This window comes from Pinus tabuliformis, chromosome 6 (assembly GCF_031772625.1).
Source record: "Pinus tabuliformis cultivar Carrire ecotype Pingquan chromosome 6, CPIR1, whole genome shotgun sequence".
In the NCBI taxonomy this organism is placed as follows: domain Eukaryota; kingdom Viridiplantae; phylum Streptophyta; class Pinopsida; order Pinales; family Pinaceae; genus Pinus; species Pinus tabuliformis.
The window spans coordinates 1,395,829,240-1,395,901,328 of NC_142292.1; the positions used below are offsets into that span (position 1 = coordinate 1,395,829,240).

Consider the following 72,089-nt stretch of genomic DNA (forward strand, 5'->3'; position numbering starts at 1 on the left):
GAAGCATATGGAATATTCTTCATTTGTTCCTTTTCAAAGTAGTTCTTCGGGCATTGGTTCAAATTGAACTTATCACCCTTCACAATGGGAGCTACACTTTGTGAACAATCCTTCATCCGAAATCTCTCTAAAATTTTATTAATATAGGTTTCCTGTGACAAATCCAAGATGCCTCGAAATCTGTCTCTATGGATCTTAATGCCAATGACATAAGATGCCTCACCCATATCCTTCATATCAAAATTTGTAGAGAGGAATTGTTTTACCTCATGTAGCAAAACCTTATCATTAGTCGCTAGCAAAATGTCATCCACATATAAAAAAAGAAAACAAATTTTACTCCCACTAACTTTCAAGTATATACATTGATCCATAATGTTTTATACAAAACCCAAAGAAGAAATTACATTATGGAATTTCAAATACCATTGGCGGGATGCTTGTTTTAAACCGTATAATGACTTCTTGAGCTTGCAAACCAATTTCTCACCATCACTAGAGGAGAATCCTTCAGGTTGTTTCATGTAAACCTCTTCCTCTAGATCTCCATTGAGAAATGTTGTTTTCACATCCATTTGTTGCAACTCCAAGTCAAAATGGGCTACTAATGCCATAATAACGCGCAAGGAAACTTTCTTAGATACAGGATAAAAAGTCTCCGTGTAGTCGATTCCTTCTTTCTGAGTGAATCCCTTAGCAACAAGTCTTGCCTTCTATCTCTCAATGTTACCCAATGAGTCTTTCTTTGTCTTAAAGACCCACTTACATCCAATGGCTTTTGCACCGTTAGGCAACTCAACAAGATCCCATACTTTGTTACTCTTTATGGAATTAATCTCTTCCTTCATGGCATCGTACCATAATTCTGATTCTTTGCAACTCATGGCTTGTGAAAAGGACTCGAGATCATTTTCGGCTCCAATTTTGTAGTCAGATTCTTGCAGATACACAACATAATCATCAGGAATTGCTGATCTCTTTGGTCTAGTATATCTTGCTAATGTTGTACCACCATCTTCCTGAGAAGTATGTGGTTCAACTTGTTGTTCAAAAGTTCTTGGCAACTCTTGAACTACCTGATCTACTGGAATGTCATCAGCAGCTTGTGGAACTTCAACAATTGGTTGTTCAACACCAGTTTGTACTTGAGGGGTGCTATGAACAATAACCAATCTATGACTTGAGGTGGAAGGTTGAGATTCTGAATGATCCTTCTCAGAAACTATGTTCCTGGTTTGATCGCTCCCACTGATCAAGTCATTTTCAAGAAGCTTTGCATTTCTTGATTCCACAATCCTAGTGCTGTGAGATGGACAATAAAATTTGTAACCTTTAGACCTTTCAACATATCCAATGAAATACCCACTAATGGTCCTTGGGTCCAGCTTCTTCTCTTTTGGATTATAAATTCTCACTTTAGACAACATCCCCAAATGCACAGATGTCGAAAACTCAGTTTCCAACCTTTCCATAATTCAAATGGCATTTTAGGAACAGTTGTGGGTTGGAACTCGGTTTAATATATACACTTCCGTCTTAAGTGCTTTAGCCCACAAGGATTTAGGAAGATTGGAGCTGCTAAGTATACTCTGCACCATGTCCAATAATGTTTGGCTTCTTATTTCAACTACACCATTCTGGTCGGGTGAACTAGGCATGGTGTATTGGGCAATAATCCCATGCTCTTGAAGAAATTTTGCAAATGGCCCAGGTGCTTGTCCATCTTCTATGTATCTACCATAATATTCTCCACCTCTATCTGATCTCACAATCTTAATTTGCTTGCCACATTGTTTCTCTACTTCATCCTTAAAGATCTTAAATGCATCTAATGCTTCGCTCTTTTTATGAAGCATGTAGAGATACATATATCATGAGTAATCATCTATAAAGGAGATGAAGTATCTCTGACCATGTGAGTCCATTTCTAGACTACATATATCAGTATGTATGATCTCTAATATGTCCGAACTCCTATTGGCACCTTTCTTTGACTTGTTGGTTTGCTTTCCCTTTATGCAGTCCACACAAGTCTCAAAATCAGTAAAATCTAGAGTATTAAGTACCCCTTAATTTACCAATCTTTTAATGCTTTCTATGGAGATATGACCTAGTCTCCGGTGCCATAATTTAGAGGAATCTTCATTAATAACACATCTTTTAGTGCCAGTGTGAACATGTATTGAATCATAAGTGACATTGTTGTGTAAATTAATGAAGTAAAGAACATTAGACAAAATACCATTCCCAACATAATCAAATTTATAATATAGACTGAAGGATTTTTCTGAAAAGTTAAAGGAATATCCAAAAGGTACAAGCCTTGAAACTGAAATCAAGTTTCTAGAAAAACTTGGAACATAAAAGGTCTTTTCTAATTCTAAAACAAAACCAGTACTTAAAGTTAAATAACATGTTCCTATAGCTTCCACATGCGAGCCCATCTTGTTTCCTGATAAGATGCTTTGCTCCCACTGGCTTCCTTAGGTTTTGAAAACCCTGCAAGGAATTCGAAATGTGAATTGTTGATCCAAAATCATTCCACCATGTGCTAATATTTCCATTAACCATATTAGATTCATAACAAACAAATGAGATTAAATTACCTTTATCTGCAAACCATTTATGAAATTTAGCGCATTCCTTCTTCATGTGTCCCTTCTTTTTATAGAAGAAACACTTGGAATCCTTATTGATATCAGCTTGGGGAGCTACTTTACCTTTCCTTTTCTGATTGGCTTGAGATTTTCCCTTTCCACGCGTTGCGAGCATTGCACTTTCTCCCAGTTCCATCACAAGTCTCTCTTCCTCTTGAACACACATGGTCATGAGTTCATTTATTGACCATTTATCCTTATGTGTGTTGTATGAGATTTTGAAAGGTCTGTATTGGTGCAGAAGGGTGTTCAGGATGTAGTGCACCAGGGAAGACTCCAATATTTCAACCTCGAGTTTCTTCAGTTGAGCCACAGTGTCCCTCATCTGCATGATGTGCTCGCGCACACCTTTCACACTGGTGAGCCTTAGGGATGAGAACTTCATGATTATGGTGTTTGCTAGTGCCTTGTCTAAAGTTAACAATTGATCATCAATGGCCTTCAACAAGTCTCAGACCTTTTCATGGTGATCAATGGAACCACGAATACCAGATGAAATTTTAGTTTTAATGAACATCATGCTTAGATGATTGGATTGCTCCCATCGTTCATAAAGCGTGATGTTCGCTACAGTGCTGGTATTAATGAGTGTCGGTGGTTCATCTTTCCTAATAGCATAGTCTATGTCCATCCACCCCAAATGAAGGATAACCCTCTCCTTCCAAACCTTATAGTTATCTCCCTTAAGTTCAGCAATATCACAACAAATTTCAGAGAAATTTGCAGGTTGTGCAACTGCATTAAAGATCACACACTTATGTTAAAATTGAGGCCTAAATAAAATATCATGTTTTACCAATGTAAATCATGCTCAAAATTGGATCTAATGACATAAAAATTGCCTGTGGGCTAAATTTTTAATTCAAGCAGATTATATTATTCAATTATTCATAGTTTTGAACTTTATGATAAAACTATTAATTCATAATTCTTGTGGGTAAGTTATGAAATTTTATCATAATTAATTACATAAATATAATAAAAATTCCTGTGGGATAAAATTTATTATATTTAGTATAATTAATTACAATTTAATGTCTAAATAATATTTATGTGACCCTAACCAATAATAATATATAATTTTATTTAATTAAAGATGCTGTGGCGATTCTCTAATTAATTAAAATTATATGGATCACTAGACATTATTCATTATAAATTGCATAAACAAAAATGTACACAGTACTTCACATTTCATGCTACGTGAAATGGCATATACACAGTTTAATATGAAGCAATTAAAAAATATATATATGGAAAGCGAAAAGAATTACCGCACTAATGAAACTCTTAAAAAAATTTCTTATAAAATTATAAACATTTCTTTAACAAGAGTAAAAAAATGTTTAGTAAAATGAAATAAGTCAAAATGACATTTTAAATAAACTTCATACAAGAAAACTATGAGTAAAAACTGCGATAAATATCAATATTACTCCAAATGATGGCAAGAATTCCTCTCAAAATAAATAAACCTTAAATTCCTTTTAATAAAAAAACCATATAAAACATTTTTTAAAATAGTCGATAATTTTTGGGGAAACTTATTGTTCTTAGTCCACAGAAACTTCATAGAGACCAAGAAAACCAAGGTGAGAATTAAAATATGCATTAATTTATCCCCAACCTTACTGTCGAGGACTACACACTGTAACTAACCATAATATTAAAAATCATCACAAAAAAATTCCAACAATTCTATGGTCTTAGATTTCTGAGCATGGACTGTAATTTTTGTTCTCATAAAAACATGATTTGGTAAGAAGAACACACCAAGGTAGAGATAAATTAATGCTCCTATACCATATGAAAGCACAAATACAAATCTTAACGATTCCACTAAAATGCGTTAAAAGAATTGAAAAATAAAACTTTAAAATGTTTGAGAAACAATGATTCTTTACTGCAGAATAATTATTTGTCATAAAGAAGCAGCATATACGCGTTTTATAAATGGTTATGCATATCATTGTAATCCTCTAATAACAAATGATATCTATGAACAACAATTTTTTATATGTGGCATTAAAATTACTTACTGTAAAGAATCATAAAACTGGATGCCCAAGAATATTTACCTCCAGCCATTGATGCTAAATACACTTCAGAAAACAAACTTTCTGCTAAGCTTTGAGGGAGTCTCTTCTGTTATTTTCCACAAAACCCACGCGCAACAACTCAGTCCAGCTCTTATGTTTTCTTGCTGCTTTCTCCACAAACGTTGACCTTCATACGTTCTTACGGGGAACCAAAACCATGCGAAGTAATGCTCCACGCTTCCAATGCGTAGGCACACTCCTCAATGCAAAAAACAACAGTTTATTAGAACACAACAAACAACAGTGCATTGGAACACAACAAACAATAGTGGGATCCTCATGCAAGAAGAAAAATAAAAGAACACAGATAATCTGGAAGGCACTTCCAAGCTCTACTCTCTCAACTTGATGGTGTAAAACTGAAGGGGATTGAGATGCAAGCTTGGGGACCAAACAGAGAAATATATAGCCAATCTTCCATCAAGCTTCTGTTGGCTATGTGTCAGGTGTTCCACAGATCATGGTAGAGAACTCTTGATGGAGTAATGGACCACTTCAGAAGCTCCCAACAATAAATTAATTAACGGCAGTTGATTTCCATAATTTAAGGAAGCTACTACAATTAGTTTCCATAAATTAAGGAAATGGAGCCCTGCAATTCACTTCTGTAATTATAGGCAGCAGTTGGGAAAAATTTAATGGAGCTTAACAATATATATATATATATATATATATATATATATATATATATATATATATATATATATATATATATATATATATATATATATATATATATATATATATATATATATGGCTATGCAATTAGCTAGTTCTGCTGGTGCTAGCAAATGCGTGGTTATTACTTTGACGTTGTTGCTTTCAGTGTTTCGTTTGATGCAATGCAGGCATGTAGCCAATTTATCAGCATCTGAAGTTGCTGGTGTCAGAGTACCTCACAAACGCGTTGTTGGATTTAGAGTCGATCTTGTGCACAGAGATTCACCTCTCTCTCCATTATATCCAGGTAATATTACGTCTACTGAGCGCTTGAAACGAGCAATAAAACACAATCGAGCAAGACAATGGAGATTGTTGACATCTGTTGGTGAAGGGCAGTTCGATGCGCAGGCTCCAGTAAGGCCAGGAGGTGGAGAATATTACTTGGCAGCGACCATTGGCATGCCATCCATACCCTTTCTTGCAATAATGGACACGGGCAGTGACCTGATATGGATGCAGTGCAAGCCCTGCTTACTATGCTTCAACCAGTCAGATCAATTCTTTGATCCTTCCAACTCTTCGACTTACCTTATGGTTCACTGGCCAAGCCCTCTGTGCCAATATTTACAGTCGCATAGTTGCACCTGTCCTGACCTTTGTAGCTAAACGTACTTGTACGCTGACCAATCGATAGCAGGTGGTATCCTTTCGTACAATACGTTAGGTCTTTCTTCTCAACAACTTCCCGATATTCTGTCTGGTTGCTCGAATTTGAGTCACGGAAGTACCTTCAATGGAGCAGATGGATTAATAGGGTTCGTCCGAGGTATTGTATGTTGGAAGAAACTAAGTAATTCCAACTACCCACTACCAATGTTCAACAACGATTTAAATGTTGATTCTAGAATTTGTTGAAACTTCTCCTGCTTGTATATATACCTGTTAATCTATGAATGTCTTGAAGCTCCGAAAATCGGGTCGACAACAAGGGGGATACCCGCCTGGTCCAGACCTTGGTTGGCAGCTCCTTATCCGTTTGGTATAGCAGGTCCGACTGGGGATAATGGGACCAGTTTCCCAATCTATGGCTGTGTGTTTGTAGAATTGGTTGTTGCTGATCTAACAGTTCCTATCTAAGCTATTCTAATTCAAACTTTAATCTAATTCTATGCTATTGTAATCTAATAAACAACACATCTAAATCTATGCTAACCCAGGATGCAATTCTTCTATTATGCGATCTAAAGATATTTCAAATAACAAATGGTAATAAAGATCATTCAACGATTATAAGAAAGGAAATCAATTAAGATGAACCACTTCGCATAAAAAGTTAGACGAAACAGTTGTGAACATCATATTGCATAATGAGCTATTCATACATTAAACATAAATAAATAGCTACCACCGTACAAAAGTGCTGAATGATAACTCAAGCATTCATGCAATAATATATAAACAATTAAAAAGTGTATATCACTTTAACATATAAGCAGAAATGGTTAAGAGATAAAAGTACCATTTATGACTGGTCCTACTCATAAGATTCAACCAACAATGATTTATCTCTCCTTGCTCTAACGTCTACTAAGAGTACAAAAGTGCAACATGAGTAGCAGATATCAAATGCAAACATCAACAAATATTGATCCATTCATTCACCAAAACCTCCTCTGAGGGTGCAAAAGTGCATGTTCTGAGGACAAGTTTTTGATAAATTTCTGGACCCTTCTCTAAATGCATGACAAGGGTTTAAATACTACTAAATAAATAACTTAATTACACAAATTCAGGATATGGTTTAAATGACCGCCCTTTTTCTAAGAAAAACTATTTCTAAAAATTAAATCTAATATCTAACTACTTCTGCATTTGCTCCTTAATGTTGCGAGCATTCAATATTTTCCTGGGTAGAGTCGGCTGACTGTCTTCCGCTTTTGGTTGAGCTAAGAAGACCAAAATGGTAAGAGTTGGCACCATATTTTCAGCAAAATAGAAGGTATACTTGAGAATCATCCTTTGGCTATGTGGATTTACTGTGTATGCCCAGTAATAATCCAAGTTCCACTCGGTTAATCCTCGAATTGCTTCTGCCTTTGCTTTCTTGAGTTTTCCGGGCTTACGAGTGACTGAGCAGTTAGGGACTTTGCTTTTTGAGCAATTTTCTTAGCGATGCGCGATTAGCACTAGCCACTCATCGCGCATCGGAAACTGCCTCCGTTCTTTGATCTGTGCCTTTCTGGTGCATTTTTCGCCTTTAGCGCCTTTTCCTTCACCGGGTATAAGCTTCACAATTTTGTAAACGTACTACTTTCATGAGCTTCTAACCTTGAGCGTTAAATCACCTGTTGATATCAACATTGTTCAACTACTCATTCAACCATGGCTCTAACTAAAAGATCTGTAATGGATAGCTCAGTAGCGCTCTGGAATTTGCGGCTCTGTTGCATGCGATATCCATTCATGAGGGCATCTCTTCTCTGTTTCTGAGCATTTGGAGCTTTACCCTTTTCCTTTATTACTTCCTACACATTGCTTCATATTGTTTCTATTTTTCATTCCTGCGGTTCACACATGAGGAGAGAGTAATGATAATAAAAATCGACAAAAAAGCTCTAAGCTCTATGGATGTACAAAAACATGCCACTTGACGTGAACTGACTCTTCGAAAAACACAAGTTTTCTTTCATTAACACTTGGCGTATCATTCATTAATTTTCATTAAAGCGCGTATCAAATTTTTGATTTATGGACAGCCTTTCTTGAATGTTGAGCCAGGGAAAATCTGCGATGGACAGTTTCTGTGATTCGCATCGCATCATCGCAGTATCGCATTTTTCATTAAGATGTGTTATCGAAGGGTTGCCTGATTATGCTTATCGCAGAATCCCAGATCACTGTATCGCGCGATCGCAAGATCGCAGATCGCAGTATCATGCTATTGCAATATTGTTATAATCGTTAAATGGTTATGTGTTTTTTTACGCGATAGTGTGATATGCGATATCGCATATCAGCCATCGGCGATTTTTTTAAGGTTATTCCCATATGTGTGTTTCTTAATACATGCAATGCGATGAAATTCGCATCGTACTTTCTCAGTTTATCATTTTTAATCATAAGGAAGTGCCCTATCAGTCTTTGCGCAATGCGATGTTTCCTTAAGGAGTAGAATACATAAGCCTTATTTGAATTTTTTGAATTTTTTACTAAGGGTCCCCACTTACTTAGTGTTATTGCTAATACTAAATAAGCAGGGGGGTTGTTGGTGGCCACAACAATTGGCGATTCACTTGGAAGAACTAGTTATCTCTGTTTTGTATTGAATTTTTCAAACTTCTAAAACAGTAAATTTTTCAGAAAATTAAACTTTGTTATGGAAAGATAGAGTACATTGTGCTCTAAACTGTCAATGATATTTTGTTTCAACCTCTTTTTACTCTAATTATTTGCTACCTCAGGCTAGTCCTTGTATTTACATCAGCCATTACTTGGTCTTGTAAAGATAAAATAAAGTCTCCTCTGTAAACCGGTTTTAAATATGCTCATTTGTCGTAGGTAGAGCCTCTGCTACCAGCAGGCATTTATAGCCTCTACAAAGTTACCTGTTACCCAGCAATGATCCTATATCCTACTTAAGGTGACCTACAACTTTCAAAGAAAAATCCATATCCACACTTATTGCTTTGATTTTCTTTTTTATTCTTAAAGAACAATGTCTTGATTTGGTAGCCAAATTATGACACAGTCATTCACTTGATTTATAACTTTGTTGAACAAGTTGGCTCGTGATGAGACCCCTTGTCTTTTGATTGCAACAATCTTGAGTCATTGCCCAATTGTGGTAGACAGTATTGGCAAAGTCAGCAAGTTATAATATCTCTGATAATGATAAGCCGTCTCGTGATAAGACCTCTCATTCTTCAAGATATAGTGTATTCTTGGATTATTCCTTTGAAAGATACGATTTTCCTTAGCAGGGAGGAAGTCATTGTTTCCTTAAGATAGCTTTGGACGATAATAATAGATTTTTTGGAAACAGTTGTTCTATAGAGAATCTTTATTTTATTATTGATACCTTTCATTGTACTGAGATAAAACAATTTATTCACTAAAGGTTGCTTTCATCAAATTCTTTGAAGTTGAAACTAGTATCATATCTAGGTTAAAGTTTTTAATTAGATCTGTCAATAATAAATATCAGTTTTCAAAAAGATTTTCTATTTATACAAGTGAAAAGTTCAAAATCTGAAAGAGAATTGGTGTCTTTTCCCATAAATGCCTAATGTAACCATTCACAACGGGTTTTATTATGAAAAAGAAAAACTATTCTACAAAAATAGAAGAATATCTTCTATGGAAAATATTTCTTGAGAGTTTGTCCATTAACAGGCAAAGGATCCCTCTTTCATGCTAAATCCTGTAACATAAATGTTGATGGACCTACTACTTGAACAATCTAAAAAGGACCAAGCCACATCCTTTGAAATTTTGTATGTTTTCCCTTTTCTTCATGAGCCTTGTCCCACTTTAAAACTAAATCTCCCATCTAAAAATATTTTCTGGTAATTATGTTTGAATCAAAAGAGGATTTTACTAGTGCTTGATGATGACCATGTGTTTTCTTAGCTTGTTCTCGTTGTTCTTCTAATTTAATTATTTCCATTTGTCTTACCTGTAAGGAGGAAGCAGGTACTTCATCAATGTATTATACTAAAGACAAAGAAGGAATGGCTAAGTGAGTCGGAAGAACCACTTCTTTCCCATAAACTAAATTAAAGGGAGAACTGCCGATAGAAAATTTTTGCGTTATCCTATCTGCCCATAAAGTATTTATCAAAGCCTTGTGCCAATTCTTTTGATTTTGGTCAACTTTTCTTTTAATAATCCTGATTAGGTTTTTATTTGTTGACTCAACTGACCCATTACCTTGCGGATGGTAATTGGCCGAATATTTAAGTTTCAATCCTCTTTTAAGTGCAAATTCAGTAATTGCATTTCCAGAAAAGTATGATGCATTATAAAACATTAAAGCGGATGGCAATCCAAACCTGGTGCTCTATGAACTCAATGATATTTTCAGAATTAGCTGTCTTGAGTGGAACTGCTTCTACCCATTTAGTAAAATAATCTATTGCCGTGAGGATGTATCTATGTTGCTTAGAAGAGTGAGGAACGATCTCACCTATTATGTCCAAACCCCACTGACTGAAAGGTTGCTCGATGTTTACTGGCTGTAGTGGCAGGGACGGCTTCTTTTGTCTTCTAGCAGTAGTTTGGCAGACTTGACATCTTCTCATGTAACTGTGCGAGTCTTTGAATAGCGTGGGCCAGTAATATCCTGCGTGTAAGATTTTATGTGCAGTAGCATCTCCAGTGTAGTGTCCACCTGCTGGCCCATCGTGGAGTTCCTGCAAAATTTTTTCAGCTTCAGCTTTCTCAAGACACCTAAGAAGAACATAATCATAATTTTTTCTAAAAAGAATATCATTTATGAGCTGATATTCCTTAGCTTTCAACCTTAGGGCTCTTTTCTTAGTATGGTAAAGGTGTGAAGGAGCATACCCGTTCTTAAGATAATAAATGAAATCAGCATATAATGATTCTGCATTGTTTAGGCTTACCTCACACATTTGTACCTCTTCATATGGAATTTCAGAAATTTGCGATGCTCCGGCCAGCATTTTGCAGAAGCCTTGACCTCTTAGAATGTTTGTTGGTATGATCTCAAGGTCATATTCCTGTAAGGCAGTAACCCAATTGGCCCTTTTCTCACCCACATATTTCTGTACTGGAAGATTCCTTACCACTCGAAACGGTACTATGATCTTTGTATGGGTTTTCAGTAAGAAGGGTCTGAAGTATTTGACCACTTTGAAAACAGAATAAGCATGTTTCTCTACGTCTGAATAATTTAGTTCAGCACCGTGTAAATTTGAGCTAAAAAATGCAATTGGAGCTTCCGCTTTTTCTTGATTTGCTTGAGTTTGAATCGCAGCATATGACTTATCTGAGGCAAATGTGTATAAAATAAAAGGCTCTGAAAAATTCGGGGTTGCTAAAGATGGAGCATTAATAATAGCTTGCTTGATCAGGTTGAATGCTTCATGTTCATCATGGTTTGCAAAGGAGACACGATTCGTCAAAAATCTGGAATGAATCTCTTTACAAAATTGATTTGACCAAGGAAATATTGCATGACTTTTTTATGATGAGGTAGGGATATTTCAGAAATTTCTTTGATTATGTCGGGATCAATGTGAATACCAGATTTTGACACTATGAATCCTAGAATTTTCCCTTCACTTAGTGCGAAAAAATATTTCTTTGGGTTAAGTTAAATTCCATACCTTAAACATCGTTCGAAGATTTGTTTCAGGTCTTTGAGATGGTCACTTCGCTTCTTCGAGTACACTGTTATATCATCCAAATAAATTACTACAAATTTATTGACTAAACCTTTCAATGCGATGTCCATGGCTCTCTGAAATGTGGCACCAGCATTAATCAAACCAAATGGCATCTTGTGATATGCGTATGTGCCCCATTTAGTTCTGAATGTTGTTTTCAACTCATCATCAGGATGTACCAAAACTTGATTGTATCCTGAAAATCCATCCAAGAAAGACATTAATTCTAAGCCCGCCACTCCCTAGAGTATCTACTCCATAGGAGGTAAAGGAAAATTGTTGTTTTGACAGGCTTTGTTAAGGTTCCGAAAGTCAATGCAAATCCTAATATCTCCATTTTTCTTTCTAACGGGGACCATATTGGAGACCCATTTGGAATGTCTGACAGGAAAGATTATTCTGGCTTTCAATAAGTTATTGAGCTCAGTTTTTATCTAATTTTCTAAATTGGGGTGGATTTTTCTCAGCTTTTGTTGGACAAGTTTTTCGTTATCGATCATGGGAATAGTATACTGGATGATAGAAGTGTCGTATGTTTTCAGCTCATCATAATTCCAGGAAAAAACATTTTTATATTGTCTCAAAAGACGAATATACGGTAGTTTCTTTTCAGCGGCTAGGCCAAGGCCTAGATTAATGTTTTGTGGCTTAACATCGGTCCCTAGGTTTACTAGTTCGTAGTTCAAGGTTGAACATTGGAGTTTTGAATTGGTAGACCTCTTAAACCGATCTTTCAAATCGTACAAGTCTTCTAACTTGACCACTGACTTAGGTATAACATTATTAGTGCTATTTTGTTGCAGTTGTCGATCGTGCTGGTCTTCGTCAATTATTTGATTCGAGTAGGATCCTTCAGATGTGAGGAAATTTACAATATTAGGATCGTCATTGAATACTCTCTAATTTGTGATGTTGTCAGGAATGGATGGTCTAAAGATTAATTCTATTGAGAATCTATCAGGGCTAAACTCTTCGGACGAAATAAGCTTAGAAGCTACGTTAGCCAAAAGGTCTGCAATTGCGTTTTGGAGTCTGGGGATTGAAGACATATTAAACGCTACGAAATGCTCAGTCAGATCTTGTACTAAGGATTGATAGTGTTTTAAATGACCTGATAAACAATGTATATTGTTACGTACCTGTTTAACCACAATCTTAGAGTCTCCAAAAACTTGAAGATACTTGACGTCTAACCCGATTGCTTTGTACAGGCCTTGAACCAAAGCTTTGTATTCTGTTGTATTGTTTGTGCAATCGAATTCGAGTCTGCATGTGAGCATGATCTTATCTCCTTCTGGACTAATCAGAACGCATCCTGCTCCTGCACCTTCGTTAGATCTAGAACCATCAAAAAATAATTTCGAAAACAAAGATTTATTTACAGGTTTATCTAAAAAATTGATACATTTTGAACTATCAGTTCGAGAAAAATTTATGACTTGGGACATAACAGAGTGTTCTAAATAGGGTGATGCATGAGCATTGAAATTTCCGAGGAAAGAATCTACCGAGTAACTGCCAATGATGCTTCTTTTATACGCTACCGGTTCATTTTCTCCCTCTAACTCCGTTACTATGTACTTCTGGTGTAGCTCTCGTTCAACTTTTATTTCATTTGGTTTACCGTTGTAGGGCAGCCACATGTGCGACCAGTCGGTTGTGAAGTATCCATGGAGTTTTTCTGACCAATCCCTGCTAAGAATTAAGCCATAGAATTCTGGGATATCAGCAACTAGAATGTCAATAACCTGACATACCTTCGGGTTGGATGACAATATTATGGTTACTTGATTTAGTTCGCCGATCACTTCGACTTGAGATTGATCTAGCTGAACTATGCGCACTGCGGATTTCTGTGGTTGAACATTTAACTTGACACATATAGATTTGGGTAAAATATTCGATGAAGCACTGGAATCTACCAAATAATTGTGCACATTTTTATTGAATATTTCATAAGTAAGGAGAAACGAGGGAGTGTGAGATCTTGATCTTCCTCCAATTAAGGCGATGTCATTTGGATCAATCTTATTGATCGTGGTAGTTGGAGGTCTTCCAATGTTATGGGAAGCTTGAGAAAGTACAGCGACAGGCAAAGGTGCAATTGGCACGGCATATAATTCTTTCATCATTATCTTCTGTTGATGTTTCAACTTGCTCATTTCGTAAAGATTGATAATAACCCTAGTATTCTTCATGTCATCAATAATATTGTACTCCATTTCATCCGACGATATCAGTGTTTTAGATGGAGTTGTTTCATCTGCTTGGACTGGGCTAGTTTGAGTCGCTTTAGATGTCGTTTTCTTTGTTGTGACTTTATCTTTTGTTGCAGAGCTTGTTCTCTTCGGCTTAGGGGTAGTTTGGGGAGGATCAAGCTGATTTTTGCTTCGTGTGCTAACTGGAAATACTTCTTGATCTTCTTCTTTTGGGAGGATGAAATCCCACATTCCTTGTAATTCCACAACTTCTTCGTCAACGGTCTACTCTTCAGTGGCAATTTCCTCTTCCTCTTCCTCGGATTCAGCATTGGAAATGGCACTGGGTGGCTTTACATCCGTTGAAGGACCTCTTTTAAAAGCTCTGTAGGGCTTTTTCGAAGAAGTTTCCTCTACATGCTTTTTTATGTCGACCATCTCATTGGACATGGTCTTTAGAACTTTCTGCAATCCTTCCAAATCAAAAGGATCTTTTGCTTGTTTCTTCTTGGAGTCTTCCTTGAAGGTGACTTTTTTGGACTTATGTTCCTCTGTCGCGGATCTCTTTCAAGGGCTATTATTCGTTTCTCTACTGTCATCGCCTCTTTCATGTTATCAGCTAAGGTTATTTTATTTTCCTTCTCCACGAAGACTGCTATGTTTGATGGCAGAGCAGTAATATACCATTCACATCATACTTCTTCGTTGCGTTGGGAAGCAGTAGGAATTTTGTTGAAAATTTTGTTGAACCGTAAATTGAAATCCTTGATAGGCTCTCTAACTTTGGCTTTGAGATTGGATAGGTCATTGATTAATGTTGACGTCGACCTGTCATCACCGAACTTGGTTAGGAATTGGTCCTAGAAGATGTCCCAACTTGTGATGGATCCAGAGGGTAATGAAAAGTACCATGACCCGGCTGTTCCTTGCAATGTATAGGGAAAAAGCCGAAGAACAACATCTTCATTAGTAACTCCATTGAGATTAATGGAAAGAATAAAGTTGTTTATGTGCTCTTCTGCTAGCATGCCTGCCTCAGGATTGAATTTAGGCAGCCATTTCTCAGGATGGGCCGGTATTTGACTCAAGGGTGCAGGCATTAAGACTGCCCCAGGGTTATTCCATGGAGACTGGGCCATTGTTGAACTGCTAACAGAGGAAAGTGCAGAAAATGATCCCTATGGCTGGGAGGATGAGGATACTACGATTGTAGATGATTGAAGAGGGGTTGTGGGGGTTCCAGTGGACGGATGGACAATGATCTGGAGTGGAGGTGTGGATGGTTGACTTCGTGGTGAAGTAGTTGAGATGGACGATGCTGACGAAAGAGTCTCATTGTTAGACTCTTGCAGTTATTTCCTCGCTCTTTTCTTGGTGGGAAGAGGTAATTCGGTTGGCTGGACGCCAAACTTTTCACTCTTTAGCCTGGTCAGGGGATGAGCAGGGTTGTACTGCGAAGTCACGCTACCTTGAGATTTATCAGACCTCTTAGGAGAAATGGAAAATCGCTGAAGTTTGTGAATTAGGGATTTGACTTCAGGATTTTCAACGGTAGATTGTTTTGAAATATCAGATTGTGTAGCAGCGGTTGATACTCGAGCGACTTCTGACTCTCGATATAAATGTAATGGGGAAGTCAGGGAGATGATGAGGTCGATTTACTCTCAGAATGGTATTCAGATTTGGATTTACTTGCCATTCATAGTGCAGGCCCTCCTTCTAGCGCAAAATATGTCGAAGCCCCGAAAATCGGGTCGACAACAAGGGGGATACCCGCCCTGTCCGGACCTTGGTTGGCAGCTCCTTATCCGTTTGATATAGCGGGTCTGATTGAGGATAATGGGACCAGTTTCCCAATCTATATGTGTGTGTGTGTAGAATTGGATGTTGCTGATCTAACAGTTCCTATCTAAGCTATTCTAATTCAAACTTTAATCTAATTCTATGCTATTGTAATCTAATAAACAACACGTCTAAATCTATGCTAACCGGGGATTTAATTCTTCTATTATGCGATCTAAAGAGATTTCAAATAACAACTGGTAATAAAGATCATTCAGCAATTATAAGAAAGGAAATCAATTAAGATGAACCACTTCGCATAAAAAGTTAGACGAAACATTTGTGAACAGCATATCGCATAATGAGCTATTCATACATTAAACATAAATAAATAGCTACCACCGTACAAAAGTGCCAAATGATAACTCAGGCATTCATGCAATAATATATAAACAACTAAAAACTGTATATCACTTTAACATATAAGCAGGAATGGTCAAGAGATAAAAGTACCATTTATGACTGGTCCTACTCATAAGCTTCAAGCAACAATGATTTATCTCTCCTTGCTCTAACGTCTACTAAGAGTACAAAAGTGCAACATCAGTAGCACATATCAAATGCAAACATCAACAAATCTCGATCCATTCATTCACCAAAACCTCCTCTTAGGGTGCAAAAGTGCATGTTCTAAGGACACGTTTTTGATAAATTTCTGGACCCTTCTCTAAATGCATGAGAAGGGTTTAAATACTACTAACTCAATAACTTAATTACACAGATTCAGAATACAGTTTAAATGACCGCCCTTTTTCTAAGCAAAACTATTTCTAAAAATTAAATCTAATATCTAACTACTTCTACATTTTATCCTTAATGTTGCGAGCGTTCAATATTTTCCTGGGTAGAGTCAGCCGACTGTCTTCCGCTTTTGGTTGAGCTAAGAAAATAGAAATGGTAAGAGCTGGCACCATATTTTCAGCAAAATAGAAGATATACTTGAGAATCATCCTCTGGCTATGTGGATTTACTGTGTATGCCCAGTAATAATCCAAGTTCCACTCGATTAATCCTCGAATTGCTTCTGCCTTTTCTTTCTTGATTTTTCCGGGCTTACGAGTGACTGAGCAGTTAGGGACTTTGCTTTTTGAGCAATTTTCTTAGCGATGCGCATCGGAAACTGCCTCCGTTCTTTGATCCGTGCCTTTCTGGTGCTCTTTTCGCCTTTAGCGCCTTTTCCTTCACCGGGTATAAGCTTCAAAATTTTGTAAGCATACTGCTTTCATGAGCTTCTGACCTTGAGCGTTAAATCACCTGTTGATATCAGCATTGTTCAACTACCCATTCAACCATGGCTCTAACTAAAAGATCTATAATGGATAGCTCAGCAGCGCTCTGGAATTTGCGGCTTTTTTGCATGCGATATCCGTTCATGAGGGCATCTCTTCTCTGTTTCTAAGCATTAGGAGCTTTACCCTTTTCCTTTATTACTTCCTGCACATTGCTTCATGTTGCTTCTATTTTTCATTCCTGCAGTTCACACATGAGGAGAGAGTAATGATAATAAAAATCGACAAGAAAGCTCTAAGCTCTATGGATGTACAAAAACATGCCACCTGACGTGAACTTACTCTTTGAAAAACACAAAATTGTCTTTCATTAACACTTGGCGTATCATTCATTAATTTTCATTAAAGCACGTATCCAATTTGTGATTTATGGACAACTTTTCTTGAATTTTGAGCCAAGGAAAATCTGCGATGGACAGTTTCTGCGATTCGCATCGCAGATCGCATCATCGTAGTATCGCATTTTTCATTAAGATGTGTTATCGCAGGGTTGCCTAATCGCGCTTATTGCAGAATCGCAAATCGTTGTATCGCACGATCACAAGATCACAGATCGCAGTATCATGCTATCGTAAGATTGTTATAATCGTTAAATGGTTATGTGTTTTCTTACGCGATAGTGTGATATGCGATATCGTATATCGGCCATCGGCAATTTTTTTAAGGTTATTTCAATATGAGTGTTTCTTAATACATGCGATGCGATGAAATTCGCGTCGCACTTTCGCAGTTTATCATTTTTAATCATAAGGAAGTGCCCTGTCAGTCTTTTTGCAATGCGATGTTTTCTTAAGGAGTAGAATACATAAGCCTTATTTGAATTTTTTGAATTTTTTACTGAGGGTACCCACTTACTTAGTGTTATTGCTAATACTAAATAAGGAGGGGGGTTGTTGGTGGCCACAACAGAATGGAATTATGTTTGTTGTTCAGTGTTTGTGTGTTGTGTTCAAGAGCTGTGCGCCTCTGATCTCTATCATGGTATCAGAGTGGGTGTCAGGTTGAGCATTGTGTGAGGCTCGGTGGTGTGTATAAGGAGGTGAGATGTTGTTGTGTGTTGCAGAAGAGCAGTGAGCTGCATACTGTGCGATGTGAGTTGTTTATTCGCTAAATGTTTCATTTTTAGTAAGGCCTTCTGTGGATTCTTTTGAGGGATTTCTTGTTCTTGTTTTTTTTGTCGTTGACTACTATGCAAATATTTGAGCAAGAAATAAATATTGTAATGTACGAGTGCCTGCAGCCAGACTTGTTTTGAATGCAGGGGTTCGGAAGTGGTAATTTTCAGGGGAAGATGCTGAAAGCTTCTTGTGTTTGTTGGACTCTCCCGAAGTTCGTGAGGTGTACATCTTAACGTACAAGTGCCATCCACAAACAGAGGTGGAAGGCTGTGTGCATAAGGAGGCCGAGAAGCCTATGAATGCTTCTCTGCTAAACTCTCTGCTAAAGTTGAAGGATAATCTGCTGATGAAGCTGCCATGTGATACTATTTACCCTATAAGTCCAATACTGATAAAGTTGTAGTTTCGACAATATTACTTGTATGCGTGGAATGGTACCAAGTTTCTCCTTTCCATTGTCTTTGCAAAATTACAGGAATTAATTCAATATGCTGGATAAACTGAGAGAGCTGTGATTTGCCACAATTTTTTGTAAGATTTGTGCTAATTAATGTGATTCAAGAAGTACTCAATTGTTCCTAAGAAAAAAAAAAGAAGGAAGAGAGTTGTTATTATTGAGTAAAGGAATATTGTTCTGATAAAAAAAGAAAAAAAGAAAAAAAAATTGCATTTTGGTGATTGGATAAAGTTTTTTTTTTCATTATGGCAAATTTATTGCTTGAAACTTGCCTCCTTTGTTCTTGTCCCATGGCTTGCTTCTGTATGGATATTTTCCCTTGGCCACCAATGCCAAATCTGAACTACTAGAGCCCAAATTAAAGCTCTTCATCCTCTCCTCCTCTTGTGGAATAATTCCTGTCAATTCATCAAATGAAGGTGGTTTCTCTCTAACTTCAAGACTTGAAACAAAAATTTGATAATCTTGCAGTAAGCCATTTAATATGATGGTGACTAAGTCAGTATTAGACACCTTTTCACCAATATCTCCTAACTTATCACTTAAATATTTGACATGAGATATAAAATTGCTTATACTTTCATTTGATTCCATTTTTAGAGGTAAAAGCTTAGTCTTCAAAAACAAGATTTGGTTTGTATTTGTTGTTTCATACAAACCCTTAAGTGTATCCCATGTTTCTTTTGATGTCTTGCAATCTCTGAAGTGAGGAATAATGTTGTCCTTTACGGACATACACAGCAATACCTTTGCTTTTGTCTCCCTTCTCTCCCAATTTGGAATAGAACCTGCAATAGTGGGTTTGGGCTCATCCCCACTTACAATGGACCACAAATTATTTCCTTCTAAAATAGTCATTAACTTGAATTTCCAATTCACATAATTTTCTCCATCAAGTTTGGTGGATTCATTCATATAATTATCAAGCAACATATTTGTCATGATGAGAAGAAAACTTGATTCAAAGTCAATTAAGTTCATATTTATTGGTTACTGTGATAATTAGAAAGCATACAAGTTGTTTGATCCCAATACTCATAGACTGCTTGCAAGTAAGGATGTGGTGTTTCATGAGAATACAAATGAAGGTGATAAAATAAATAATACTAGTGTATGGCATGTTATTGATGATTATGTAAAATTATACACAAGTATTGAAAAAGAACATGAACAATCAAAGGAATAGGTACAAGATCAAGAACAAGTAGCATCAAGCAGTCAAGACACTCCAAAGAGAGGAGAGGAGACTCCGCAAAGAAAAAAGAAAGATGAAAGCAGTAAAACTCCAAGAAGGTCATAATGTCAAAGTCAGGTACCTGTAAAGTATAAGGATTATGCATTAATGTCTCAGGTTATGAATGTTGTAGAACCTTCAAGCTATGATGAAGCTAAAGAATATGAAGAATGGAGAAATGCAATGAATGAAGAATATAACTCTATAATGAAGAATGACACATGGGAATTAACAGAATTGCCTAAAAACAAAGTTCCCATAGGATGCAAATGGCTTTATAAATCTAAATTTAATGCTGATGGAAGTATTGATAAAGATAAAGCTACATTGGTTGCAAAAGGATATTCACAAAAGGTGGGAATTGATTATGAAGATACTTTTGCACTTGTAGCTAAGTTGAACACAATTAGAATCATGATTGCATTAGCTACAAAATATAATTGGAAGATGCATCAGTTAGATGTCAAATTAGCATTTTTGAATGGTGAGTTAAAAGAAGAAGTTTATTTAGTTTAGCCTAAAGGGTTTGTAAAACAGGGACATGAGCATTTGGTTTGCAGGTTAAAGAAAGCTTTATATGGCTTGAAACAAGCACCAATATCATGGTATGTGAAAATTGATTCTTTCTTTTATGAGAAAGGTTTTATGAGAAGCAAGAATGATCCTAACTTATACATCAAGGAAGATGAAGACAAGAATATTGCTTTAATATCTGTATATGTTGATGATCTAATCATAACAGGAAATGCATGCAAGTTGATTGAAGAAATTAAAAATCAGTTGTCACATGTATTTGAGATAAAGGATCTTGGTGAATTGCATTATTGTTTAGGTTTTGAAGTTTGGAGGGAACCTGGTAAGACACTACTCACACAAAGCAATTATACAAGGGAAATCCTTAAAAGATTCAATATGATTGAATGCAAGGCAACATCTACTCCTTTAGAACAGAATGTCAAATTGTGCAGTGATGATGGAACTAAAGAGGTGAATGGAACTATGTACCGTCAACTGGTAGGAAGTCTGAACTATCTCACCACTACTAGGCCAGATATAGCATATTCTGTCAGCATACTTAGTCAGTTCATGGCTAAGCCTTGTGAAAGCCACTGGAAAGCAGCAAAGAAAGTCCTTCAATATCTGAAAGGAACATTTAATTTTGCTATTATGTATATTGATGAATTTGATGTTGAATTGGCAGGTTATTCTGATTCTGAGTGGGTTGGAAATCTAGATGATAGGAAATCTACTACTGGATACGTGTTCAATATTGGTTCAGGACCAATATCATGGAGCAGTAAGAAACAACCAAAACTGTTTCATTGTCATCCATTGAAGCTGAGTATAAAGCATTCTGCAGTGCAACCTGTGAAGTAATATGGCTTAGGAGGATACTTGAAGATGTTGGAGAAACACAACAAGCACCTATAGAAATCAGATGTGATAATCAAAGCACTATTAAATTGGCAAACAATCCTATATATCATGCAAGCACAAAACACATTGAGACACAACATCATTTTGTAAGAGAAAAATTGCAATCAAAAGAAATTGACTTATCATATTGTAATACAATTGAAAATGTGGCTCACATATTCACCAAGCCTCTTGGAAAGGCTAAATTTGAAATGTGTAGAAATAAGTTGTGCATTGTAGAAAATCCAAATTATGTTATAAGCCTAGCTGAGACTTAGACGAGAAGGCATGACAATTAAGAGTATAGTGTCTTGTTTATTGTATGTAGTTGGAATTAAGAGGGAGTGTTGGAAGAAACTAAGTAATCCCAACTACCCGCTACCAATGTTCAATAGCGATTTAAATGCTGATTCTAGAATTTGTTGAAATTAGGCAAGCTTTTTCAGGAAGCCACCACCTGAATTGATCTCCAGAAACTTCTCCAGCTTGTATATATACCTGTTAATCTATGAATGGATGTTTTGTGTTCAGTGTTTGTGTTTTGCGTTCAAGAGTTGTGCCCCTCTGTTCTTTGTCTCTCTATCCCTCATCTCACAGCTTGGCCGGCCGGGGGGGGGGTAATAGGTTTTCTTACTGTCTGGTTTCTCTTAATGATTCTGCTTCCAAAACCAGTCCTTTGTTTATAGGCAACTCTGCTAAGTTCGGTTCGACTCGTCTTTTTTAGATCTCTGAGAAACCAAGTCTCTATTATATTTTGTTGAAGGGAATCAACATTGACGGTAAATGGTTGGATATCCCTGATGGTACTTTCGATCCTGCACCCGATGGCTATGGTGGAGTTATCATAGACTCTGCAACCACTGTCACATACCTAAAAGATGTTGGATATGAGGCTGTGAGTAACGCACTGATCTCAACGATTAGTCTCCCGAAGACCAATAGTCCCTCGGGACTGGACCTCTGTTTTGAACTACCGTCTCGCTCTTCAACTGTAAATGGTCCGGATCTGACATTCCACTTCGATGGAGCAGATTGGGATTTGCCAACAGAGAACTACTTAGTCCCTGATGGGAGTGGCGCAATCTGCCTTGCCATGAAAAGTGGGGGATGGCAATCAATAATTGGTAATTTCCAACAACAGAACTTCCAAATACTGTATGATAATGAAAAGAACTTGCTGTCCTTCGCGCCTACGGTTTGTGATAGCTTGTAAGACAGAAAGATGTTTCTAGGCTAGGGTGCTTTTCTCCCATGGTATGGATTGGATTTTAGATATGTTTAGTTTTTTTAATTACGCGGTTTAAAAAATTTAAAAATTAGTTTGGAAATTTGGGTAAGATCAAGATAAAATTTAGTAGAATTTTTTGAAGATTTAAGATATATTTTCAAATTTTAGGATTTTGAGAATTTTAAATAGTTTTTAAGTTTTTAATATTTTTAATGATGTTAAATTTATTTTTAATAAGTCGTACTAGCTGAATAAAACAGAAAAAAATTTGGTTGTGGTTCCTCGAATAATTCGCTGATTCGAAGTTCGGTACCGGAAGAACAGTGCGGATAGCATTGAAATTTTGGAGAGTAAATAAGACGGCAAGTTTTCAATGAAATTCGTACTGATATATATTAAACGTATGGGTTATGATTTATATGGCTAAGCTTTAATCAGTTAGTAATATATATATTACCTTACGATGTATAAATAAGTTAGGGTTTATGACATATACCATAATCTACAGAATAGGTTTCGCAGAGCACGAACATTTGTCAAACATAATATTGATGTTATATTTTTAATTTATAAATTAATAATTTGCAAATATGTGTGTGGCGTATATTTGTTTAAGTTGAATAAAAAGAATTTGGTTTTGCTTGGTTGATCATCAACAATTTCATTTTATTAAAATGCATGATAATGTGAAATTAGTATGTTTTTTTAATATAAAATTTATATAGATATTTATTTTTTATTAAATATTATATTATATAATTTATAACAATCTCAATGGCCAGATTGATTAGTTTCTTGGTTAAAATACATATTTAAATAATTATAATGTGTATAATCAATCTTGGTTAAATGTGTATATTTCTAAAATTTATAGTATTCAATTTTAGATAATTAATTTTTTTAATATCAAATCAAATTTAATAACTATAAATACAACCATATATACATACTATTCATATATAATATTTTAATAAATATTATATAAATTATAATTTTATTTAATTAAATAAAATTTTAAAATTTATAATAAAATAAAACAATGAAAAATAGTTACAAACTAGATAAATATGTTTTATAATGCAATTTGGAGAAATTTCTTAACCAGAGCGTTGCATTAAAAAATTGAATGGAATAATCTCATTAAAGAAAGTACAAATAATTGCATAAATACTTATGTACATTAAAAAGGGTTTAAGTTTATCTTAAATGAATTTATTGAATACATACCCTGATAATTTTTGTTATGTGTAATTATTTTATTTATTTAATATTGAAAATTAGCAAATAATATGAAAGTGAATGATAGATAAATTTAAAAAATAAATATTATAAAATTTGATTTTTTATATATTTGATAGATTTGAAGTTTAAAATAAATATTTGATTAAAAGTGATATAAGAAGCTGAACTAAAATTTACTCTTATATAAAATTGCTTATATTTTGTTTTGTGTACATTCTATTTATCTTATTTTTAGAAAATAAATAAAATTATCATTTTTTTTATAAATGGTATTTTTCTAGAATAAAATAACTTTATAATGAATTTATTTTAAATATTATATAATTAAAATTAATAAATAAATATTAAAAATTATATTTTAACCGATAATGATGAATCTATTAAAAAAAAATAGTGTTCAAATACTATGAAATATCACCCAAAAATTTTAATTTATTTTTCTTCTCATACCATTTATTATCCAAATAACCTCACATCCATAAAATCAAATAAATCATGAACTTCATTTTGAAACAAGAAAATAAAAAACAACTACGAATATGTATCATAGACACTACCATGTCGGGTAAATTTTTTTTCAACCTCAGTTGGAATGGGGATTTGGAAGTAACAATAGCATTGAGATTATTTCCTTGTGGCTTATCTTGTTGTGTGCTAGATGGCTAAATCTGAGCGAGATTCCTCTAAAGTGGCTATACTTCTTTCGCTTATCCTCTCATTGGTCACTCGATGCAGAAGATACAAATGATGAAGGAATTATTCCACACCATTTTTTTTACCCACCTACACCAGGAGCTCAATATGGTAGATGACGCTTTGTCAAATGACGGGATTGTAATCCATTTTCTATTAAGCATTGAATCTCTATAACTAAATTTATATTACTTCGTATTAACTAAGTTAACTTAATTTTATATAATAACTTATTAAAAGCTAGTTTTCAATAAAAAATTATTTTAATAATAATAATAATAATATAAAAGTTATTATTTGTAATTCTAAAATTGTTTAAAATTAGTTTTAAAATAATTTTCTCTTTTTCAAAATTTTGAAATTATATAAAAACTTAATAAAATAACCTAAAAAAACTTTTTATCATAGAATCATTTAATTCTCATCTCAAACATAATTAAATAAAACAGAATTAAATGCTAATTTTAAAATTTAATGTATTGTTTAACAATTTTGTAATAATCACTTTAAATATTTACGTCAATAATATAACTTAAGAATATTTACATACTTAAAATTAAAATTAAATTAAAATTATTTGTAGCATAAATTTATTACGCGAACAGATAATTTTTTATTTTTTTTTTAATTCATATAATATATTTTGAAATTTAAACGCCAAGAAATATATATAGTGTGATGTGGGGTACTATTAAATTACCTTTGATATGAAAGTTATTGGTTTGTGTGAAAATCTAATTATGTTAAAGCCCTGGAGTCATCAAGTCTCAATGCGATTCGGAGTGATTTTGATGAGTCCCTTAATTTTCCAATATAAAATTTAACACACTCTCCCTCCCATACTTAAATGTGAAATACCATTTAATTATTTTGTATTTAATAATAATATTAATGTATTATAATTAATATTAAAATAATTAGCATTCATATATTAAAGATCTTTTAGGTATATTTGAGGGTTACTCTTAAATGTGAAATACAATTTAATTATTTTGTATTTAATAATAATATTAATGTATTATAATTAATATTAAAATAACTAGCATTTCATATATTAAAGATCTTTTTATGCAGTATTGAAGGTTAATTTAATTCGTTGATTCTTTGGCATTGAAGTACTTTACGCTATTCAGAGGTCATGGTTCAGTTTTGTCTACATTCTTGGAATCAAGCTCCAAGGTTCAGCCAATGGTAGTGAATCTTTTTATTAGGTGAATATAATAGTCACTAATCACCAATCTTCTCAATAAAGAAACACATTAAGAAAAAAACCACATAGGAAGAAAAATAAGAAGAGACACTCTTCTGTGAATAATGTAATACAATCACCAATCTTCGGAGTAAGGAAACCATGTAAGAAAAAAGAGAAAAGAAAACGACCACATAGGAAGAAAAAGTAGAACAACAATTGTTCTGTGATTAATGTAATATATAAAAGTATGAAGTTAAAAGATTTCATTTATGTTGAGTCAACATACATTACATTCTCCCCGATCAGGGTGGGAGTTGGTCCCATTGGGCTTGTCATGGCTCAATGATTAATGTGAATGATCCAAGATCTTTTACTTACAGATGCATCCGAATTAAATAAACAATGCGGAAATAAATAGAAGAACATGAAAACCGTGACACAATGATTTAATTACAGACTACGTCTATGGGACCTTCTTAATAGTGGGGAGGCCTTCATTTATTAAGTGGCATAAAAGAGATAAAAGTACAAGCAACATTCTTTACAATCCTTATACCTCTAAGTTGGAAGATGGAAGAAGAATGGAGAGCCCATCTTCAGAAATAGATAGAACACTGAAAACTTGGTGAAAAATCATGCAAAAATGCCTATCCAAACAACCAATTTGGATAATCGGGTCTTTTGCAACTTCTCAGATCCTCCCTGTTGCTCAAGGTGAGGTCCCGACCTGCTTCTAGGTCAAGGTTTGTTGCGTGCAATGCTTTTGAACTATACCACCAGGTCTCTCTATCTTCTTCTGACATAAATGGTCTTTTATATAAGCATGGCAGCAAATCCGTCAATACCTTAGCAGTTTCCAAACATAGACTAAGTTAAGCAGGCAGGCGTGATTCCTAAAAGAGGTTCTCTAGCCTAACTAATACGTGGAAACAACCTTACAAATATGGATAAACTCCTTTAAATTGTGCATTTAGCTTGGTGGCATAACTATCGGCGTTCCCCGCAATTGACGGTCGGACCCAAGCCCAAACAACAAACACTTTGTGATACGATGGACCAGTCGGGAGTATTAGACATGACATATAAAATATTACATTTAATATCTTCAGATCACCCTTCGTTGGTATTAAGCTTGGTAGTGTGGCAGTCTCATAGAGACAAATTACAGCAATCATCACTTTAGGAGGAATCATGATTTCTTCAACCCTCCCCCAATCGTCACTTTAGGAGGAGCCGTGATTTCTTCAAACCTCCCCCAAAACTTATTTCGAAAAACAATATCAAATAAATAAATAAAATAGAATATTATTTTTAATTCTAAAATTACTCAAAAATATTCTCAAATCTCTTTTATTTTCAAAAATGTAAAAATTAAATAAAAATTGAAAAACATACCAACAAAATCGTTTTTATTATAAAATCATTCTTCCTCGTCCTAACAATAATTAAATAAAACAAAATTAAATGCTAATTTTAAAATCCCCCATATCATTTAACAATTTTGCAATAATCACTTTAGATATTTACATAAATAACATAACCTAGGAATATCTGCATATTTAAAATTAAATTGAATTGATTTTAAACTTAAATTTATTAATGTAAGAGATAGATTGATTTTTTTAATTTAAATTTTTATTTATTTAATTTATATAAAATTTAAATTCTAAGAAATATAACAACTTAATTGTTATGAGTATTTAATATATCATAATTTATAATAGTTTAGGGGATTAGAATATAAAGTATTGGGTGTATTGTTAAGTTATTTTGTGATGTGAAGATTATAGGTTTAAAATTCTGTGAGAAAAAATCCATCCAAGTTATCCACTGGTATGGCTTATGTGAAAAGCAACCCCCAAGTGATTTTGATGGCTAAATACTCCTAAATCAGTCACTATTTCTCAAGCCATAAATCAAGCTTAGTATAATCTTTAAAAAAAAATTAACTATTAGACAAACAAAATTTAACAATCCCATCTCCTAAAATGTAAAGTTATTTCGTATTTAATAATATTAATAATATATCATAACATTAGTTTACTATAATTAATATTAAAATAACTAACATTTTATATATTGGAAAACTTTTTAGAGAGCTTTAAAGATTAGTTTAATTAGTAGAGTTTTTATTGTTAAAATAAATTGCGTTATTGAAATATTAAAATTCAATTTTCTAAACACTCTATCTTAAACCAATAGTAATACTGAATAGTGAATATGCTTATTCATGAATATAGGATTCACCAATCAAAACCATAGTGAATCTGCTTACTCGTGAATACAGTAATCACCAATCAAAAACACAAGAAAAAAAAGACGACTACGACCACGTAGTAAGAAAAAGAAGCAGGACTACTCTTCTGTGAAGAATGTAATATATAGAATTATGAATTTATAAGGTTTTCGTTTATGTTCAATCAACATACATTACATACAAGTTCTGAATTGTCGTCTAAAGGGTTTAATTAAATGTAGTCCAATGTATTACATCAATGATCGTAGTCTAAAAGTTTAGGAATTACGGTTACATGCCCATACCATATTTTACGAGCAAGAATTTCTGAGTATATATTTAGCTTATCCGTACGGTGAATAAGGGGATTGGGTTTCTACAAATTGTTCTATTGGTGAGTCTAGGTGCAGCGTCGCTCAATTTAAATAGGTTACTAATTAATTATCAGAATACTACTTTGACCGGTTGCCTACACCAGTTGTAGGCTGCTGCGAATTAAGAGCCGTCTCTCCGAATTTAATTTATTATATATAGAAGACATTCTCATATATATTTTGACATAGGAAGACCTAATTGATCAAAGCCTTTTCCTTTTCTCTCCCGTGGAGGGAGTTTTAGTATAACCCAGGTATTGGCGGTCATTTTGGTAGCTGCTGTCGGAGAACAATCTAACGCAAACTCATCTATTTTCTTCGGGCAGTGTATTCTTATTTTTCATTCGCGGAATTAGATAAGACATCCAATAGATCAAGTCCTTTGTTTCCTGTTAAATTGGATTTTCTTTTACACCTACGCTATTATTTTCTCAGCATCTGCAACATTCCCTGGCTTTCAATATCATTTTGCCTGCACCTTCATGTTAGTTAGGGATTCTTCTTCCTAGCCTCATAATTTCCTTTCCGGAATTTTTAGTTGGGTGACCAGGAGATATGGTTGGACAATTGGCTAGATCTGCTGGTGTCTACAAATACCTGCTTTTTACTTTGACATTGTTGCTCTCAGTGCTCCGTTTGATGCAATGCAGGAATGTGGCCGATTTATCAGCACCTGAAGTGGCTGGTGTCAGACTGCCTCACAAACGCCATGTTGGATTTAGAGTCGATCTTGTGCACAGAGATTCGGCACTCTCTCCATTAAGTCCGGGTGATATTACATTCACCGAGCGGTTGCAACGAGCAATCGAACGCGGTCAAGCAAGACAACTGAACTTTCTGACGTCTCTTGGTGGCAAGAAGTTCAATGCGACGGCTCCAGTAAGTCCGGGAGAAGGAGAATTTCTGTTGGCGGCGAAGATTGGCACGCCAGCCCGTCGCTTTCTTGGAATCCTGGACACGGGCAGTGACCTGATATGGACGCAGTGCAAGCCCTGCACTAAATGCTATAACCAGACAGATCCAATCTACGATCCCTCCAAGTCTTCCACTCACGGTAGTCTTCCGTGCACAAACAGTCTGTGCACGGATCTTCCGATTAATACGTGCGATGCACGGAACCGTTGCCGTACACGTACGAGTACGGTGACAATTCCACCACAAAAGGGATCCTTGCGTACGAGACGTTGGCCCTTTCTTCTAAAAAACTTCGCCGTATCGCGTTTGGTTGCTCGAATGACAATACGGGAACTAACTACGGTGGCGCAGATGGGATAATAGCGTTCGGCCGAGGTCCCCAATCCCTAATCTCACAGCTTGGCCCATCTGGGGCTAATAAGTTTTCTTACTGTCTGGTTTCTCTGGGTGATTCTTCTTCCAAAACCAGTCCCTTGTTAATAGGGGACTCTGCTAGGTTGAAATCCAAGAGGCCCGGAACGACTCCTCTTATTCTGCAGGATATTGTACCAGCTTTCTATTATCTTAGTTTGAAGGGAATCAGCATTGGCGGTAAATTATTGAAAATCCCTTCTAGTGCATTCGATTTGACAGACGATGGCCGCGGTGGAGTTCTCATAGACTCTGGAACCACGGTCACAATGCTGCAAATCACGGCATTTGGTCCTGTGAAAACAGCACTGACCTCAGCGATTAATCTCCCGAAGAAAAAGAGTCGCATAGGACTGGACATCTGTTTTGAAGAACCATCTCACACTTCAAATATAACTGCTCCGGCTGTAACATTCCACTTCGAGGGAGCAGATTGGAAAGTGCCAACAGAGAACTACTTAGTCTCTGATGGGAAGGGCGCAATCTGCGCTGCCTTCCAAGCGAACCCAGACCAAACAATAATTGGTAATCTTCAGCAGCAGAACTTCGAAGTACTCTATGATAACGAAAGGCGCTTGCTGTCCTTCGCGCCCGCAAATTGTGAAACAGTGTAAGAGAAAAATGTGGTTCTAGGATAGGGTGCTTTCCTCCCAGGGTTTGTACTTTTTCTATTATTGTTGTAAGAATGGGATGCAACAGTATATGTTGCATCGTATCTTAATAATAAGAGAAGCATACTGTTGCATCTTATCTTAATAAATAAGGAAGCTGGTTTATCGTGGAGTTTTTATAAAGTGTTTTTTAAATTTGGTGAGACTATATTTTGATCAGGTTAATTATATTATTTATATTATTGAGAACGAATGGAGTGATATTTATATTATTTCGAACGAATGGATTATGCCACGTTACACAGTGATTATTACTTTTTTTTTTTTAAAACACTCATTACAGTGTATCCAAAACCTATGGAGATAAAATTATTTAATTATTTTAAATTAATTTATATAATTTATAATTTTATTTAATTAAATAAAATTTAAAATTAGAATATATTAAAATAATAAAAATTATTACAAAATAGCTAAATATTTTATAATGCAATTTGGAAAAATGGGTTCACTAAATAATAGAATGTTACGTTACAAAATTAATGAAATAATCTAATTAAAAGAAATACAGATAATTTGATATGTATATATTTATTTGCATATCTATATAAATATGTGTAAGTTTTAACTTAAATTGAATTGTTACGTATGTATTGGCATTTATTTTTAAATTTAATATGAAAAATTAACCAATTAAATAATAAATAATTATTTCATAACAGATAATATGAAATTAAATAATAAATTAATTAAAAAATATACATTAAAAGATTTTCTCTTTTATATATTTTATATGTAATTAAATAATAAATTAATTAAAAATATATACATTAAAATATTTAAAATTTCAGTGAGTTAAAAAAATGCACATTACAAGATTTGATCTTTTATAAGTTTTATATAGAATTAAATAATAAATAAATTAAAAATATATATATTAAAAATTTGATTTTTCAATGAATTAAAAAAAAGCATATTAAAATATTTGTTTTTCTATATATTTTATAAATTTGAGGTTTAAAAAGAATGTTTAATTAAAAGTGATATCATTATGATAAATAAATTAAAAAAGTTCACATTAAAAGATTTGATGTTTCTATATATTTAATACATTTAAGTTTTAAGATAAATATTTAATAAAAGTAATATCTTATTTAAAAAATTGAATTAAAATCTACCTTTATATAAATTTGTTTGCACTTTCTCCCTGCACACTACCCATTATTGAAAATAAGACACCAATAAAATTATCAAAAAAAAATTGCACATTCTACCCATTAATGGGGATAAGTGACCAATAAAATTATGAGATTTCATATGGTCTAGTTCAAAGGTGGGAAAGAAAATTCACTTCGTTACTAGGGATACTACCACAATGAATAAGGAATTTCTTGATTGGGGCATTATCAATAGTAAGAAGCTCGAATGGCTCTACTATCAAAGAGGTTTTGGTGGGAGATATCTAAGTCTAGAATTTGGTAGGAGATCATCCGTGGAAAATATTTAAAGGGCAAGGGATCGAAGGAATGGATCATACATATGGAGAGGTGATGAACAAAAGATGGGTCATAGAAAATATTCAATGGTTCATTAGATCAGGGAAGGCGATTATGTCTGGTATAGATCCCATATATGGTGTCTCTGGCAAACATACCTTTCTAGCTCAGATCATCGATCATCTTAATGATAGAGGGATCCTTCACATTTCCCATATTTTGAAGGGTGGGGATTTAATGCAACAATTTTCCATCCGGATGGACAAAACAAACATGGGTATCGATGACACTTTCTCTGATATATGGAATAGATATAATTTCCAATTGGCAATGGTAGGTATTTTGCTGAACTACAATGATTATCAACTTTGTCGGCATGGTGGTATTTTATTGCCTCATATCATTGTTAGAGGTATTTACGATCATATTTCTTCCTCACTTGGTGGGCAGGTGTTGAAATTATAATTTCAACTGCAGTGAACAGTTGAACAACATCAGCTACTTTACTTATTTGTCTTGATTCGACGCCCCACATTTATTCTCGTTCTTTTAAGTCACCGCCATTACCGTCTTTTCACCCTTTAATTGTTTTCGTGTTCCCGAAGGAGGAAGATCAGATCCACCGCTATGCCATTACTTCTAAACAACCGCATTAAAGAGAAGAATGGCCAAAAGTGAAAAAAACCAGCCTCGAGCCGGCCGCAACATTTATCAGCTATGGGTTTCCACACAACCGACTCAAGAAGCACAACAGAATGTCAGAAAGATCAGATTTCATTCATTATGAGCAGCAGATTGCAGCAGAGACTCTGTCAGAAAGTTGAAGCGGTTGATGGATTGTTATGACCCCTATTGCACTATATATGTGTAGACACAGCAGTGTAGATGATATAGAGAGCAGAGGAGAGCAGGCAGCAACATGAAGAAAAATGCTTCCAGAATAGTGAAATGCACAACAGTGCAGATTTGAATGTAATTTGTTTTGTGATTGTTTGCTGTGAGAGAGCGTAGAAAACATAACAGCATGAAATATCTGCAGTTGTTCTATTGAGAAAACAAAATGCAATACGCTGCAGCGCGTATGTGCTAAATGAATGTAAGAGACAGTTTGAAGTGCCTCTGAAGAAGGCATGTTGGAGAATCCCTCGGTTAGAAGGAGGATGCTATTTGTGTGGAACTGAAGCGTTCCTTGGTGAATCCCTCTATTAAGAAGAAGATGCTCTTCAACATAAATTGGTGAATCCCTCTGTTAAGAGGAAGATGCTCTTCAGCATAGATTGGTGAATCCCTCTGTTAATAAGAAGATGTTTTGTAATAGCAATTGTGAAAATCCCTCTATGTGAGGAAGACGAATTTGTATCAGTTGGTTTACTGTTTATAAATAGAAGTTTTTTTTGTGTGTTGCTGATACACCGTAAGAAGAAAATAGTCTTGACGTCAAAATAGAGTGTTGTTGATACACCGTAAGCAGAACATAGTCTTGACGTCGAAACAGAGTGTTACTGAAACACGAGTTTCAGCATTGCTGAAACACCGTTGCTGAAACACTGCATTTAGCAACTGACGAAACTACGTTGCTGAAACACCAGTTTCAGCAAAGCAATTTTTTTTTTTTCTGTTTTCGCTGTGTTAAAACAGAGTATTGTTCTGTTTTGTTTGGAATTATCAGAAATTCCCAACATGGTATCAGAGCTTGTCCAGGCTCTTTAAAGGTATCAAAGAAGCTGAAGGAAGGTTTCTTGCTGCAGCTTCTCCAGCAGAGTGAAGACTCAGTCAAGAAAGATTCAAAGGTATCAGTCAAAGTTTTTTTTTTTTGTTACTATTGAAGATAGTCAGTTATTTTAGATACTCAGTCAAATGGCGAGGTCAAAGAAGAAAATCACCAATCCTCTTAAAAGTGTGTTTCCCTCTACTACTAAAATAGAAGATAATCAACTTGAAAGCTTTCTATTTGAGGCTTCAAGGTCCAATGGGAACTTTTATATATGGGAAATAAAAATGAGGACTGTCTTACAGTCTCAAGGGATTGAGATCTGGGAATCAATGATTGATGATAGCAGGAAGGATAGAGAATCCAAGGAGTACAATGCAAACACAACGAAGATAATCTTGGATGGGATAGACTTCATGACCTTCATGCAAAAGGAGCACTGACCATGACCATCAGTCAAGAAGGAAATTCTGAACCCATCATAGAAGCTGAAAATGAGAAGGTTGACCTCATCAAGCTTCAAGTACAAGAAAGGGATGAAGAGCTCGCCAAGCTTAAGAAGGAACTTGATCAAATCGAAAGGAAGCATCATGAAGAAGTCATATCCATGACAAATCAATTGAATAAAGCAAGGAAGCAAGAAGATGCCTTGTCAAGTCAACTTGAACAAAGGCAAAAGAGAGTGAACAAACTTGTAGAACAGATTGGACAATACAAGGTAGAGGTCTCCTCCCTTAAGTCTGAATTACAAGAAGCCAGGAAGCAGGCACAAGGAGCTGAAAAGAAAATTGAGAGCAGTCAAGCAAAGAATGAAGAAATCTCCAAAATGAAGTCAGATATCATCTCCCTTAAAATAGTAGCAGCTAAAGCTACTCGTCGCAAGGCAGAAACTGAGGAACAACTTACAATGAAGATTAATGAGTGTGAAAGATTGGAAGAAGAGATTGTCCTCCTCAGAAAAAAGGTTGAAGGGATGAACAAAATCATGAAGAGTTCTCAAGCCTTGGATGACTTACTCAGCAGCTATCACAGATCTCCATCTGATAAATCAGGACTCGGGTATGTAGGTGAATCCTCAAACAAGAATGAAAATGCTTTAAGCAAAGGAGATGTGAAGAAGGCGGAAAGAAATTGTGATGCTCCTAGTTCCAGCAAAGGCAAGGAGAAAAATGAAGGCTACAATAGAAGAAATCCTACTAAAAGTAGAAAACCAGCTCCAAGAAGAAATGTTGATGAAGTCAAAGAGGCAAGAGGAAATGGTTATCATCAAAGGACCTCAAGGTAGAAAATCTTCAGAAGTACATCAAGGAAACCACCATCTACCAGGTACCAAAGTTCATTTTTTGGTTATTGTTATTCTTGTTAAAACTTTGGTCATATGGCAAAAGACTGTAGAGCATTTCATAGAGATAGATGTTATGGTCTCCGACAACCTCCAAGAAACAATTTTAGAGGAAGAAATCATGAAATCTTATTCATGAACAATGTAGAATGTTTCAAGTGTCATAACATTGGGCATATGGCACGTGATTGTAACTTAACATAGGCTCCTAAGCAAGCTAGACCCACACAAAAGAAGAAAGTTACACAAGTATGGAGAAGGAAGGAAATACAGCATGAAAGTTTTTTGAGCTCCTAAGCCAGTCTAAATTTCTTTTGAGAAGGCTCTGCCAAGAGGAGACGATGCATACAGTTAGGGGGAGCCTGTAATTTTTTATCATTATTGCTAATTATATTAACAATTATTCTTTGATGAAGATCTTCTTATAGGGGAAGGATATGAAATTAAAATCAGCCATAAAAGCAGAAAGAAAAGGTTGCAGGATAGCTTGGAGATGCAAAGATTGGAAATCCTGCCTGAGGCAGAGAGAAAGAGAATATTACATGAATGGAGCACAACAGTGAAAGTGATGAAAGGAAAGCTGATACGAATAGGCAGAAAAATTTTGAGTTTCTAAGGAAACGTCTGGTACGACTGATAACCCAGCAGTTGAAATTAAAGGGGAGTGTTGAAATTATAATTTCAACTACAGTGAAAAGTTGAACAGCAGCAGCTACTTTACTTATTTGTCCTGATCCGACACCCCACATTTATTCCCGTTCTTTTAAGCCACCGCCATTACCGTCCTTTCACCCGTTAATTGTTTTTGTGTTCCTGAAGGAGGAAGATCAAATCCACCGCTATGCCATTACTTCTAAACAATTGCATTAAAGAGCAGAATGGCCGAAAGTGAAGAGAACCAGCCTCGAGTCGGCCGCAGCATTTATCAGCTATGGGTTTCCACACAACCGACTCAAGAAGCACAACAGAATGTCAGAAAGATCAGATTTCATTCATTATGAGCAGCAGATTGCAGCAGAGGCTCTGTCGGAGAGTTGAAGCGATTGATGGACTGTTATGACCCCTATTGCACTATATATGTGTAGACACAGCAGTGTAGATGATATAGAGAGCAGAGGAGAGCGGGCCGCAGCATGAAGAAAAATGCTTCCAGAATAGTGAAATGCACAGTAGTGCAGATTTGAATGTAATTTGTTTTGTGAATTTTTGCTGTGAGAGAGCATAGAAAACACAATAGCATGAAATCTATGCAGTTGTTCTGTTGAGAAAACAAAATGCAATACGCTGCAGTGCGTATGTGCTAAATGAATGTAAGAGACAGTTTGAAGTGCCTCTGAAGAAGGCATGTTGGAGAATCCCTCTGTTAGAAGGAGGATGCTATTTGTGTGGAACTGAATCATTCCTTGGTGAATCCCTCTGTTAAGAGGAAGATGTTCTTCAGCATAAATTGGTGAATCCCTCTGTTAAGAGGAAGATGCTCTTCAGCAGAGATTGGTGAATCCCTTTGTTAAGAGGAAGATGTTTTGTAATAGCAATTGTGAAAATCCCTCTATGTGAGGAAGACGAATTTGTATCAGTTGGTTTACTGTTTATAAATAGAAGTTTTTTTTGTGTGTTGTTGATACACCGTAAGCAGAAAATAGTCTTGACGTCAAAACAGAGTGTTGCTGATACACCATAAGCAGAAAATAGTCTTGACGTCAAAACGGAGTGCTGCTGAAACATGAGTTTCAGCATTGCTGAAACACCGTCGCTGAAACACTGCATTCAGCAACTGACGAAACTGCATTGCTGAAACACCGGTTTCAGCAAAGTGATTTTTTTATTTTTTTTTCTGTTTTCGCTGTGTTAAAACAGAGTATTGTTCTATTTTGTTCAGTTTTGTTTGGAATTATCAGAAATTCCCAACAACGAAACGTAGATGTTGGTTTAGAACGATTTGGACGTGGCATATGCCAATAAAGATTAAGTTATTCGATTGGCTTGTACGGAAGAGTCTAGTACTCGCCTCAAAAAATTTATGTAGGTGGGGATTTCGGGGCCCTGAGAAGTGCAGCTTATGTCATGGTGCACAGGAGGATGTATTAAATTTATTTATCAAGTGCCCTTAAGTTGTATGTACATGGATATATGTTTTACAGAGGTTGCAGATCAACGTTAGCTGATCATTTAGAGGAGGAGCTATGTACACTTGCTTTTTCACTTACTGGGGCATATGACAGGTGTGGAATGCCTATATCTTTGGAGGCTATTCGTATAACATTGGGTGCATTGGAACACAAATTTGTTTAGGAATATTAACGATCACCTTTCCACAAGATCTGAAGAAGTTTATGTCACATGGATCAAAATATATCCTTTCCGATTGGACATTTTGATGGCGTGACACAATATTTCATTTGCAATGTGGTGCCACGATTGCTATTGAAGTAGATTTTTGCAACTTCAACTGGAATGGGGATTTGGAATTAACAATAGGGTTGAGATTATTACATTGTGGCTTATCTTGTTCTATGTCAGATGTCGAAATCTCAGCGAGATTCATAGTTTCAGTGACTTTAAAGTGGCTATAGATTGGATTAAAAAATATACTTCTTTCGCCCATCCTCTCCTTGGTCACTTGATGCAGAGGATCGAAGAGATGAAGGAATTATTCCACCCAATTTTTTATCCACCTACACTGGGAGCTCAACATGGTAGCTGACACTTTGTCAAATGACAGGACGGCTATGTCCCTCGGTCTTATCAAATTCTCGGCTTTCCGACGGGGCCTGCAACTTAGAGAAGAATACTTTCAATGGTGCTAACGACTGCGTTTGTTAGGTTTTTGAGGCAGAAGACCACTTGACTATTCTATTCTATACACTCGAGGATGATGCATGTTCTATGTTTTTTGAACCATTCTATCTCTCCGTATTTTGACTAGAATTTCATGTTGTACCAGGTTGGCAAGGATGTGGTGGTAGCCTTTAATGAGGCCATGAAAAGAAAGGGTCTGTACATGCACATCGCTGCACTGATGAGTGCTATTGATGCCGACTCTGAAAGCTTTTCCATGAAGAATATTGAAAACTACTTTAGGATGGCAAAACTTATTCATTTGTACAGTTATAGGGGCACACCTAGGAATTGATCTTGCATAAAAAACAGTCGGTTTGGGTTAAATATCCATCAAGGACAAGTATTATACCAAAACATCTTTAGTAACATTTTGATTTTAGTAGTCATTGCTTCCAAAACAAATACACCAATTTATGCTTATGTAAATTATATTCACGATTGAAATCCAAAACAGGTGAATGATACAGTGGAAACATTGGCTGGAGGTCGATATTGGTATGAAGACATTATGACTTGCTGTTATTTTGGGCATTAGCACTAACGCATGCTATGTAGAATGTCGAGAAGAAATTCTGAAATGTCAAGAAGATCTGCCGAAATCTGGCAACATGGTAAAGTGACCCCATCATGAATCTATGTACTATTTTCAGCGTTGTGTCACACATTAGGCTACACACTGTAAGAATCCAAAGATAGGAGTGAATGATATATGTTTGATATCTACCCTGATTTGATGATTTATAATTTTTTTGTTATGTACAGATTATCAACATGGAATGGGGTAACTTTTGGTATTCCCATTTTCCCATGATATAATATAACAAGGCTTTTGATGCTCAAAGTTTAAATCCTGGTGAATAGGTAAGTTGAAATATGTTTTTTATAGTTCTCTGTAGCTTTTGAGAAGTCGAATTCTATTTTATATGTCGATTCTTGACTTGCCCACTGACTACTCCCAGATCTCTTAGGAGCTAATCTCTGGAATGTGCTTGGGAGAAATAATGAGAAGAGCGTTGCTGAGAATTGTTGAAGAAGTTGTTTTATTTGGAGATACCGTACCACCTAACGTGACACTTCCATTCAAAATAAGGCATGCTCTTTGTCCCATCATTTCAATCCTGGAAGACTTTGTTTGTCCTCTGTAACTGACACATAAAACACTAATTCTTGATTGTGCCTACTTATAACATATGAATAAACGGTTGGTTTTATATCTTTTAAAATGTGAGTTGTGTTTATGAAATAAAGCTCGATAGCACATTGCCATACACTTACATTCTAAAAGTTGCTTCTGCGTTGTATTATAGATGCTCTCGACTATTATTATAATTGGTGTATCTAGATTTTTTATGCAGTTACTAGAAAAAAAAATAACCTTCAGCACCACATCTATATTAAATATAGGGACCCCGTCCATTGAAACTAACATCCGAAGTTATAATGGAGCAGTGATAATTTTTCTTCAACGGTTCTGTGCATGATTTAGAGCAAGAAATAAGATGAACTTGATCGAAATTTCCTTTCTTTTATTACTCTGAAGCCAGATCGACAGAGGAACACATCCCTAGACTCTTTTCGGAACCATAAACAGTGATGGCATAAGACTTCCTTTACTTTGTTTACGGGACTGTTGTTGGAGTGGGTTAATTCCCCTAGCATTAAGTTGGAGCGGGACATAGAGGAGTTCCCCAGAGGTTTCACACCCCTTTAAAGAGACCAGAGCTATGATGGCTCTCCATTTGGGCATCAAATCAGAAAAGGGTTTTGGCTTGCATCAACTACACTTATCTTAAATGCTCTAGCTTCTACACCATAGCCTATTATTTCTCTACTGAGTATACCACAGTTTTCACTATTATCTTTCAAATTTAATGAAAGATATTTGTACGTTTTCGTGAGCAAAGAAATAAAGATATTCCACAAAATAATTTCACGACCAGCCTCATTTAAAATGAAGTTCTTCCCTTGATGCACCCGGCCGAGATCACAAACGAAAACAACCCCGAGAGGCCCCTTTCGTGAGCTGTAGAGTGGTAACGGCCTCGGGGTCCATTCTAAACTTTCCCTTATCATTGGAGTAGACTAGCCTCAAGGGTCTAGACGGGCCAATTGGAGCTATGACCGCGGGAGTCGAAGGACTTGCTGGAGAGCGATTGACTTCTTTCTGCTTACCCAACTGCTTCGGGATTTGAAACCCTAACATCTGGATCATCATGGCTGGTGTTGAAGCCCAAAAATTCCATTGCAACCACATGGGGGATAACCACCCAGTCCGGACCTTGGAAGCAATTCATTTTCTGTTTGGTATGATGGCTCTTACTCGGGATAATGGGACCAGTTTCCCAACAATAATTGATATTATGATGATGTTGGTTTGATATAAGGTATAATGGGAAATGTCTTAACTAAAAATTATCTAATTTAAACAACAAACACATGCAGCTATCTATTCTAACATTTATCTTAATATATACCCAGGAATAACTTAAATCATGCGATCTAAAAAGATATCTTAGAGAAATAGGTAATAAAGATCATCCAATTGCCATAAGAGATGAATTCGTTAATGATGATTATTTTGACTAAATAGTTAGACAAAATGATGGTTGAAATTATATCGCATATATCAATTGCTCATATACTCAATAAGCAATCACAGATAAAATAGTTTAGAAAAGTGAATAATGTTAAACTGTAGCTTAGATTCATACATAAGACAATATAAAAAAGATTACTGCCAATTCAACAAAACTCAACCATAAAGATAAATGTACCAGATATGAGAGGTTCTACTCATGAAGTCGGCAATATTGATCTACTTCTTTTCAACTAAATGTACTCTAAGAGTACAAAAGCGGAAATTCATTAGAGTATGCTTCTATTGCTAAGAAAATCAAGATCTTGTTCCAATTATTTCGTCAAGACAATAAATAAAGTACATAAGTGCAAGCCTTTGCAAAGCGTTCTTGATAAAATTATGGACCCCTCTCTAAATGCATGAGAGGGGTTTATATAATACAAATTATATGTCAAAAATACATTATTACATAAAAATATCAGGAGGTTTAAAACAACATTCCTCAGAATAAGTAAAATAAAAACTAAAATAGAAAACAAAAATGATGGCAAGCTTCCTCAAATTGAATGATTCTAGTCAGCAATTCATTCCTTGAGTTCGCAGATATCTATCATTGGCTTCACCTAGGTTAGCTAGCCAATTCTAGATTTTAATTGTCTTGTAAATACAACATCAATGAGTGGTGGAACCATCTTTTGAGTAGAATTCATTAGACAATGCAGAGTCATCCACTGACTATGTGGTTTCACGAGAAACTACCAGTAGGTTTCCCAGTCAATCTTAGACAGTTGTTTGATTGCCTTAACTTATGTTTTGGCAGTCTCTTTCCACTATTTTTCTAACTGTTTGATATCTAGGATAGCTTTTGGCTTGTATTCTTTTGATGAGATTGGAATTATGAAGGTTTTCATTCAGAACCTCAATTATATTGCTTGATGTACTAGTTTCTCTTGATGTTGCCCTTTTTTCTTGCTTCAACTGTATGTCCCAATCTGTGAATAAAATATCTTTGTGGGTCTCCTCGATCTTTGGCAAATCAACTTTTCTACCTTCTTCAGATTCCTTCCAAGAAATAAAATATGAAATCCTTTTATTGATTTTTTCATATTTTAATCTCTAATCAACCACTTGATTGGTCAATGTATCACTTGTTTCATAATATGGGTTGATCAATGATATTTTTTGGCAGAATACTTCCTATTGCTATGACAACAGAGAGTTTAGTTCAAGTTCCTCTTTAGTGAATTGCTCTATTTGAGGGTTTTCTTTGAGTTTATCCATCATAGCTTGCATTTGCTGAATCTGTGAATCCCTTTATGCAATGTGTGTCTAATGTTATAATCTCATTTGTTCAAATTCTTTTTGAAGCTATACCATTTGCATCTCTACTTGCTTGTTCATGCTTTGTTTCTCTTGTTCAAGTTTTTTTTCTAACAACTGAACTATTTCTTCTTTTTCTTTAAGCAAAAGCCGAACTTTTGCTACCCTATCAATTGCTGCAGTTGCATAGGCGCCTGAAAATTGTGATAGCTTTGTAAGATTTTTTGATGGATCGATGGGGGTGTCTTTCCATACTACCTCCATTGATTCACTTCCAAGAGTTGTTGCTGCTAATGCATCCAATTTCTTTTTCTTCCTTTTCCTCTTTACTACAACCTTATGTGTTGGGCTGTAGAATATGTCAAGTAGGGGAATTTCCTCAACCCTTAAAACAATTTATGAAGTCGGGTGTGTTGGGATGACTTCAATATCTTGAGTAGTTATAACTCCTTGTATTGTTGTTTCTCAATTTACAATCGACTAAGTATGTTGCAGAGTCTGAAATCCAGAAGTTCTTTCAAGACTTGTCTCTGTCCACTGCACTTAGAGCTTTCTATTAAATTTCTCCCATTCTAGATCTAGATCAACGAATTTGATCTTTTTTTTGAACCTATGTGGAGTCAATCTCCATGTGCTCCTCAGAGGAGGCATTTTTGGTCATTTCTTCAGCATTTTCCTCTGTATCCTTCTCATGATCTTTCTCGAGGCTTTCTTCCTTATTCTGAGATTGGTGTTAAAAGTCTTTCAAACCTTTAACTGACTTCTCTTGAGATTCTTGAGAAGAATTATGCTCAAAAATTTGCTTCAGCCTTACACTAGCAGTGGGTTCTTTTATTTATTCAATCTGCAATAGGTCCAAAGGGACCTAAATGTCAGTCTTTTATTCCTGTATATGTGGAAGTGGTTAAGGTTCGTTGGGTTCAGTTTTATTGATGCTAAATGTAAGACCTATGAAAATGTCTTAGATCATCAAACTCATTTTCCTCATGAATAAATTGTCTAATTTTGACCATAGTAGTGAAGTTTCGAGACTACCTTGTTAGGGTCATATTGTGTACCTGACACAGTAGCCAGATTTAGGGACGCAATGTTCTGTATCTCTTTCGTTGCGTGCCCAAAATCATGTAATGTGAAAGAACCACATTGCATTGGGAAGGTCAGCTAGATGGATTTCTTCTGTTATTTGAGGGTTTTGATAATACCATCCCCCACTATTTGATAAGCAATCTCTCTTGCCAATAATTTACCATGAACATGAAATGGAAGAACATGCGGAGCTATGATGCTCCCAAAAACTCTAATATAAGTAAATAATTCCTTGCCAAACCATCTTGCCACCGGAAATATGTCCATTTTAGCTTATTCTGATAGCCTTGGGGATTTCTTATCGAAAGTGGTTTAGTAAATTGGCAACATAGCACCATGACAAATTTTATAAAAATGGGAGCTAAATTGTGATTCCCACAAAACATTATGATAAACATGGATGGGAGTAGGGTCCTATAGAGTCCATTTCCAGCCCACGTTTGGAAAATGTGAACAAAAACATATAGCATCCATGACATAAGTACTCATGTAAAAGGGAGGGATAACTTAAGAAGAGACAATTCTATTGTGTCTATATTCTCTAATGGCCATAGACAAATTCTTTGACATAATATTGCTCTAGTTCATAATTCTAGCACTAACAATCACATCAATCAATGGAACCCATTCAATAGAAAACTTGGTAGTGTTAGCCATTCCAAATAGCCTACACAACATTACAGCTCCAAAATTATGCGGGGATGACATAGGTCCAATCAAGTACATATCAATTTTCTCCCGCATGAACTTGTTGGAGCGAGACATCCAATTATGCATGACGTCCATTAGGTATTCATTTTCTTTCGCAAAATGCTCAGTAAAGTATTTATCATATAGCTTCTATGGCTCTAGAATATGGTACATTCAGCATAAATTTTATGGTTTAAATGACCCCTTCACTTCATGCTTGGAATTCCTTAATTTTCTATCTGAAATATCCATATTGTCAATGATCCATTTTGCCAGACCAGTGTATGGCAATATTTTGGGTCTTGCACCTATTCTGTGCAGGAAAGAACATGCTTCTTCAAAATAAGAAGCCTCAAATGAGTCCTAGCATCTGTTGTGATTTTTTTTTGACGACCATTGGGTTTTCTTCCTCCGGTAAATTATACATTTCCTACCATGATGTAGTCTCGCCATCCTTGTTGCATGTGGTATCAAAGAAGAGCAGAAGCATGTCTGAATCCTCGAACGTAGTAGCGTTTGTAGTCTTCTTTCCTTTCTTAACCATTCTTCCAAGCACTCTTTCCTTCAGAAATTTCCAGAAATTTAGGAAATGGAGGAAATAGGATAAATGCAGAGCGTCAATGAAGGAGGAAACACAATAACACAATAAATTCTGAAAGAACATAAGGATGAATATTTTATTCCAAATATAGGTAAAAATATATAAACATTCTCGAGTTGTTAAAAGAGTAAATGCAATTAAACTTTATTAATTACTCATTAAGGCATACGTGTGCTTTCCTTTATGACTCATCAAAACATCACATCACAAATTTTTAAATGATATCTAAAATTGGTATGTATTATGTGCAGTGTCGATCATGTGATTTCAATGAATCGTAATATCACAATATTCCAAAATCACAATAACGCAAATCGTAACATCGCAATATCGCAAATCGCAATATCGATGATCATAAATAGAGAAATTCAAAGTTTCTTTAGTGTTTTGTGGTTTGTGATGAACAGTGTACCTTTTTCTTTTTTCGAACACATTTCGTTTATGCGGATGATTATTCCAATAAAACCGATATCCACAATTTTTTGGACCTGATTCAAGTTTATAACAGTTTTATTATTTTGTCGTGTTCGGACCACATCGCAATTCACAATTTCTTATGGGTTTACATGTTTGCACCTTTGTAAAAGTTGTGATGCAATTGCAATAAATACTTTATTTTATAAGGAATATCTTAAGCCTTAAGTTTTATAAAAAGTCAATGTTACCTTAGGACTTTTAAGGGGGGTCTTTTATTGCATCTCGCAAATTTCAACTCACGACTAACCTTTTTTACTTTTGATTACATGATTCATGATAAAGCGAGAATGCCTAGTCATAATGTGACTTGTCTAAGGTTTTATTCCGAAAGGTTTCAAAAGGAAAGCTTTTATTTGCTAAGTTTTTTGAAATTTTTAAAGTGTCCCCATTTATTAATACAACACTAACTATTTATATAATAAATGAGGGGGTTGTTGAACAATACAACAGCTGGATATAGCATAGACGAAGAGGCGCACCCGCTTCACTCCACTCCGCTCGCTCGTCGGATTCAAACATGAGACCAATTGAGAATGGTATGAATATAAAGGTTCAGCGGGAGTGGTGTGTTTTAGTTGTTGCATGACTTGTATTTTTCCTTGAGTTGAGAGGCACCACAACAAATTAATTGTAGAAGAGAAGGGTTTCCACAGAGGGGATAGGAGGTAAAGATGTTCACTATCATGAATTTGGCACTCAGAGGAAACATGTGAAAGTTTTTAAAAGTGGAGATACATCCAAATTAAAGAAAAAGATATAGATGCTTTTCCCTTGCTAGTGGGTATATAAATTTTAAGAGGTTTGCACTTTTTTCCACTTGGAATTTTATTTTTATTCTGTATACATTAAAAATATAAATTTTATTATAATATCGTTAATAGTAAAGAATATATATATATATATATATATATATATATATATATATATATATATATAAAGAAATAATGAAGTTTTTAATATTTTTGGGAGATATTTTATTATTATGAAAGAGAAAAAAATTGAGAGTTGTAATAAATATTGAAAGACTATTGCTTTAAAGATTTAAATGGAAAAATTGTATGCTCAATTAATATTTATTTTAAAGCTAAATTTACTAAACATTTAGGGGGGTCGTTTCTGTAAATGTATAAATTATTTTTTGAGTGTAAAATTTGAGAAAATATTTTGACAAGAGATTTGATTCCTTTGCATGTTTCATATATCTAGGATAAAAATGGATCTAATTTAATTTCTACTAAACTAGCAAAGATCCATTTTACTTATAAATATACCAAGTATCAAAAGAATTCAAATCACTAAAGATGTAAACCTCTTGTTGAGTACATAACTTAAGAGTTGTTTACACATGTAGAAATTTAATCCCCTCTTTTAGAGTATATAACTTGGGAAATGTTTACACATGTATAAACTTAACCTCTCAACACTTTGTAGATTTAGAGTTAAGATAGATATATGAGAAATATTTGTGATATTATTTATATTACATATAAATTTAACATCTCTCTCTCTCTCTCTCTCTCTCTCTCTCTCTCTCTCTCTATATCTATATATATATATATATATATATATATATATATATATATATATATATATATATATATATAATTAAAACATTTATAATACATATAATTATATAAATATAATAAAAATGATATTTTCTTTGATATATTTCATAATTCGTTTTAGTTCAATTTCTTAATGTGATATGCATAGAAAAAGACATATATACAAACTCTATGGTGGATATATGTTGAGGGCCCATTGTGTTGACTTCGAGGAACTATAGGGTTGGCATCAACATTGCAAAATGGTTGGACCAATTTTTAGCTCATATAAATCTCCTGGATAGGATGGGGTACATGCGATCTTGGGTCTCTCTGACATCTCTCTTTGACCACGCTCCAATCATTTTATAGTGGAAGGGAAATAGGATGTCGAAATGATTTATCTTCAGGTTCAACAAAGCATGACTGGGTGATGAGGATTTTTGCAAGACAATTCATGAATCATGGCCCTAGTTATTAGTGGATGATGGATTATCTTAGATGGAGGTAATTTCCTTGAAGCTTCACATACTCAAGAGGGTGGTAAAGAGATGGGAGTGAGAAAAAATGGTTGCACGTTGGAAAGCGCTGGAGGATATTGAGGCAAATATGGTTCAGAAAAATAATTTATTGAATGTTGAATTTCTTTATGGGAGTTGGAGGCTTGTAAATGATCCTTAGACTAGAGGAGGATACATGGCAACTAAAAATCCATGTTATATGGTTAAAGGCGGGGGACAAAAACACTCATTTTTTCTAGAGGTATGCTATAATGTGCAAAGACAAAAACACTATTGGGGAGGTTGTACTAGTTTGGGACACTATCTGCATTTGAAATCCATCAAGCCTAAGAACTCTTCATCATCCAAGGGAAGAACAAGCATATAGAAGGTGTATGGTTGGCTTCATGAATGTTTTTCTAGAGATGCATTTGACTATGAGGATCCATTCGAGTATGTTTTACATGTAATTGGAGGAATGGTTACATGTATTACATTGTCTTTTATCATGTCATTGATTGATATCGTTGTTCTTAGGTTAAAACTAGGGCCTATGACCATGTGGATAAGGATCTGAGCAAAACAAGAGCTTTACAAGATGAACACCCAACATGATATCATACCATGTAGCACTAAGTTACAAATGGGTTTGGTCAAAGGCCCACTTGAGTCTTGAGGTTGGACACCCTCTTCAAGGAGTTGGTTGCGGGATGTTGTAGGTAAGAAGGGGTGAGAAATAACCCAAATGGAAGAGCTTCCATGTATTTGAAGGTGTGCTTCCCCATGAAGTACAAATATTTTTGGGTAAGGACACATTTTCACATATTTGGAGGCATATTTCACCTTTTGAAGTATTTGGGGTTAAGTACATTACAAAAATTCAACCCTAGGCGACTATTATCCATATCATCCTAGTTAAAAGATAAGTTGCTAAATTTAATATAATGTAGAAATTACTTTCCGATCATAACATCATTCACACAATAACTAAAAATTTAAGCAGTGGAATAATAAAAGAGTTTTGTAGATACATGAGTAATTCCTTCTCAAAATCAGCTCTACATACCTCAAGGAAACCTCTACAAGCTACTAAAATAACAATTGCATCGTCATAATAAACAACTCAAAATGAGGTATATGATCTACGCAAAAGAGAAAGGCAAAAGTTGTACAATTGTTGTATTGCTCCATATTGCTATACATATCCATATGATTACATTCATTCTTTGTACAATTTCCTTTCAACCCATTGAAAACATGTAATTTCATCCTTATTGTGCATTGCTTTCTCTCAATTATCCAATGTGGGAAATACCTCTCTATCTTGTCTTATTTATGCTTTTCTGAAACATGTACAAGCTCTTCCTTGCACTACATTTTTCAATGTACATATTGTTTGAGACCTTTTCTTCGAATTCAGAATAAATTTTTCATGAGGAGGCCCCACGTGGTTGTTGACATAATCAAACCCTCAAATTAATCCTAAATTCATGGTTGAAAAGGATTTCATTAAATAGAAAGTGGCATTAGCAATATGGATCCAATTTATTCATTCAAAAGACAAAAGCAAGTGCTTTACTTGAGAAGGATTAGGGCCTTGAAAATAACCATGAATAAAATGGCACAAGGCCACCAACATAGCCACCATAGAATAACTTAGAGTAGATTTGGTAGGAACCAAAATGATCGTGAAGCCCCAAACATGGCCACCCCATTGCAGGCGAACAACCCGCACTAGTAGTTATGTATAGAAAAAGGACTACAGGGACCATGGCATCATGACATCCTTCAGACAAACGAACCTCATCCCTTATTGTCTCCATCATATTGTGCCCTAGCACCATCTAAGCAACACAAAAACCCATTGAGGAGAATTTTTGTCTACAATGGTGTCTAAAGGCACAAATTCATTTTCTAGTTCCCCCTTGTTATGTATAGATCCCACCAAAGAAGAGGAGTCTAACCTACTCTTCCTCAATGGAGAACAATTGCCATTGTCCTTGCAATCACCATAATGCACCTCACAACCTTCGACATCTTCACCACGCCCAGATCTACAATGAATCGACCTCCTCTAACCACATTGTGTTTGATAAAACCTCCTCATGCCACTATTTTGATAAACTATTAAATCCTAGAAACCCTGGACCCTCGTAGAAAACCTTCACAAATTCCTCTCCATTCACATCTGATTTGAAATGTTGTAAAAAATGTACTGGTAGCATATAATATTCTCCCTTGTGTGGCTATTTGAACTCGTAACATGCTTTCAAGTGGTGCAATAAACAACCATCAGTGTATTCACGATTTAGATTACTTTCTTATTTTTATTACTAAATATTGAATACTACTCCATGCCTATTTTAGTCGATATCCCCTAGTTTTACCAAATAATCATTTTAATACCTCCAAAACCTATAACCCTCTACTCAAAATCCCCACCCCCAATATCTATAATATATAGGCTCTGTTTTTCACAATTTAAAAACCCCCTCTATAAATTAACATTATAATTAATAAGGTGAAGCCCGTATGGCAAATCATCCCTAAGTAGTGATGTCATTTTGGCCTTTGGTAATTTTCAATCATGTATCCTCTGATGATCTGTTACATTATCCCCATTCCTTTGCGGACTACACGAATGAATTCAGCCGTGGGGATCATGTCCCTCAAACTCATCCTGTAGTTGAGTCCTCATCTCTTTCCAATAGTCATCCTATGTAGTTGGGTTTCCATTATGGCTTTTGGATATGGTCTCATCCCCTGGTACATTTTCCTATGACAATGAATTTGAGGATATTTTGTCCTCATCTGAGAATATGGTTCCCCTATCTATTAAAAGATCTCTTTTCCATGATCCTTCAGATTCTAGAGGTCAATCATATAAAAATGTCACACATACAAAGAATAATGACCCTAAATATAAAAAGTTTTCAGCCTGTAACAATATTGAATTGGGTTATGTAATGAGGTCAATCATATAAAAATGTCAGACATACAAAGAAGAATGACCCTAAATATAAAAAGTTTTCAACCTGTAACAAGATTGAATTGGGTTATGTAATGAGGCTAGATATCCCAATAATTGATTTGATATTGATTTTGATTTTATTATTGGGAATTTATTTATTTCTGATTTTGATAGAGTTTGGGTCCTTAAAGGGGATATAATTGTGCATGTGGTGCCTCCATGATTATTATTTCCATTAACATCTAGGGTTTGGGAGCGACCCCAAAATTATGCTCCCTCAGAGGTATTGTTTGGGTTCATAAACCATCTCTAATCCTTTTCCAAGAAATGATGGTTTACAAAGATAAGGCATGGGAGGAAATGTTGTCTGTGTGCCCTACGTGGAATTATTTGCAACGGATTCTATTATATTATCTAGTGGTTTTGGGGTTACATGGGATCAAAAAATTATTGAGATGTAGGCATTCTCGTTGTGAGCAGGGATTATCATGACTAGACACATGATGGGAAATTGTCAAAGGGTCTGAATTGTCATCTCATATGCTCCATATGTGGGGTGTAGACTATTTTAGGACTAGGTTGCACAATCTGGAATCCTTCAATTAAGTTCCATGATCATCATGGGGGACCTTTATTTTTAGATGGGGAGGGAAGAGATTTGGGGACAAAAGTCTAGACTTTATAATATGGATGCTCATTTCAAAGGTTTGATGCAGGGATTTTTCCTATTGGATGTGATGCCAAATCCTCTTGTCCCCACTTTGAGGAATGGGAGAACTAGTGAGGAGGTATCTCAAAAAGAATGGACAGGTTTCTGGTTAATCAGACTATGGTTAATCATCTAATAGATATAAGATCTTATATTATTCCAACATTTATTTTTTATCACTTGCCCATTATGCTAGCATGGGATGAAGGGGAACAAAAGAGATCATAACCCTTCAAATTCAACCCAAAATGTCTTAAAATGGATGAATTTGGGGATTTAGTCTAAAATTTTTGGTCTCAGTCATTGCTTCCTCCTCCACATAACCACATGACATCCATATGGTGAAAGCTTGGAGACCTAAAAAGGGCCACTAAGAAATAGATTAAGGGGATGAAGGAAGGAAAAACTATTGGTATTTGTCTCAGAGGAATACTGACACATGATCATTGAATTGGAGTGTAAGAGAAGGGACATTCTCCGTTCATGGGAAGAAGACATTCACATAAAGAGTAGGGTGATATGGATAAAATATAGAGATAAAAATACCAAATATTTCCACGCACATTTCAATGCCATGAAACAAATAAATTTCATAAGGAGGATAAGAGATGACACCATAAACATATTCATTTCACAAAGATATATTAAACAGGGGACGGTCACACATTTCAAAGGGAAATTCTAGACACAAGAGACATATTTTTGGTCACAAATGAATTTCATCGAAGAAGTTCCAAACATGTTCACATCAAAGGATAATGACAGATTGGGACAAATAATCACAAGGGAGGAATTGACAAAGATATTGAAGGAATGTGCAAAGGATAAAAGTATGGGAATGATTGGGTGGGGGGTTGAACATTTTATTCACTTCATTAATTTGATGATCCCAGATTTGTTGGCAATAGTTCAAGAATCTAGGATTCATGGTTTCATCTCAAGGGCCATAAAAGTGACTTTCACAACATTAATCCCAAAAGGATGGAAACAAGAACCTTTGCATATTATCATTCCATATCTTTCTACAACTCAATGTATAAAATGATATCAAAATTGATTGCAGGTAGGTTGAAGCTAGTATTGTTGAAGCATATTACTGAGGAATAATTTTGTTTCTTAGAAGGTCAATAAATACAAGATGTAATTAGTATTTCCCAAGAGACGATGAACTCTATTAAATGACAGAAACAAAGAGTTTTCCTTCTAAATGTATACTTGAGCAAGGCATATGAGTGCATTTACTGGGAATTCATCTTCTTGGTCTTGTTAAAATCTGGTATGTCCCTATTTAACATTAAATGGATTTTAGCATGTTGCAAAAATACAAATTTTGTTGTCATATTAATGGCTTTCCTTCACAATTTTTCAATGCATATAGAGTAATTAGACAGGGATGTGCCATGTCTACATTGCTCTTTCTCTTAGTTATTGATTGTTTCAGTAGAAAAATGAGGGTGTTAAAGGATAATGGAATTATTAAAGGGACCAAAGTAACTAGAAATATTCCCATCTCTCATTTAATGTTTGTAGATGATATGTTACTCAGTGAGGAATCCACAGTGGGGGAGTGGAGAACCATTAACGACCTCATTAAATCATTTGGAGTTGCGTATGGTTTATGTATTAATGAAAAGTAATCAATCTTGTTACATGATGATAGTGAGGAGAATGTAACAAAGGACATATGTGATATGTCTGGGGTAGCATCATCAATCCTTGATGATGGTTTCACCTACCTTGGGTTTAAGATGAAGCTGAAAGGATACCATAACTAGGATTGGGAATGGTTAATCAAAATATTTCACAAAAATTGGATAGTTGGAAGTAAATATGGTTGGCAGTGGGAGGAAGGATGGTAATGATGAAATTAGTGCTACAAAAAAATTCAATTTATTGGGTGCACCTTTATTTAATGCCAAGGGATATCATCCATAAGATAGAAGCTATCATGAGCTGCTTCTTATGAGCTAGAACACAGTTACAAGACAAAATTCATATGCTACAATGGTCAGCACTTGTAAGACCAGTGGACGAAGGAGGTTGGGGTTTCATAGATACATTCACTCTTAACAAGGCTTTGATTATAAAAAACATGTGGACGGTAGTGTCTAGAAATGGTGTGTGGTCTCATATAATAAGGAAAAATATATGTTTGGTCAAACTTTCTCCTCATGGATTAGTAGTGGTTCCAAGAAGAAATATGTTATATCACACATATGGAGAAGTATGATGCACACTCTGTTGGGAAAATCTAGGGCATAACAATTAGGTGATTTCTCTCGTAATGATAACTTCTTGTGAATGATTTCTACTCGTTTAGATTATGATATTATCGTTAGTTAGATTATTATAGTGTTCTTCATCAAACCACTACCAAAGCGTAAATAATAAAGAGACAGGAGACACTGAATATAGGCAATCAGCCATGGCCAAAAACTTTCCCACTTGAGAGGAAAACCCAAACAAATTCTTCCTCTTATAGAGACTTCAATTGATGAATACCAAGACCAAAAATCTTTACCTATTCAACCTCTCCAAGATCAAGACACAAAGCTTCTTATTTTGACTGCTATTTCTTAATAGAGTCAATGATAGTCAACTACTTGTTTATTTTTTTCCCTTTACTACCTTTCAGACCTCGCCTTCCTTTTCTCTGCTTCACACCTGGAACTTCTTAGACCTAATTCAAGAACCATAGTACATGTAGATGACCTTCTCTATTACCTTTATTTCCTTCACTTGAGGTGGATGATACCTCCTTGAAAACGCATCTTGAAATACTCAGTTTTCTCCTTGACTTGACCTTTAAAATGGATTGTAGTACTTCGACTACTTTTGCAATAGATATCATCTATACTTCATACATGTAGAGTAATTCAACCAAAAATAGGCCCAAGAAAAAAGCTAAGGACATCACTCTTCCTTTCCTTCTCTTCATTGGTTATGAGGTTCCTTTCCTAGTGATTCTGATGCTCCTTATTGCAGAATTTTCCTTGACAGAAATTATGTCCTTGAAATGAAGTCGAGTTGCCCTCTTTATAGTGGTTTTCCCATGTAAATTTTCTGACTTGAGTTGTGTGTGATCCAACATGTCCTTTGGTGAAGCTTCATAATTTCATTTAAGGCCGACTTGACGGATATTTTTGAGCTTGAACTTAAAGGATCTCTTTGACTCTTTCAGTCACCCACATATATTTGTAACATGACCAAGAAGGGTCTTCCATAAATAAAATTGACTCAATAGACTATTATGACTTGATGAAAAACCTAAAGGCTCACAATCGGAACCTTAACTAAAATAAAATTCCTCGATCATGAAACCCATGATTCAAGCATTACAAAGATAGATTTATTTTCTTCTTTACATCAATTAAAAGAAAATCATATTTAGAAATGTCATTATGAATATTGAACTTAGTTACACTTTTCAACACATTCTACACTGGATGTGGGGGTTTGTCCATTGGGGGGCTGGAGATCGATCCAATATCAAAATTGGATTAGACACAATCATGGGGAAGGTTAGAAATCATTCATTATCCTTTCATTGGTCCTAGAATATTCCCTCTATGCATGAGAGGGGGGGGGGGGAGAGAAGATAAAAATCATTTTTTGATCAAATGGTCATATACGAGGCTGATTTAGGATGGGGTTATGGAGGAAATGAAGCTTTCTTTCATTGGTAGTTATCAATCCTTGTTCATATGTATTCTATCATGGTTCACATCACATAAGAAGTATAGGTCCCTCCCATTATATATCATATGTATTATATGGCAAAGTAGGAATGCTAGCATTTTTATCACAAAATTGCAATTGTTATAGAAGCCATTATCAAGACAATTTTTTTTTCAATGAGATCGAGCCATTGATCAAGTCTAACAGAAATAAGAAATGAAAATTCATTGATATTTGTAAAGAATATCCAGTTGGGTTTTTTGATGGAGCTAACGATAGAGGGAAATGTGGATGTGGTGTAGTCACAATTACTAAACCTGATAATTTCTTCCACTTCTAGTGGGAGAGTGTAATGGGACGAAACAACAAATTGGAGATTACAACATTATGGGGAGTCCTTATCGTAATAAAATGGGTAAGGTTAGACAAAATTTAGGTATATGGAGATGCAAAAGGAATCATTGACTGGGTAAACAAGCATACTAATTTCAACCCCCGCATACTTGCAAATAGGATGATGAGGATTCAGAACCTAGTAAAGACTTTTAATCATATACATTTCAAACATATATATAGAGAACATAATTCGACAGTGGACCTCCTATCTAATAGAGGTATTTTTAAGGAAACAGGTAAAAAAACATTATCAGACTTCAAGCAAGGGTATCATGGTAAATGCAGGCAACATCGAATACTCTTAGGAGAAATTTTAACACAGACCAGATTTTGATGGAAGTTTATATATTTACGTAACGAAATCGTTCATTTATGAAAAAGTAATGGTTATAACCTAAAGATTGATGTTAAGAAAGACACTTTTGCAGAAAAGGAAAATAAAATGTATGGGCATATGAATGATAGGAAAAGTATGAAACGATAATATAATGAACGAAATATGAATTATGTACTATCCTTATATTTTAATACAAGGATAGCATTTTTTTATTTCTAAGAAAATGTAGGGTTCAAAACAAATGAAATAGTAAAAAAATACAATCGATGGAGACCTCAAAAAGTACTCCAACTATGTTATTGCCTATCGAAATTCAACGAAAGTGCCTCCATTTATCCTCTCACAAAGCACATCTCTGTTGTCGGCCTCCATTACCCTCAATCCCATTAGGGGTTATTGGTCTCCTTTACTCCGCTTCTTGAAGAACCCATCAGCAACGTAAAGACAAACTCCTAACCCTTTACCTTTTTTACTAGCACCTCATATTGAAAATTTTAAGACAAATTAAATTTTAAGACAAAATATTTCTTTTGTCTTAATTTTTTTCTTAAAATTACCCTCCATGTAGTAGTCTCGAATGCAACAAAAGACAAGTTGTATCTAATCGTATCAATAAAGATCGAAGGGACATAAGATTAGTTGATGTCTAGGATATCTTGTGAGGAAAAGTTGTCACATTCTTCAGTGTTGGCTTCCCCCCAAAAAACAAAGAGTCCAAAAAATCGTTGTCTTTATATAAGATAGCATATATTGTAAGTGAAACAACAACCTTGGTATAGGTGCGAGATAGTAGTAACATGCAAGTTGGCAGACTTAGGGCATATTGTCAGAGTCAATTTTGCAGTTGTTAGATAATGTTGTCTTAAATTGATATGTTTTTGTCTTAATTTTTAATTGTCTTAAATGAGTTTCATCTAAAGTGGCTATTGTCTTAAATATAAACTTTTGTGTTAAAATAATTTTGTCTTAAATTTTTTTTGCCTTAAAATATTTTTGTCTCAAATTGTTTTTGTCTTAAATATAAAGATTTGTCTTAAATATAAAGTTTCGTCTTAATATTTTTGTCTCAAACTATTTTTGTCTTAAATTTAAAGTTTTGTCTTAAATGTAAAGCTTTGTCTTAAATATATTTGTCTCAAACAATTTTTGTCTTAAATTTTATATTTAAGATAATTCAATTGATATTAACTTTTAATGTAAAATAAAAAAAATGAAGAGACTTTTTAAGACAAAAAATTTCTTTTGTATTAAAAAAATGTCTTAAAAGTTCCCTTGGAGTTAGTGATATCAAATGATAGGGATAGCCAGTGATTCACAATTTCACGTTGGTAATGACTAATCATATCAAATCACAGGGATTCATGCATAGACAGATGTCATGTGTGGGCCTTTCATGTATTTTTATTCCTCTCTTTTCCATTGAAGATTGGTGAAAAGCAAAGAAAGTGTTTTTTTCTTAGTCATAGTTATAAGTAAACACATTCAAAACATGGGAATGGCACTATTAACTCCAAAAAGGGTAAAATTCAATTCATGGTAGAGCAAAGGAAAGTGGGAAATTTCGACATTGAAAAATGAAATATGGTATGGAGAACCACAAGTAAACTTATACTATATACTCTCATAAGCCATCAAAATGCAACGAGAAATATAGTATGGAAAAAAGTTATTATACATTTAGTATATACGTCCATAAACCATCACAATTCATAGAGAAACCATTGAAAGGGGTCAATTCAGACATAAATATACTCTCACAAGCCATCAAAACACAAAGAGAGCTATAGTATGGAAAAACGTTATTATAAATTTAGTATATACATCCATAAACCATGAAAATGCATACAGAAACCATTGAGAGGGGTCAATTTAGACAATTTAATTTAGATAACTTTAAACTTTAGTTTACTTCTAAAATTTTAAATATTCTTGATATTACTTGGAATTTACATCAAAGAGTTGAGTGTAACTTAGAAAAAAAATTAAACAAAAGGGAGATACATAAAGATCACTTTATTTTTAATATCTTTGCCTTTTTTTATCATGGTTCCCATATAACAGTGAACATACCAGTCACAACAAACTTGAAAGTTGAAACTAATTGAAGTCATTGTCAAGGGCTATTAAAGCTTTTTTTTTAAGATATAATTGAAAACTAAGCTAAACCAGATCAAAAAATAAATTTTCTGGCTATGGAATTTTTAATGGTGTTAAAAAGACAATGCATTCATTTAATTTCTCCTCTAATACAGAGGAATAATAGGAGCAACCTTGTTCTATGCTTTTGTTTTTTAAACTTATGTTATCTTCATTTCTCACACCCCATATATAATTACTTCAAGCTTAGTTATAATATGAACAAATCTATTAAAATACAAATTCTCTCCTCTCTCCCTTCCCTCTGTTTTTGGTGGGCAGGGGTATATATTTTGAGGATCCAGGTATACAACGCATATGATCTGATTTAAGTGTATTAAGTTCTCTCATTAGCTTTTGTGTGGTAGTTGAAGGAATAAAATGATTTCCCATTATTCTAATTCAAGCATGTCATACTTTTTGAAGATGCAAAATTTTTATTCCTTGCCCAAACCAAGTGCCTTTTACATGTTTGTATTTCTGAAATAATCATTTCAATTAGTCACTCTCAGTTTTTCTATTTCCTTTTTCATTTTAGCTAACTTTTCTTAAGATTGGATATGCTATATTTTAGACTTGTTAAAATTCCTACTTTTATTTCTTTCCCAATTTTCCTTCTGGTGTAGTATATCATGCTTACTTTCTTGTTCTTTATATAGTTTCTCTTTTACTTACCCCTGTTACAGATCCATTTGGGCACATCAAATCCCAACATTCAGATCAGTGTTTTAGGGCTCATCAAACCCTAATTTCAGTTACTTCATGCCCTAAACAAGTAACCCCTTTGAATGCCTCCTTCCCAGATAGTTTCATGACTTGAAGACATCCAGAAATAGCCTGTAGAGGGACCATCGTAGGTAAGCCCTTGTAAAGGTGCAATGCAGAGAAGTTGATTCCACTACTAGGGTGCTATATAGAGCACTTAGGCTTCCTTTCACCTGCGCTGGGCAAGAATGAGCGAAATTCACATAGGGTTTGGGGAATATTCTTATCTTTTGGAATCATCTAGAAGGTTCCCTCACATATCAACTCCTATGAGCTCAAAAATGGATGAGGAATGAGTTAAGGTGCATCCTATCCTCTCATCCCTTTCTCCATGGAATTAATCCGAAGTATGGAAGGCCATTCAATGCCACCATTTATGACAAAACCTCCTTCATCTTCCTATAAATTGACCACTCATCTAAGTGATCAGGGGGTGGATTATGTTGAATTGTAAGGAGATAATGCTGCTATGAGATTTGGCTTTGAAGCAAGTATTGTAATGCTACAAGTTTTTCATGCTTTTGATGTGATGTGGATGGGATCCAAGCTAGAGGAATTGCTTTGAATCAGACACCAATGGCTGTAATTCCTTCTTCTATCTAATAAAGTGTTTGAACCTTTTCCCATATGTTTGTATTGTTTCATAATGCTTATATGTGTGAATTGTATCTGATTCCTTTAACTTATATTCAATAGATTGTGTGCTTTGATTGGTTATTTGTTTTCTGTTGTGTTTACAGGGTACTTCTCAAGCGTATCAAGTACAGAAAGGAGCAACAAGATCGATACAAGGGAGACAAGAGGAAAGCGGAACTACAAGTAGGCCTTCTGATCTTCTCATCTTATCTATTGCTTATAGGAAATGTCTAAAGCACTTTAAATTGTTGTTCTAGATACAACTACTTATCTAGGGAATTAGTATTTATCCGTAGATACCATATTCCTAAAAACAAGCCCACTTCATATGAGAGGGAATTCCCCAATTCATTTAACATTTTTAAAAATATCTTTGTTTTATAGCCAAAATGCTTGATTCTAATGTATTTCTCTTTGGTTCTAAATAATCATGGGATATGCATGCATTATGTTTTATATTAACAATATTCTACTTCATGGCCCATCTGTTACTTTCAATCAAGTGTAGATTGGACTCGTTACTTATGTCACGTGTTGCCAGGAGTTCCTTCGTATGAGAGTCGTGTCCTTGGGAAATTTTTGCCTTAGAGAATGTATTATTGCATCCCTTTTACCTCATTGATAATGATATGCCCGTCCATGACCTTTTGCTCCTATTTTTGTAGAAACTCATATCTGATTGCTAATAGTATATAAGAAATTAATGTATTCATAAGAATTTATTTGTGCCTAAGTTTTCATAAAAGGCCTCAGGAAAATATACAAATGGATTGAAATTTATAAAACAATCCTCTAGAGGAAAGGGGAAATTTGTTTGTTTTCACTTGACCCCTATCTTTTGTGATGAAAAATTTCACTGCGGTTTTTCAGCTAGCATTTTTTTACTATATTACTAATTGTAGTTAGCCAAACTATTAAAGACACTTCGTTATATGGATGGGGTTGTAATCTAATCTACAAATATTTGCTTAAAAATGATCTTTTGTTGGGAATTAGTTAATATATAGAAATTCAATGTAGAAAATTTCTTTATGTTTGAAATCATGTGACTAGAAACTTTCCCCAACCCCCATTTCCATACTGAAAATGTTTTTGATAGGAAATTGGAATGATATACGGTATACCCCATAAATGTTTTTGAGGGAATTTTCCAAAATAGGAATGTGTTGAAAATGTTTTAGGGAAATCTCCTATCAACAATGACATTCCTTTCAGTGTATTCCCTGAAGAGTTAAAAAGCTTGCAGGTTTCTGGGTTATAAACATTCTAGGACCCACTTATAAATCTAAAACTAAAAAAATATAATCTTCAAAAACTAAAATTGGCAACAACAACAAAAAAATCTAGGACATATTTAATGAAATGTTTAGGAAATATTATCATAATCTATTCTTATGATAGTATGTCCCCTCTTTATCAGTAGACTATTATGGGGCCCACTTATTGAATTTGTGACATATGGTGAAGATGAGTGGGAGTGCATTGTGGTGCCCTATTGCCCATTTGGTGATGTGATGAGTCTGGGTGGAAATATGATAGGAGAAGTAGGTAGTTATTTTTAATGCTTTGTTAATTCATTTTCTTGAATAAATGGCCATTTCTTGCATTTTAGGGGATATTTAAAAATTTCGATGTTGGCTTGATGAAAGGCTCACAATTAATGATCATGCTTGGTCGCTTGTCATAATGGTATTTTTTGTTTGGTGTGATTTGGTGCCTTTTGGGAAAATTTAATGATTTTCTATTAAGAAGGTTTAAGTAGCTAGGTTTTACGAAGTAGGTTTTACCTGCTAGTTGCACTTAAGCATGTTTTATAGAGTATATGTTAAACAACTACGTTTTTCAGCTAAAGAGAGAAGATTTTAGATGAAAAAACAGATTTCTGGAGGGGTTGAGGGTGAAAAAATTTACACTTTCATCCAAGGTAGGATGGAAATCCACTAAGTTGCCTATTGGATTGAGTAATCAACTTAATTCCTTGGGTGCATTCCATTGAGTAATTTTCCCTCAATCACTTTGGTCTATTCACATCAATAATTTTCTCAATCACTTGAGTCTATTCAGATATTTTTAGAAGGTATTTGGTTAGCATGTTAACTACATATTCTGGTCTCAACATTTCCCGGTCATTGAAAACAACTGGAGCCTTCACGATTATTTTATCTTGAACATGAAACCAATAATTTGTTTAACAATGTGTTTTGTTGGATTATAACAATCCAAAAGTTAAACTATTTCGTTTGGTGCCCATTGTACTTCATCTTTAAACGCGAATTAAATTACAAGGGCCCAATTTTAGGTGGCTTAATTGATGTCTTTCATTGCAATAATAACTTTTGATTTGATCTGCTAATGTAATAGCAGATTTAGTTCTTATTTATTCTATTATTTCTACTTTTTATAAGTATGATTTTTTCTCCAGGAAAAATCATAATTTCTATTCAAAGTGAAGAAAATGTACAATATTTGGGTGCTAAGAATTTTATAAGTATGTATTTTCTTACTTCAAGGCTCAAGATATTTACCTTTGCTTGTTGTTATTGAAATTTATTTGGAATGAAAGAACAAAAGAAAATTTTAGATGAGAACTTTACAATGGTATCAGAGCATAATCCTTCCAGCCTTGTGTGAATGATTGAAAATGGCTCATAGAATTTGACTTCTTGGTGATGAAGAAGAAGAGGTTGACAAGGTGGAAGATTTTACCAAAAAACTTACAAAACTAAAAGTTATTTCCAGGCAGGGCAACAATGAATGCCAACTTTTTTTTTAAAGATGCTCTGATTACAACCTTATCTTCAAACAACCATTTCTTTATTTTTGAGAGGAGTTTTCAACGGGAATAACATCATAATTGAAAAATGAATTATGATGTGATTTCCGCCAAAAACTCTCTAAAAAATATTGATATGGTTCACAAAAGCCTAAATTCAACCATTTCTTTACATAAAAACTAGAAAGGAGAATCACTTGATTTTGGGAACAAAATGTAGAGAAATGCATCTCGAGTAGGAATTTATTCCATAAGTTAAGTGTAAATGTGCAAGAAGTTATTTGAGACATTTTATACTGGGAATTTGCAAGAACTGGTTTGAGACATTTTATTAATGACCAATTAGGAAAAATGGAAAATAATTGTATCTTCTAATTTTGCATTAAACAGTAAGAAAAATGCGAGTATATTATTTTTTGAAGTGAAAAAGTGTTAGGAAACTCATGATTTTGATTATGATTTAATCTAATCCATAAATATCATGAATGATATTGGTAGCAACTAAGATTGAGGATATTAGTTGTTAGGATTGAAGATATTAGTCATTTTCTCTCTTAGCACAAATAGGATCATATAGAGTAGGTCAATAACACACATGAAAGACAACAAGAGAGATGGAAGAGAGAAAAGTGCATTTGCATAGAAGAAAGAGGAACATATTTCTAAGTGACCAAAAAGTACAAGAGGTAGTATAGGCCATAACATTGTTGTGGTAGTCCTTTCTTCTTTCACAATTTATACACACTCAGATGTGGTCTTACACACGCAAATTTGATTATACACTATTGTTTGAGGTGATTTAATTGAGTGTAAAATTGTTGGTTCAAAGCAGGGTGGAGAGGTGACATTGTAAGATTTGATCAAAGGAATGAAAAGTCGATTTGAAGGAGAAATTTTTCTATATGTGTTTCTATTTATTCCACTGTTCATTTTTTAAGATATTGTGTGATTCATGAAATGTTCAGAAATTTAATTTTCTACTCTTAAATCAAATTTGCTTTCAGTTATTGAGCATGAGAGCATTAGGATAAAATTCACATAGCCTTGAAAAAATTACATCGTATCATAGCTCTTTTTCTAGTTGAAATTCTCCAGCATTTATAGTGGTAAAGAAACTGTTAGAGAAATGGACCCGTAGTTAGATGGTTTCCATATTTCTTTGAAGGACTAATTTTTATATCTAGGAGCTTATGTATTGGATCTCAAAGATGGTGTTAGTTAGCTTCAAATTTGAGGATAGACTTGATGCTGCCTATTTTTTTTGTTATAGAAACTGAGGATTAATCTCTTATTAAAATACTAATATCCTTGATAGTGCGCCTTCACCTATAGATCTACAGTGGTTAGCAATGCACATGAGGGTGAAATTTAAGTCCATGTGGACAATCATGGACATCCTAAAGGATCATTTGATCCCTCTATATATGATAAGAAAACAATAAAGGACTCTATGCTCTAGTGGGCCTCTAGTAGAGTGAGAATATAAATAGGGAGGTGATATTTTGAAACAATCTTAGATCCACAGAGATGGACTAATCAGACTTAGTCAATAGTTGCCTTATGATGATAAGGTTGTAGATTTAAAGTGAGTGAAAATGGCACTAAATGGATTCCTAGCCTCATGGGAACCACTCATCAAAGGTGTTTGTGATGATGAGGACCTTCCTCACATTGAAAAGATGTAGGATGATTGTATCCAAGAGGAGACTTGGATAGTGTTGAAAGCAAGGAAAATTTTAAGAACCCCCCTAAATTTACATGTATAATAAATGGGCGAATCTCCATGGTACATAGGAAAAATGGAAGTCGATTTTATCAATAATATCATATGTATCTATAATTTTTTGGTGAATCTCTCACCAGGCATGGCGAATATTTTACTCAATTATAAAATCTTGTGTTTATTGAATACACAAATTAAATCATTTCATTTCATTAAAATATCTTTTGAAATAAAAATTACCGAAATTACATATTGATAACCTAGTGGGTGTAGGATAAAATTCACCTGTCCATTCACAGAAAGCATGAGAAAAAACCTAATACTATATATAAAACCAATAAAAATTCAAATTCATCACTTCTAGGGGCCTCGTAACCACCTTGCCAATACACAATTATGTCCCTGTTTGCAATTAGAAAAATTACCCAAATTACAATCTGTTTACTCCAACGTATGTTGGAAATTTATAGAAGGATGACTAGTGTAATCAATCCATTCCTTTTAGCCCTGGATTTGTTTATGTTTAAATAGAAGTATACAAATATACTTGTCCAATGTCTATGCTTTAACCATTCACCTTAAGATGTTTTTACAATATAATTTCCTAAGTCTATTTAATATCTTCATTATCATAAAAGCCAACCTATATCCATCTTAACTCCACATCTACCACTCTTAGGGGGATGAAATCTATTTATCCCTCTGAGCACTTGGTAGACCAGAATTAAGATGGATATAAGATGATAGAATTTCCCCTTTAAATAGTATATCCTCACATGAATACCATGGTATTACCATGGGTCAATACCATGGGTTATCATAAGCCTTAAAAATTACTATTAGTAATTTATAAAAATTAATAAAATTAATAATTGATTTTTATTTTATTTTTTATTTTAACGAAGCTAAAATGTTTAACATACATTAAATTACAACATCCATTTTTACTCTTGATCAGATCAAATATTTTTTCACTATATGCTAGTTTGCATATCACGATATTTGATACCTCTCGGGGGTTAGTAGATCCAGAGTAAAGATGGATCTATGTTGGTTTAAATTCCCCATTTAAATAGGCTACATTCCAGGTGAGTACCATGGGTCAATACCATGTGCCATTTTGGTGAATACCATGGGTCAATACCATGTGCCATTTTTATTTTTATTAATACTAATATAAGGGTTAATAATGTTTTTTTGCATGGTATTAATAACAATCTAGTCCATGGTATTTGTCCCATAGTATTTTTCCCATAGGTTTCACCTAAATATAACACATTTTTTTAGTGTTCGTAAATATAAGTTGACTTATGGAGTAAATATAAAAAAAATGTTTTATTTGTTTACTATACCTCTCGTTTATTTATATTTTTATTAATTTACCATACCTCTTTTACAAATATGGTATTTGGCCCATAGGATTCACTTAAATAAAACCTCTATCTTGAGCCTTCATAAATAGAACGAGGGTTATGGACTAAATATAAAAAGAGGTTTTATTTATTTGCCATGCATCTAGTTTATTTATATTTTTATTTATTTACCATACCTTTTGAGTAAGTATAAAAAGATGTTTTATTTATTCACCATACCTCCACTTTACTTATATTTTTATTTGTTTGCACCCTTGCATGTATATAAAGTGACTTATGGAGTAAATATAAAAAATGTTTTATTTATTTACCATACCTCTCATTTATTTATATTTTTATTAATTTATCATGCCTCTTTTATAAATATGGTATTTGGGCCTTTGGGCCATAGGATTCACTTAAATAAAACCTATTCTTGAAAATGGGCGAATGGATTCGCTTAAATAAAACCTATTCTTGAAAATGGGCTAATGGAAGGTTGTAACTCCTAATTTCAAGGGCTAAATTTACCTTTTTTACCCTCTCCCTTAAAATAAGGTGGGATATTTGAGGTGATTTATAAAAATGTACTATGATACAAAATATTCGCCCACTAAAAATTTAAAACCCCTTAATTTCGCCAAAGGGCGAACATTCGCCCCTAAAATTTTCTATGGTTGAAAGATGGCAAGAAGGAAATTAATGAGAACCTTGTTCTATTTTTTTAGACAGATAAGAGCAAAGGTAAACAATCTAGCAAGGGTAAGGGAAAAAGTGAGGAGTCAAACTCATAGATATGAAAGGACTTGAGTAGAAATAAGTGCTTCATTCCTCATAAGAATGGTTATTATGCATCACAATGTCTAGAATCTAGATTAGAATAAGGGTAAGTGGAAGCAACAACAAAAGTAGGTAGTAGCATCTAGAGAAACTTAGTTGGATAAGTTTGTTGCTGACTTTGAGAAGTATTTCTCGATGGTACATTTCCTTTCTATCAACACAATTATTAGGAATGTGTGGTATGTGAATATGAGACTTCTCATTATATGGAACCAGCCTAACAATTATTAGGCTATGCTATTTTTTCTTTGTTTAGGAGGGTTTTCTGGAATATTTTCTTGTCTAATTTGTCTAGAATCCAGCAAGAATTTTGTAGAATCACAAGTTTGAATTGTAAAATTTCCACAATCCGAGTGCCCTCTGGGTTTTTTAGCATGTTGAATCCATATATGTAGTCAAAAATCCATTTTAAACAACAAAAATTAAGACTTCGCCAATTATTTTTTTACTAGTTTCCGGCCAAAAACTCCAAAATGTAGCAATTTTAGACAATGCCAAATGATATTCACAAATAAGTAACCTGGCTCATGATATTCTGCACTTGTATCATATTGCATATAAAAGTAGGAGAAATCTCGCCTTTCATTTCAATGTACTCTGCAATTGTACCATATTGAAGATAATGGGTAACATCTCGCTTGCAATTTATATTTACTCATGAAAGGCTATTGTTAGCAATTTAATTCCAACCAAAATTTACTATTTTAGATAGTGTTTCATTTTTTACTTTATTGATGGGACTATTCCTTAAAAAACATTAATTTTGTTTTGTCTCTTTAACTTTCATGCTATAGTTTTTCTAATAGTTATGCATAAGATGACCATTGATGTTGATGATATTGAATAGCCTAAAGAACTTGAGCACTTCTTGACTGTTAACTTACTTTGTATTTCAGTTTGGGATTCATCAGTAGTTTCTATTTTATTCCTTAGGATGGGGATCCCATAAATCTAGCCTTTCATTTCCATGTACTCTACAGTTGTACCATATTGAAGATAATGTGTAACATCTTGCTTGCAATTTCTATTTACTCGTAAAAAAAATATTGTTAGTAATCTAAATCCAACCAAAAATGATTGTTTTTGTATAGTGTTCCATTTGTTTCTTTATTGATGGGAATGTTCCTTAAAAAACATTAATTTTGTTTGGTCTCTTTAACTTTGGTGATATAGTTTGTCCAATAGTTCTCCATAAGATGCCATTATTTTTTATGTTATTGAATAGCCTAAACTATCAGAGCACTTCTTTACTGTAAATTTACTTTGTATTTCAATTTGAGATTCATCAGTTGTTTCCCTTTTGCTTCTTAGGATGAGGATCCCAGACTTTAAAGATTTGGCCTTTTGAAAAACAACAAAGATGGAAGGAGCTATAACACACACTTGGCATACACACCACCAGAGTTTCTGAGGACAGGTATTCTTATTAGTTTTTAATGGATTATGATAACCTATGCTTACTTTTCACGTAGAGGAATCTTATCACATTTGACTGCCTTGAAAGGATTCAATTGAGGAATAAATCAATATTATGCAGGAGGATGCATATTCTAATAAACAAGTACTTCCACATATAATATTGAAAATAAATAAAATTTGAAAATACGATCTATGAATCCCATTGGGTTCTGTTGAAACTAGGATCCCATTGGTATTCTAAGCTCAACTTGAATGTCAATGGTCATGTTTTTCAGCTATGAACTTGCGTATGTTATCTAGCCACCTATTTTCTTAAAGAAAGAAGACCTGCTGAATTGTTTTCTTTTAAAACTAGAATCTTGTTGGTACTCTAATATGCACTTGTTATTGGTGGAGGCCATGATATTTGATTAGAATATTTTTGCCACTTTTTTTCTCAAGCCGAGGGGAAATGAGAAATTGTGGCTAATGTGGGTTGAATTTGTCAAGGAGATGCATATATGGTACGTCAAGATCCATTATGTGTTAATTATTAAGCATTTGTCATTCTGGAACTAATATTTTTGGTCCTTAACAAGAAACAATTTGAGAAAGTTCAATTGGCCAAGAGTGATTTTTAGTAAGTAGCCATTGATTCTGCTATGACTTTTGACCATCATCCTACTCTTAAAGAAGTTTTTTCATTTTTACTCAGTTACCGGAGAATCCACAGTTGGGATTTGAAACATTGGCATAAAAATGTTCATACTGTGGATTCTCCGGTAACTGAGTCAAAAGATACAAACCACAGATCTCTTAAATCTAATTTTTTTTCCTTTTTCGAAAACCTAATGACTGATGTTAACTGTTAGGGTCCCGCACTAACCCCCTTATTTATGTAATGGGATCACGTCATAGCCAAGAGTCAATAAAGCCCATATTAATAATTGTAAGTGGTTAATCCGCAATTAATGACGGAACCATAGTTAGTTGCAAATGGGTCGTAGTATTAGATAGATGGTATTAATAAAACCCGCGGTATTGGCCCATGGTATTGCATGTATGAGTCATATATAAAGGATAGAGACTCCCTGCGAGGAGCATCATGTCTTATTTTGTAGTCAACCTCTGCTCTATTGTAGTAAAAATCCGTTAGGAGTTTTCAAAAAAAAATGTCTAGGATATTCCGGGATGCTTATTGGTGATCTAGCCCATCAGAATCAGGACGACGAGCTGAGCACGGTGGTACCATTCAATTCTTAGTGAATTTGTTTTTTTAGGCGGTCCCAATTTTCAAAAAACCCGGTTGGTGTATGGTAGAAACTAGAGCTCAAATGATGGCCAATGAAAGGATGGACAAATTTGAAGAATCAATGCACAACCTCCATCTTCAGCTTACCGGACTATGTAACATGGTCGAGAAAATAGTCCCGAAGGGCAAGGAGCAAGCGCACGAGGAGGAGTATAATGGCACTGAACATAATGAGGGTGAGTCTAGCCACTCTCCTCACGTATGGCACACCCACCCACCACCTAGTCAGCGACCTCCCAAGTTGGATATGCATAAATTTGATGGCTCTCACCCGTCGGCATGGATAGCACAAATGGAGCAGTATTTCAAACTAAATCACATCTTCGATGATGAGACTCGGCTTATGTTGGGGAGCATGTACTTGGACAATGAAAGGTGGCAATGGTGGGAATGGCATCAACATTGCACTGGACCTTTTAAGACTTGGACCAAATTCACCAAAGCTCTTCAAGACCGCTTTGACCAGGAATCATCTTTTTTGGGTCGTCTTACTAAGCTCCGACAGACTGGTACAGTGGATGAATATATTACAGCTTTTGAAGCCTTAGCCTTCCGCACTTGGGGTATCTCAGATGTGTTCTACACGGAATGTTTTATCAGCGGTCTTAAAGAAGCTATCAAAGCCCAAGTCCTACTGCACCACCCTCCCACATGGACAGAGGCTTGCAAGGTCGCTCGTAACGTGGAACGTGCATTAGCAGCCCAATACAGTCGCCCAAATTTCTCCGCTAAAGGTCGCCCCCCACAGGCCCACAACACGACTCAAACACTTAAGGTCCAAAAGGTGTCACATGCGGAAATGGCCGAAAGAAGAAAGAAAGGCCTATGTTACTACTGTGATGAAAAATACTCCCCAGGTCATAAATGCAAGGAGCCCAAATTTTTTCAAATTGATGCCACTGACTACATCTCAACAGAGGAAGATCCACCACTGGAGGAACATGAGCCACTAGAAGAAGACAACCAAAAGGACAATGTCTCTGATGAACCAGTTATTTCATTGCATGCTTTGGCAGGGATTTCCTCCCCTCAAACTCTCAAAATCAGAGGTTTTATTAAACATCGCCCAGTAGTAGTCTTGATTGATAGTGGAAGTACACATAATTTCATCCATCAAAAAGTCGCAGAAGCAGTGCATTGTTTTGTACGAGCAGTTTCTAACTTCCAAGTTCAAATTGCGGATGGAGGCACAATGAAATGTGAAGGCCGCTGTGAAAATGTCAAACTTCAAATGGGGGATTATCAGTTGAAAACTCACATGTTTTCCATACACATGGGGGGTTGCGACATTGTCCTCGGCGCTGAATGGCTCCGCACTCTTGGGCCAATCACAATGGATTTCCAAGAGTTATATATGAGTTTTAAGCAGAACAACTACACACATACCCTCCATGGACTCCAAGCGGGAGCCCCCTTTATCATCAGCTCGCATAGGATGGAAAAATTGTTAAAAAAGGGCAATCATGGAGTTGTAGCTCAATTTAATGCCATCCAGGCAGTCGAAACCAAGCCTCTGCCAATTCATCCTGAGATGCAACAGATTTTAAATAACCATTTGTCGGTCTTTGACAAGCCTCATGAGCTTCCACCCTCACGAGGGGAACATGATCATAGCATCACCTTAGTTCCAGGGGCCCGACCCCTAAATGTGCGCCCATACAGATATCCATTCACCCAAAAGAATGAAATAGAAAAAATCATCAAGGAACTTTTGGAAGCAGGTGTCATTTGTCCCAGAATTAGTCCTTGTTCATCCCCAGTGGTCATGGTGCTCAAGAAAGATGGGGAGTGACGGATGTGTCCCGACTTCAGGACCCTCAATAAGTTGACAGTCAAAGATAAATTTTCCATCCCAGTGGTTGATGATTTGCTGGATGAACTCAATGGGGCTCAATTCTTCACTAAGCTGGATCTTCGCTCAGGCTACCACCAAATTCGCATGAAGGAATTTGACATCCCCAAGACTGCTTTCCGAACTCATGAAGGCCATTATGAATTCCTGGTCATGCCATTTGGTCTTTGTAATGCCCCCTCTACTTTTCAGACCATATCTCAGGAAATTTGTCCTTGTCTTCTTCGATGACATCCTCATCTATAGTTGCACTTGGGTCACACACCTTCGACATGTAGATCTACTCTTGCAACTGCTCCGCAAGCATAAATTATTTGTCAAGATGTCCAAGTGTTCGTTTGGCATGGTAGAAGTAGAGTATTTGGGCCACATTGTGGGGCGTGAAGGTGTCAAGGTGGACCCCAAAAATATCCAGGCAATGCAGGAATGGCCTCAACCTAATACCTTGAAGAGCTTGAGAGGATTTTTGGGTCTCACAGGCTATTATCGTAAATTTTTCCGCAACTATGGTCGCATATCGAAGCCCCTCACCCAACTCCTAAAGAAAAATTCATTCTTCTGGAATGAGGAAGCACAACATGCCTTTAAAGCTCTAAAAAATGCCATGTGTTCAACTCCAGTCTTAGCACTACCTGACTTCACCAAATCTTTTGTCATTGAATGTGATGCTTCGGGTACAGGTATTGGGGTGGTCTTAATGCAGGAAGGGCGACCGTTGGCCTTCACAAGCCAACAAATCAGTTGGAGGAATCTGGGCCAATCTACCTACGAGAAGGAAATTATGGCCATCTTACATGCAGTCGAGACCTGGGGACCTTACTTATTGGGGTGACGTTTCCAAATCCACACAGATCATCACAGTCTTAAATATTTTTTGGAGCAATGCCTATCCTCCCCACAACAAAATAAATGGCTAGCCAAAATGCTGGGATATGATTATGAGATCATTTACAAGAGAGGGAAAGACAATAGTGTAGCAGATGCATTATCTCGCCAATTTGAGGAGGAAAGTACTCTGCTAGCAATTTCCCTCCCCATTCTAGAATGGATTGAAGAGGCTCGCAGGGAATGGTTTTCACACCCCGGGCTCTCCCAACTCATTTCTCAATTGCAGGTAGATCCAAAATACACCAAGGGCTACTCGTGGCAGGATGATATTCTTCGCTACAAGGACAGAGTCATAATATCACCAACATCCACCCTCAAAAGTCGCATTTTGGTAGAATTGCACTCATCTCCCATTGTAGGACATTCGGACTTTCAGAAGACGTATGCTCGCACCAAAAGATCATTTTTTTGGACAGGCATGAAAAAGGACATCCTTACTTTCGTAGCAGAATGCGATGTCTGTCAACGCCACAAAGGGGAAGCCGTCAACACACCAGGCACATTACAAACATTGCCCATTCCGACATCAATTTGGACGGAGGTTTCCATGGATTTCATTACAGGTCTTCCAAAGTCAGGGAACAAGTCAGTCATCATGGTGGTTGTGGACCAACTGTCGAAGTATGCTCATTTATGTGCCCTACCCCACCCATTTACACCAACTTTGGTTGCTCAATATTTCATGGATCAGATCTTCAAATTATATGTCATGCCCACTTCTATTGTGTCTGATCGCGACCCAATCTTTACCGGTAATTTTTGGCAGGAACTTTTCAGAATACAAGGCACTCAACTAAAACTCAGTACTTCCTATCATCTACAAACAGATGGTCAAACCGAAGCCGTCAACAAATGTCTAGAAACCTACCTTAGGTGTTTCACTTCAGAAAAGAAACACCTTTGGGTACAGTGGCTACCTCTGGCTGAATGGTGGTATAACACCAACTATCATGCCACCACCAAAATGACTCCCTATGAAGCAGTATATGGTCAACTCCCGCCTTCACCTACTTCGTATCTCAATGGATGCTCAAAAGTACAAGCAGTGGATCAACTCCTACAACACCGCGCAACCATGCTCGCCCATATTCGAGAGAATCTTCATCAAGCTCAGAACCGCATGAAGCAACAGGTAGACCAGCATCGCTCAGAGCGCCAATTTCAAGAAGGGGATTAGTTCTTTTTACGGCTCCAACCATATAAGCAAACATCACTCAAAGACAAGGGGTGTCAGAAACTCTCTCCCAAATTCTACGGACCATATCAAGTACTTCAGCGCAGTGGAGAAGTGGCCTACAAGTTGGCCTTGCCACCTACTGCAAAAATCCATCCAGTTTTCCATTTCTCATGCCTCAAGAAAGTGATTGGGAACAATTGCAGAATTCAAACCAATCTACCTGAACTGGATGAAGAAGGGTCCATCTGGCTTCAACCCGAACAGGTCCCAGACACACGAGACAAGCAAGTGCACGGCCGCATGATTAAGGAAGTCCTCGTCAAATGGAAAGACACCTCTCCGGAAGATGCAACTTGGGAACCAGCCACTATTCTTCAGAAGTTTCTGTAGCTTTGACCTTGAGGACAAGGCTAGTCTTAAGGGGGAGGGCATGTTAGGGTCCCACCCTAACCCCCTTATTTATGTAACGGGATTACGTCATAGTCAAGAGTCAATAAAGCCCATATTAATAATTGTAAGTGGTTAATCCGCAATTAATGACGGAACCACAGTTAGTTGCAAATGGGTCGTAGTATTAGATAGATGGTATTAATAAAACCCACGGTATTGGCCTGTGGTATTGCATGTGTGAGTCATATATAAAGGATAGAGACTCCCTGCGAGGAGCATCGTGTC

General features: G+C 35.1%; 2 protein-coding genes across 2 annotated transcripts; both read left to right on the top strand.

Annotated features, from left to right (window-relative positions):
• The first annotated feature begins 5,515 nt into the window (after positions 1-5,515).
• Positions 5,516-22,596, top strand: LOC149263858 (aspartic proteinase nepenthesin-2-like). Its single transcript, XM_089391367.1, has 4 exons — positions 5,516-5,939; positions 6,117-6,245; positions 21,915-22,000; positions 22,147-22,596. The coding sequence occupies exons 1-4, from the start codon at positions 5,516-5,518 to the stop codon at positions 22,594-22,596; spliced, it is 1,089 nt and encodes a 362-aa protein (XP_089247493.1).
• Positions 22,597-28,903: 6,307 nt separating this feature from the next.
• Positions 28,904-30,288, top strand: LOC149263859 (aspartic proteinase nepenthesin-1-like). Its single transcript, XM_089391371.1, has 2 exons — positions 28,904-29,480; positions 29,615-30,288. The coding sequence occupies exons 1-2, from the start codon at positions 28,904-28,906 to the stop codon at positions 30,286-30,288; spliced, it is 1,251 nt and encodes a 416-aa protein (XP_089247497.1).
• The last annotated feature ends 41,801 nt before the right edge of the window (positions 30,289-72,089 follow it).

Bases quoted from the DNA above. Each gene is read 5' to 3' on its own strand.
- LOC149263858 (XM_089391367.1), top strand. From the start codon at position 5,516: ATGCAATTAGCTAGTTCTGCTGGTGCTAGCAAATGCGTGGTTATTACT. The intron at 5,940-6,116 runs GCAAGCCCTGCT...AATCGATAGCAG, and splicing joins TGACCTGATATGGATGCAGT to GTGGTATCCTTTCGTACAAT. The intron at 22,001-22,146 runs GTAATAGGTTTT...ATTTTGTTGAAG, and splicing joins CTTGGCCGGCCGGGGGGGGG to GGAATCAACATTGACGGTAA.
- LOC149263859 (XM_089391371.1), top strand. From the start codon at position 28,904: ATGGTTGGACAATTGGCTAGATCTGCTGGTGTCTACAAATACCTGCTT. The intron at 29,481-29,614 runs GTACGAGTACGG...ACGGTGGCGCAG, and splicing joins ACGGAACCGTTGCCGTACAC to ATGGGATAATAGCGTTCGGC.